Raw genomic sequence first — 60,948 nt, 5'->3', positions numbered from 1 at the left:
TTCTTCTCTCTTCACAATATGACATTTCAGGGGCAATTTTTTAAATGTTTTATAATTATCTGTGTACAAAACTAAAAAGCACTTGTGTTGGTCACCTAATGTAAGAGAAGGGGAGGAAGAGTCAATTAAACAAATCTGGCAGCAGCATGGTCTGTGAATTTTTGCTCAGGCAGAGGTCCTACAGCCTCTACAGCAGAGGCATCCCCAATGAAGGATGTGGAGCAGGTGCTTTCCCTAAGTCAAGGATCTGTGGGAATTGCAAACAGTCCATGACTTGGAGGCAAAAAATGGAAAGGAAAATAGGGCAACGGAAATTAAAATTGCATGAATAATGGAGTTTCTCTTTGGTGACCCAACCGAAAAATTAAACCAAAATAATTCATTTTGGGTAGGCCCAAAGCACTTGTCCAACTCAAAATGAAACAGCTCATTTTGCTTTCAAATCTCTTTTCAGCCTTTGAAAGAAACACACATAAAACCAAAACACTATCTATTTAGAAAATGTCAGAATGAAACATTTCAGCAAGAGTTTCATTTATTGAGCTGGAGCTATTATCTGAATTAAAACCCAACTTGCCTGACTGAAATTAAATTTTTATTTTCTTTTAGTCAGCAATTGTTTGTCCCAGACATTTCCTCCTATTTAAGGGAAACCTACTCCAACTTCTACTTCCTTTATTTGTTCAGAACTGACCATCACCACCATCTTTTGCACATCCACAAGTCACACATACCCTGCAAGAAAACCTGAGAAGGAAATTCTACAAAGTTTGCTGTGTGGCATTCCAGGGCTCCAGCTCATGAGGTTTCTGTGGTAAAGTCTTCCAATTGGTGGTTTTTAGGGTTGGAGAAATTAATAATTACTTGACTTCACTTTTACACTTTTGTGGACAAATGGGTTTTAATCTAGGTTTAGCCTCAGTGTGGAAGACTTGAGAGATTGATTTGACATTTCTGGGTAGGGCAACTCAATAAGAAAAATGCACAAGAGACCTAGAGGAAGTAGAAGAAGGAAATAACTTATTTATCTATTTGTGAAGTGATTTTTTCAACAAAGAGCAACATGTATGTGGCTCATGGTCTGGTCTCTATTTATCATTAAGGAACAAAACAGGGTAAAGTTATGTTATCCTGCCCAAAGTCACAATCTTTATAGATCTCTAATGTAGACCAGAGAAATGACACCTGTATAATTCCTCTTATCCTCCACTGACTATAAAGGGAGACAGATGTAGTTCAAGGAAAGACTGTATATACCAAAGGTCAGTGAAGTGAACTATTCATTTGGTGTTTAAACTCCCCTCCTTTGCTGTCAGTTCTCACAAGTTTGAGTGATAAGAGAAAGGATACTGGCCAATAGCTCTTGACAATATCATTCCTTATCCCAGAAGAAAGGAAATATATATCCAACTGAATATATAGTAAAGGCTGAATCCCTGAAACTGTCATGCAGTACCAGATCCTGGCTGTCAGGCGTTAAGGGGTCACTTCTGCCTTGACTGTGAACAGGCATGTTAGTCATACGTTGTGATATGTGAATGAAAGCTGAATGTAAACCATGCTGAATGCATCAGGTAACAGGCCTCCACCACCCAAATGGATCATATGGAAGTCTAATATGTGATTTCCTATGAGAAAGTGTTGCGATTTCAATTCACATATGGATGGATGCTTTTAAATCCATCTTAAATTTGCTCTGGTTCAGGAGGAACATTTTTAAAATGTAGGCAGGATGCTTGTTGCCCTGATGAATAAATGGCAAGGCTTTGCTCAAGAAGACTTCAGCAGTTGCTGGAACCAGCTATTACATATTTCTTCTGGCTTTCTGACTATTTTGATGGTTTTTATCCCTTTAACCTTGGTCCAGTCACCAATTTCCCTGGAAACACCAGAGCAACCCTCCTGTCTTTGTCAGGAGACATTGCTGAAGGACATGATGTGATAATGACATATTAAACAGTGTTTCAGGGACTTGGGTTTTTTTCTGTCTTGGAGTTTGTGTTCAGAATAGGCACCAAACATTCTCTTCTGAAGGGCTCTCAGATCCCTGATGCTGCAGAACACCATTTGTGCTCAGTGTGCTATGGATGGGCAGTGGGAATGCAGAGCTCTGAGTTTTCATTAGCAGCTGCTGCCTGCTTGTCTCCACATCATCTGACCCATGGGGACAGTTTGGGACTTCTCAACAGCAGCTATTCAAGGGGGGATCCCGTCTCTGCGTGTACCGAGGCAGAACCAGTGAACCAAACCAATGACTTTCTGGGGTGATGTTATTTTTCCCACCATCCCTTACAAGAAAGACTGACTGACATGCTCCCCACTAAGCCCTGGCCTGTGAGAAGCCGAAATTTCAGGCTTATGGTGAAGAAGCATAACCCCAGGCAGAGCTTGCATCCTTTCTAGGCGCAAGAGTACAGCCACTAGTCCAGCAGCTCCCCAGGCACAACGTGCATCATCTCCCTTGTGTTTGAATAAAAGACAAAAGCTCTGCAAATGGCAGTATTTGAGGACCAAAATATTTATTATAATAAATTAAAGTGAAAGCATTTATAAAATGTTCCATCTGCATATAAATATTACATAGCAGTGTTTATTTCTGGTAAAGCTTCATAAATACATTTCCTTGGATATTTTCCAATTAATCTATATAAATAAAAATATTGTATAATTATTACCTTAAAATAAGTTACCATTAAATACAAATTACAAAAATTATTTCTGAAATAGTCTGAAATACCAACTTTTCAGGCAAAGGTCAGAAGGGGGCAACATATGCAAGAGAGATTTCCAACTAGGAGGCTCAAAATAATCCTGGCTAAAACATCACATCAAAACATCACTGCCTTGATCAAAGCTGATTCATAGGTGTCAGCTTTCAGTATATAAAAGACAGAAATGGTTGCCTCATTCCTGTGAAGATGAGGAGAGCAGAACAGTGCTTTTGTAAATAACAAGTGCCCTGTGTTGCATTCAAGAGGCAGTCTCCTGAAGTTTCCATTTTCAAAGAAGGCAGCAATACGCATCCTGTCTCTGCACACTTAGTTTGCTAGTTTTGACATGAGTGAAAAATATACTGCATCTGGGGGGGAACGGGCATAGTTGCAGCTAGTCAATTTGAGTTATTGCAAGAGATTTGCAGAGACATCTCTTCAAGCCTGATCCAGAATTTTTTCAGTTTTTCTTCTTGTTACCTCCCTTCTTCTGGGCATCAGTACAGGCATTTTCCAGGTAGTCAAAGAGTAAATCCAGCTCTCCAATGGCTTTAGTCTTTCCATTTTCTCCCAACTAGAAAAGAGCAGAATGCAATTCTTAGCACCTAGTTATTTTTCAGAAAACTGAAATTAGCGTTATCACAGAAACTGAATCAATCATTTACATTTCTCATTCTCTTACACAATTCTGTTAGTGTCATTATATCATAAAATATAAACTAGTTCATTCAAATCTAGACTAGCATATCAATCCTGCAACCAACTTTTGAAGGTTTAAATTATCATAACGTGCAGAGAGCTAACAGGACAAGTGAGGGAGGGCTGGAAGGGGAAATATCATTATTCCCCTACTTCAATGCCTTCATAGGCTTCATGTCCTAAACAATCTCAAGTTTTTCTCATAATTAGGTCGGCCTTAATCCAACTAAATGACTGGGGTTTGAAACTGATCTTTCTAAATGCTTGGGGGAAATGTACCTGTTCCATTTTGTTCTTCATTTGTTCCAGGTTCTTTTCAATGTGTTCTCTTTTTCCTGAGAATTGCTAAAAGAAAGGAAACATCCAGACATAAGACGGACAGCTATATGCAACAACATTTTTTTTTTCTTTTTCACACCTTTCTATTAACTCTGACTTTCATATCTTTGATCTGAGGTTTCCTTTCATACCACTGCCTTTTGCCACTGCCTGTAGCATTCTGAGATTTAGGAGCAGAAATGAGATTCGGAGGGATAGAAACCCAGTGTTACTCACACAAGTGCTCAGCTCTGAGGTCAGGGATGCCAAGAACTGTGCCACCTCCTCAACATAAGGGTACTGGTTCTTGACTTCAGTGAGGAGAACATCTTTTACTACAAACTCCACAGCCCTCTTCATCAGGTAGCAGCGGTTGTTTTCCTATGTATGAAATTAAGAAGTCATGTTAAATCAAGGCAAGAGATCCCTAAGTGCTGCAGAGGGATGCAAAGAGCAGACTCCTCATGTAAGGCTTACCCTGATGTTAACAAAGAGCTGCTGCCCAATCAGTCTGTTGTCCGTGTCCTTGTCTGAGGCACTGGCCTGAGAGGAGAAAAGGAAGTGTCAGTGATGGGAACCTTACTTAAAAATTAATAACAATCCTAAAAGTTTTTATCAGCAATGAAAGTGCAGGCGCAGTGATGGAATGGACACCACAGCCTGTAACAGGTAGGTAAGTTTGGACATTTGGTGTGTGTTTCTCCCCAGAGATGGGTGAGGATCAAGGTCAGTATTGCAGGAAAATAAATCAGCTGAATTCCTGTCCTCCTCTAAAGTCAGAAGTCATCGTGGTTATGGTGACTAAACCAGATGCTGCAGGTGGCTGACCTCACAGCAGCCCGCAGTGCTGCTGGGAGGTGCTTGATGTGTGCACCCAGGGACATCCACCCAAGGCAAGAGCAGCCCAGAAACCTGCCCTAGCAAAGCACTGTAAGATACCTGAGCATCTGCCTGGCTGTGACTGGAGTCATAGACAGGCCCAGCTCCAAATGGATTGAGCAAGCTGAGAAATTTAATGTCATATTTCACAATTTACCCACTTTGGCAGCGGCTGCCTGGAAAGAAGAAGCTGTGCTGCTCCAGGGGTGGTTTTTCCCTTGGGGAGCAGCAGGAGGAGAGGCAGCAGCTTCCCCTGGCTACAGAGCCAGCAGGCAATAGACCTGTTCCACACATCCAAACTCTGCCTTAACTGCAAATGCTTTTGGGTTTTTTTTTTTTCTGGAAAAAGGGAGGGGAAAGAGGGAGGAATGCCAAAGGTTAGAAGTCACAGCACCAGCAGAGGAGTAGATCCTCAGATCCCACCATGAAGAACACACGGATGACTGTACCATTTTAGCCAAGGTGTAGGTGCGATTCCTGATGTAGGGCTGCTGGAAGTTGACCTTCCTGAGCCTGCAGGCATCATGGGCGGTGGAAGCCCCTTTCAGGGGCAGACAGCTGGTGAGAAGAAGGGGGAGACAGCAACAGCAGCAGAAGAAAACCCATCCTGGGGAGCTCTTGGACGAGGTCTGCAGGGAGGCCATGGCTCACAGTCTGGAATGGTCCGTCCCAGGAGGCTGCAGATACAGGGCTCAGCTCTGATGGGAGAGAAGGCAGCGTTAGCACCAAGGAGAGCAAGTGAAGCAAAGTGAGAGCAGCACAAAGGCTGCAAGCCTTACCTTTGCTGTGACTCCTGACATGCTCTGCAGGAGGTGAGCTGCACCTTATATAGGGCCACCAACATCTATCTCAGCTTTTTTTTTGGGTGGTGAAATAAAAATGACATCAGCGAGTATCCTCTTTCCAGTATCCTCTTCTGAGAACTACCTAACCACTTCAAAACCCACAAATACAACTTCAAGGCCATCATAATCTTTAGTTTCCAAAAAAAAAACCCAAATATTAATGCGGGGCAAAGCAGGGGCTTTTACCAAGGTAGGAATCCTGAATTCTTTTTGCATCAAAATATTTGAGAATTTTATGAGTTTGTGTCTCCTGTCCCAATTACAATGAGCTTACTTGATTGACAATTTGATGGCAGAAAACCACCAAATCTTCTGTGGTACAAGACTGGTTTCACTGCTGCTGACTGGTGCACGCAAGCGATCAGAGACTGTATCAGAACCAAAGCACTGACCACCTGTGACTCCTACCCTGAAAATACCCTTTCTCACACAGTGGCCCACCAGAGTCACTGGCCATCTGCACATCACTGTGCAATCCTCTCTGAGAGATGAGAAACTGTGTAGGACCAACTCTGCATTTGTCACATGCCTGATTTCTAAATTCCCTTTTTCAAAAATATTACCTGTATTTAAGGCTGTAATCAGGTATAATGACCAGAGCTGTGGTCATGTACTTATCCAGGTGATTTTCATGTTCCTAAGGCTCTTCTGCCAACATGAAGGCTGTGCTGCATCTTCAGTCTGAAACATGCTGTTCCCAATGGGAAACTGCACTCTTTAGATGGTAATTTGCAGCCCACCTGCAGACAGTAATGCATGAGGACACAGAACTGGTATAAATGTAAACTCCTGGTTTTCTAACACCCACAATGTGCACAGGTGACAAAGAGGAGAAAACAGATCTGGAAAACCAAGGCTGCAGCTCTGCCTCTGAGAGTGGATATCTGAGAGCTCTGAGGGTGGGTGTGTGTCTGGCTGGGCTCCATTCTTTGTGGCTCAGGATCTCCAGACAAGAGCCATTGTCAACCTAACCTCGTGGTCTGAAATGTCCAGATCTTTTCCTTACACCTGAAAGGAAGCAGTTTAAAGCTGAGGGGAATGAGGTTTTTTCTTTAGCCTCCTCTGATGCATCTGCAGTATGAATTTATCCCTCCATGTCTCAGTCCTGCCTCTCAGTCCTAAGCTGCCCTCAGACATCTGCTACATCAGCTCTGCACAGATCTGTGCCCTTGAAGCTGCAGCCTGGAGCCATCATCATTGCCTCCTTTTCCATGCCCCTCTCAGGTACCCATTCCCATGACCAGCCTCCAACAGCATCTTGACTGCAGCAGGCAGCAGAAAGTGAGTCTGGACCCAGGATGCCAGCAGTCTAGTTCACACCCAAATGTACCACAAGCCTATTCAAGAATATGTCTCTAAACTCTTTTCCACATATATTTTAATAGTTCCAGTAGGGGTACAGGCTAATGTAAAGATGAAAAGCTGAGTTTTACTTAACCAAAATACAGACATTGAAGACCAAACTGGGATATTCCTGACAGATAGGCTGCACTGAAGTACTGACCTTCCCTGAAATGCATTTCCATTAGCTCCTCCCCAGGAGTTAGTCTGATAACCAGAAGTCTGCATCTAACTGAGGTTTCTCCAGCAGCTCATCCATCAGAACTGAAGTCCTACACCCAGAACATAATTACAAAGGAGCTGTGGACAGGCATTCAGATCCCTTTGTCCTTGAAGGTCCTCTTGCCCTTCTGGCAGATGTTACCTCTCTACCCCTTTGGTCACCCACTCATCAGACACAGAGCCAGCTTGCCTGACCTCTTTTTGGGGCTCCAATCCCATGGAAAGGGTGCATGACCTAAGTAGGTGCTATGCCACGCCCATCAGTTCAAACCAGGGTGAGGAGCACACTTTGTCCCCTGTCCTGATGGATATTAAAACAAAATAAGGCAGATTAATGAGGAATTAGATGCTGGATCTTTCTTCTGCCCTTTCCTATGCAGTAATTACAGGAGCTCTTCTGTGTTCCCACTCTTTTATTTGAAACCATACACTGGGACATACCTATTTTCATAGAAAACTTTGAGTTAGCCTCCATCTGTGTTGATAGCTATCTCAGCCATGCTACCTTTTGGTTATGCCATCATGTCCACCTTCTGAGGCTGTTCCAGTTGGTTAGTTTACCTTGATATTTTCCAGACACTGAGATGCTGAAATGCATATTTCAAGTTCATTAATTCATGTTTTGCAAATTCTGTTTTTGTGATATTCCTAAAGCTTTGGCATTATTTACCCTTTTGTTAGTTGCTGTGAGTTACAACTATCTCTCATCCCTCTAGGCTACTCTGAGTATGGCCCAGCCCAAAAGCAAATAGCCAAGATGTTACTGGACACTAACATGAGCAGACTTTATTGTTCCCATGTTCATCAGATCATTCCTGGCCTCTTCCCAGGACTGTTGGTCCTGGATGTACCACAGAGCTATGGTGCAGCCAGTCAGGGCTGCAGTGATCCCTTGCAATGCGTCAATAGAATTTCTTTGGAAGTGGAGATATGTCTCCCATTCCCAGGGTCTTGTATTTCTGTTGTGAGACAGCACTAAACAGAGACTAGTCACAGTTACCATCTCTTTTCACTGGCTCACCACACCCCAGATGGGAGATACACATCCAGCAATGCATCCCATGGAAAACGGGGCTAAAAACCTGCTCTGGTGCTGGATCTCACTCCAGTGCCCAGCTGAAGTCCAGAGGGAGACTTCAGCTCTGTATTTTCTGCTGCTTTTGAGGAGGAAATACAATAGACTTTTGAAAAACAAGGTCTTAACCCAGCACTGATGGTGAACCTCAGGGAAATTGCTTGGTTAAGTTCCCCTTCCCAAATGGGCTACCCTGAACTGCACAGCAGGAGAGATCAGTGAAAGGAAAGCTGCCTTTCATTTAAGATGTGGTACTCTGGATGAAACCATCACTGGAGGATCTTGCTTTGTGGAGGAAGAATAAACTGGACAAAATGCATCTGAAAAATGAGGGGGAAGTAATTTCCCCTTTCTTATTTCATGATTTTTTAACAGGTTTAATGATATTTTTAATGTTTTAAGCTAGGAGCACTGTTTAAAATACAAAATTCTTACAAGAAAATATATCTCCTCTGCTTTTATTTTAATTAAAAACTACTAAAGAGCTTTAATCTTCTGTAAAGTACTCTCTGTATTTTTTTCAAGTATAATTAATTAAGGAAATTATTTTGAAATTGTTCACGGGTCACTTTTTCTCCCTGGTACTGCCCCAAGAGTTAAGTGTCTATCCTATCTTACCTATAAACTCACCTATAAACTTTTGAAATCTAATTACATGGAACTTCCCTAATTCATTAAGAAACCATAGCGGTAAATATTCTCGACAATGACTTCTTGACCCATTTTGAAGACAGGATTTCTTGAGGAGGACTGGAACTCTGCATGACATCTGCTTCTGAAGCCACAGACACTTCCTTCTGACTTCAAATGAGGTCACAGGTGAGCAACCATTACTGTACTTTGATGTTCAGCTGCTGTGTATCAGCAGCAACATACCAGCATGCAGGAATCTTCATGGGCTTTAGTACATTTTCAATCAGCCAGCATTATACTGCATTATTGGAAATGTCAGGACTGGGCACTGGGCTAGAAATAATGTCAAGAGTTGGCATGTGAAAAAGTGAGCCTGTGTACTGTGCTCTCAGATCTTTTATTTGGCAATGAGATTCTCCCCCCTTAAACACTTGTATGAATGGGCCATAGGTCACATAACACCTAACACTGAACACTCAATCTCAGGTCACACTCATCCCCTCATCCTGCTCCAGCTCATTTGTGAAGCAGTCAGCTGTCAGGTCCATTTTATCTCAGCTCTTCTCTGCTTTTGTCCAGACTTTCTAACTTCCAAAGATTAAAGCAGACTATAAAATTGTTTCAGTTCAAGCTCCAGTAAAGTTTTATTTTAGTCAGCTCTCTGCCCAGCAATGAAAATCTCAGTAATGGAAATTGATCCTTCTCTACAAAACTTGAAAATAAGTTTTTCTGTAATCCAACCATTCCTTACAGAAACATCCTAGCACACAGGCAAGTATCTTCTGGGAACTATCATTAGGAATGGCAGAAGGGATTAAATTTCTAGGAAATGCTACCAATACAGAGACTGGGAGAGGATATGCTGTGCTTGACCATTATATTTTTGCTTGGTTTTTTTCTCTTTTTTTTTTTTTTTTCAGGATAGGTTTAATGTTGTGTAAGAAATTGTGAGTCCTTTGGAAGAAGAATGAATAGCATTAATAAAATTGCTTAGCCTGGGAATATTGGGTGATTGAAAAAGACTCTGGACACAGTTCTCAGTACAGGCATTGCTGACTCAGGGTTTTTGCAGAGGATGTACAATTTCCTACCTTCCCTGGCTGTAACATTTTTGTAATGCAGAGTATCACATTTCCTCTGACAGTAACACTTCGGCTTTTATATCTGATATTTCATCAAAGATCTTTGTCTCTGACCTTTACTTGGTTTTGTTACATAATTTTTGGGTCTCCTAACTATAAGATGCTGTATCATAATGCTGGTATTTCCTATCATAAAACAACTAATTGCCTCAATTTTAACTTACATTCTGGGACAAAAAAAAAACAACAACAACAAACAGAGCCACACCAAAAAAACAAGCAAACAAAAAAAACTTGGTTTAGATATTTTTTTTCCAGAAACATTCATACAGTAGAGATACAAGAGAAAGCAACCCAGAGATACGTTGAGCCAACACTGTATTGGTGCTACCAATGTTCTTAATGTGTTAATACCATGTTATTACCAGGACCACTGAGGTAGTAACTTCTACTGCAGCCCCAAAAGGATTAACTAATTAATGCACAAACAAAAAACCTTTGTCAGTGTAACCAATAGATGTTAGTTAGAGCATTTTCACTTATTAAAAAATGTCCTGCCAACATCAGTAAAACATAAACATAAGTTTTAACAGGACTCATCAATAGAAGTCAAGACTCAGTTCACACAGAGAGAAAAAAAGAGAATTGAGACTATGTCAGTGCACACAGCCTCACAGCACCTAAGGCAGCACTATTAACCCTTCCACCAGATGGCAACTCTTTTAATTCAGTGTGTAAAGTCATGTACATATTACAAGACTCTGACACTTTATATAGTGACCTACATGTATCCAACTATGTCTTCCGAACAGTCAGATTGGGTGAACTGAAACTTCTGAGCTTCCTGTTAATGTGTGGTGTGGTGTGGTTGCACAGCCATGACTCAGTAACATGATGAAGTGGAATTAATGACATAGGGGAGCTCAAAGAAAACCACTCTAAATGGGAACAGGATTTTGCAAACTGGCTTATAATTCAAAATCCAGTAATAAATAGTTACTTAGGTTAAGAAACAGCCCCAGCACCTTGATTGACCAAGTGCTGGCAGTTTTACCACGTAACAGAGTATTTGTGAGAAGCCGTTTTGAAGGGAAGCAACTTTATTTGAGGTGAAGTACTTGTACCTAGACAATGGCCATATACCATACTTCCACTGAGATTCTGAGCTCAGCATCTCCTGGGAGTGAGCCCCTGGCAGCTCAGTTATTCACTGTAACAAAGCCATTAGGGAAGGTGACAGTTCTCATGTCACTAACAGCAGCTTTCTAACTTGTGTCCATCCCTAGGAAGCCAACAGCCCCTGCCCCAGCCCTTCCCCAGACCGGGGTTATGCTATTGCTGATCTCCCAAGAGTGTTCTGTGAGGCAATGAAGTTTCCTCTTGGAGCAGAACTATTGTCAAGAATGTGAGATTTATGAGGCCAGAAAAAATAGCTACAGCATAGGAATTATGATGCTGTCTTCCTGGGTTATCTGTTTTTTGCCACGTGTCATGTAAGCTAAAATACACAAACAGGCTGGAGCAGTTCATACTGGAAACATAAATACATGAATAAGCACTCCTCACGAGAGCACCATTCTGGGAACTCACAGGCCCACTCTAGCTGGGGGACCACTGAGCCATAGCAGGTTTCCCCAGTACACACAGACAACCTTGCAGACCTGGGCACCCAGCTCTCCGGAACAGAGTGCATCTGCAGATTATGTGTCACAAGAACCCAGTAACCAGAAAGGGGCCTAGAAAGGGAGAAATCCAAAAGTATATGCTTTATGGATCCTGCCAGTCACTCCTATTCTAATTCACATTTTAAAGCAGGTGCTTTGGAGACATCCCAGCACATGATAGTACTACACAAAGACACCTTGAATTCTAAAAAATTAATATATGTATCATATGCCCACACCATTGTGATTTAATCGCAGCCAGAATTAAGCCCCACTCAGACACTCACCCACTTCCCACTGGAATAGGATGGGGAAGGGAATTAGAAGAGTAAAAGTAAGAAAATCTGTGGGTTGAGATATTTAACAGGTAAAGCAAAATCCACAGACAAGCAAAGCAAAATGAGGAATTCATTCACCAGTTCCCATGGGCAGGAAGATGTTCAGCCCCAGGGCTCCATCATGCATAATGGTTACTTGGGAAGAAAAACACCATCCCTCACAAAGTCTCCCCCTTCCTTCCTCTTCCCCATCTTTATATGCTGAGCATGTCACCACATGGTGTGGGATATGCCCTGGGTCAGCTTGTGTCAGCTGTCCTGGCTATGTCACCTGCCAATTTCTTGTGCACCCCCAGCTTAAATGTTAATGGAGTAGGGTGAAGAGCAAAAAACATCTTGACCCTCTGCCCACCAATGAAGAAAATACCTCTGTATTATCAACATTATCTTCATCACAATTTCAGAACGGAGCCCTATACTAGCTACTATGGAAAAAAATTGTTCCAGCAGACACACACACATATATGCACATACACAGACAGTATATGTATATATCAGATTTAAACACAGGAAAAGGAAAAACTCTGAGGTCCACTTGAAACTTTCATGGGTTTAGTTACCCTGGCATAATATTTCCTGGCATAAATGTAAGTCAGTCACATTTACAAAGCTGACATGCTTTACTAGAAAACATTATCATAACTTCTGAAGAAAGTGGGGCATCAGAAGCTTGAGCTGTCCTTTGCTCCCTCCACAGAAGAACCACCTACACGAAACAGGATCTGCTGCCCCGGCTGTACCACCCAACTCTCCCAAATTGCAGATGAGTGCTCTTGCTCTTACAATGCTAACAAAGCCCCATGAATGCAACAAGCGATCCAACAGCAGCTGTGAAAGCTGTGTGTAAAGCAGGCCTCGCTTGCTTTCTCGAAGGACAGGCAGTCTTCACACCAACCCCGTGCAGTTCTCAGTCCTCCACCCTAACAGGACACCACACAGAACCACCATCCTTCAGTTTCCCAGGCACAGCACGTCTGACATGCCAAGCTCAGGCTTCCTCAGTTGCTCCACGGACTTCTGTAGGACATTGCCTGCAAAAGGGAAACCTCACAAGGTCAGCTCACGTCCACACAGATGAACTGTAGGAAACACTAGTATATTTAGGAAGTTCATTCTACATTGAACATTCTACATTCATCACATTTCTACATTGAACTCCAGATGTCCTTCTTCGACACAGAAGAAACATTTAATCAAAAAGCAAACTGAAACTTGGATTTCCATGAAATTGGAGTTCTCTTGTTACCTACCATCCACTGATTGCTCTTCAGGTTTTGCTTTTGGTGTGATCACTGCTATTCTGATTAACACTTTCCCACTGGGCTCCAGTGCACAGAAAACCATAGAAATGACTGCACACCTAAAAGTTGGCTACAGCTCCACCATGCTATTCTTTCTTCCCCAGGCTCCAGTCTGCAAAGGTCTAAATAACTGCTAAAATCAGGACATTAATTTTAGGCCACTTACAATTAAAATTAGTTTGACTTGTTTTCTTTATCACACAATTGTGTGCATCTAGGTAATGAAACCATTTTTCTTCAGGCTACAGTAAAAATTGGTCAACAAGGTCACAGCCAAACTTCATGTGCATCAAATGGAGATGGGACTCTGCTGGCAAATTTTACCAGATGGTTAAGAACTGCTGTGATACCAGAACATTAGGTGTCAGCTCAGCCTTGCAAAACAGGAAAATGGAATTAATCAATATGGGATCATGCAAGTAAGCACACACTAAATTGCTCAAAGAAGCTGTGCTTCCTAACCCGTCTTCAAGTACTACAGATTTGCTCACTGATTATCATGGATTTGGAAATCCTTTTTTCTTTCACTGTTATCTGCCAGAGAGCAATGACACCAAAAGTCAGATAAGGAGAATGTATGGGATCCAGTAATTTTTGAGTGAAGGAGAAAGCTGGTGGCTGGTAATTTCATTTCCTTTCACCTTAATGCAACACACACTGATCAGCACTAATTCACCTTTAAATCATTGGTCGGGGACTGACCCTTTGGGCATTGCAGCCTTTCCAGCCTGTGTAGCAACCATCTGCTTTGAGCCACCATTTAAAATATCTGTAGTCAGTTATGATTTCTAGTGTCAACACATCTAGCTTCAATAATTACTCTTTCTGAAGATCAGCTCTGAGGTAACATCTTTCTTAAGTCCACAGATATTCCAGCTGAACAGGTGAAACGGAGAACTAAACAGATTAGTGCCAATGTAATAGGCTCTGACAAATTATCCAGCATAACTCAAATACAAGCAAAGCAAACAACCGTTTTTATTTTCAGTAATATGCATACATAATTACATACAAAATCAAAATGCAAGTGCGTACAAATTTCAAGTTGTTCTTGTATAAAATTTTTCAAATTAAGTAGTATTAAAACCTGAAACCACACACAAAGAACTAAACTGCTTGCTAGCTACTTATTTCCTCTACTTAATCTTAACTTCTCTGCATCACTTGGAAAGATAAAATGAGCTGTCTGATAAATCACAAACACTTTTCACTGTGACAGTCATAATGCTGTCTGTCCCCCCAAAACAGGAAACTAAGATAAGAGCTAATTAAAAGATCAAAATCAAGAAAAAAACTTTCTTCTGAGTTTCCTTAAAGAAATCACTAATCCTAAATACCTGAGTTTGAAGGGGAGCTGGGGAACACCACTGGCTAAGGTGGCTGAATTGGCTTTTTCTAGAGAAGCTGAAATTAACACTAAACATGGGTCTTAGTCTACAAGACAAGCATTCATATCAGTATAGCTGACAAACAGCAGTACTGTACACTTTGACCTCTGACAGTCATCCTAGCCAAAAACCAGTGGAAAATGAACAAACCATAATGCTTCGCTTTTCTTAATTCTAGAGTTAATGACACTCTATGTTAGTGTCATAAAGAAATTAGAATTTTTTGGTAAAAGGCTAAAAGCAGTAAAAGTAACTGTGTTACAGTGCTGTGTTATGTTGACAATTCATACAGTGATATAAACACATATACCACAGCTGCCCTTAAGATAACTTGATAAAATAAAGCAACTGAGGTATTTGGTGAAGGACAGTGCTGCCCCTGAATACTGTTCCAGGTTGTACTGCAGGACTGCAGCAGAATACCTTGAAAAGTCACACATAGATTCCATAAAAAAATAATTATCTCAGTGTCAAAAGGTGCCACTGTAAAAAAAAGTAAAGCCTCACAAGGCTGTTGTAACATAGTGAATTAAGACCTAACTCTCAGATATAAAGAACATTAATTTCAACATCATAAGTTTAAATATTTAATTTTCAATTGGAATGGCAAGTCCTAAAACTTGGGCCATATCAATGGTAAGTGAAAGGATGCTGTGTGAAACCTACAATCACAATTTTTTTAAATGTACATTACAAGCTATACAAAATATTTGTATATTTGCTATACAGCAATTTAAAGAATAGTTTCTATACAACAGGAAGGAGAGGCTATGCCTTGCCCCAGAAATCCTTCCTCTTCTGAGCTCGTTCCAGTATCTGAGATGCAAGAGAACTCGATGCTGCCGAGCGAGCAGAAATCTGAGACAACCTGTCATCTGTGGAGAAAGCAAGAAGGGAAGAAGTAAATAGGAAGATTAAACATACATATTCAAACACAGCTGACATTTTTTTAATTTTTTTTTATGCCCTCTTTCACAATGGATGCACCATAATACAGTTCAATTTGATTACTTGGCAACTGACATGCTAGAGAAGAACTTCACAAGGAAGCCTCTAGTATGTTAGGTAAGTTTACGAGAGTTATGTGCCCCATCTCTTGAGAAACTCCAAAATGAGACCCCTGTGTTTACCTGGGAATTGCCCAATTCTCAAAGTCATCTGGGTCTCTACTCTCCTGTGTCAGAAGACCTCAGGAATTGTTCCTCTGCCACTGAAATTTATATAGACTAGACTTTGGTAATGACATATTCTTGGAAGTAACCCACTGCTTCAAGCAAAGCAAACAACCTTAGAATAATATGACCAAAATATCAGAACCCATGTTGCCAAAAAAGGCCTTTCTGTGCCAAATCCAGCTAGTGTGCCAAAAGCTGATAAAGGAACTTTAGTCTTTTGTCTTCTGAAGAAAACAGAAATTTACCACGAAGAAAAGAAGAAGCAGGCTTTAGAAATAGACTTTTGAAGGGCCTTCCTTTTGAATACAGGGTTCAATTCACACACAGTGGAACACCTAAAATCAATCAGTCTTGATGTAGATTGCCTAATAAAGCATATTATAGTTCTTTGACAGGATTATTAAAATGCTGCTACAGGTCAAGATGCTCTCTATGAAAAAGGACCATAATTACACCCATTCTCCTGCAATAGTTTAGAAAGAAGTGTATCACTAGCTTCCAGACCCCTCACCAACCAAAAGAAAAACAAGAAAAAATTCCTCAACGCAATCCAAACAGCACCAGTATTCTGTCAGTGCTTGAATTAATTTTCAGCAGAGTTTCTAAATTCTTAAAATACAGTGATCCTAATAGCCTGTAAAAGGATCACACACTATGTGTAACAACTATATTCCCATGTATGAGAAAACTGTGAACTGCGCTTCTGCAAACTGACATGTCATTGGAATAACTCCCAGGTTTGTACCTGAACAAATATGGGTATGCAAAATATCTGTGAGCTGGCACGTTTTACCTGTTTCTGCAAGTTCATACATTACCATTCAGCTCACAGGGAAAAATAAAACAGAAACAGCAGCTACAGCATTTAATCTGTGTGCAGCAATCTGTGTGCAGCAAGCTGCAGAGTACTACAGGATTTTTGCATGTTTTATGCAGTTGCACAGAAGCTTGGCTGAGCCATCTGCACCACCTATATATTTTTCAGCCAACTGTAATGAATAAAACAGAGAATCAGCCTGAACCCTGGTTAAAACCCAAGGAGCAAAGAAGCCCCAAGGGGTACAGAAACAAGCTTTTGGTTGTTCTGGGGTATAACTATAAATAAACTGCAATCAGATATAAAACTGCTCTGCCCATACCCTGAGCTGAACCAAACACAGATGATTGCAACCAGCACAGCACCACACCAGACCTCAGACACCACACTAAGAAAAAGTGTATGGCAGATACAGTGCCTTTGGCTGACTCATGCTACTGAAAGAGTTTATTTGTGTTTGCCCACAAAAAGGCCGAGATGCAGCTGTGCAATGGCTGCTCTGATAGATTAACTTTAAAATAAACATTAAAAAAACAAGGCCAAAACAGCAATCAGAATAGCAGCATGCCATAAGCACCCTAACACACTTTTTAACTAACATACCCATTTTATGTTGCACACCTGAGGCTAAAGTCTCACATGCAAAACCTTAAAGTTTGTGGTATCTTTAAAGTTGCAACCAAAGTTACTCCAGCTGCAATTTGGGATGTGTTGCAGTTTCCTTTAGTTGCTATCAACACAAAGGCTTAAAAATGTGTGGGCAGGAAACTATTTTAGGTATGGAACTAAGCAATCTACAGTAACCATATCAAGAGCCACAGTGGTCTATCAATTTTCAGCCATATTTAATGGTTTATTCATATTACCCTATACCTTCATATTCATACTTCAGATTGCACGGTTGAACATGTTCAAATTATTTTGATGAAAATATGCTGTTATTACTCAGGCAAACACATAAACCAGTATTACTTACTGCATTCAGAAACATATCACATTCATGCAAAAGTTAAAATTTATTTAGGTTACATACATGATATATGATAGTACTTTGGGACAAGAAATACCTTCATCATTACGGTTTCTCTCCCGAAGGGGCAAATGGAAAGTTCTCACTTTTGGATTGCCAAGATTCCCTGTGACAAAAAGTCAAAAGGCACAGTTTTGAATCATTTCAAAACAGACTAAAGATAATATATCATTTTAGAACATTTAAAAATCTTATAACATTATATTCAAAACAAGAGTCTTATAAATTCTACTAGCCTCCTTTACCCTAAGATGAGGTAAAATGACCTTGTCCCACTGTATTCTTCTCAAGACATTGTTCTTTGGTACATGGTACAAGTCACGTAATGAACTGCATTCAAGGTGCAGAACTATAAACTAGCACCAATTCTAATTTTTCTGAGGAAATTCTCTGAATTTCACCTTCCCACTTAACCTGACAACTGCTTGTTCTGTTCTAGAATGGAAATACTACTTTTTGCTAGCCTCTATCATCAAAGGACCAAGAATTGTGGGACCTTAAGCAGCTATGAAAACTTTCTGGAATGGAGACTAAGGGGACAAAAAGTCTTTTCTTTACATCCCCAGTACCCTTAAACATTGTTAAAAACTTTTGAAATGCTTCAGTACAAATCCCTCCTCAGCCAAGAAAAGGTTTTTCTCAATATCCAATAAAGCTTCTAGAGATAGCTTTTTAGTTTCCTTATCCTCAAAAATAATTTTAAGGAGCTTACATCTCAGAAATCCACAACTCTTTCAAAATAATACTGCATCATAAAGGTCCTACTTCCACACTGCAGTTAGTAATTGCAGCTGGAAAAGTGTCACACCATCCAGTTGCAGTTTAAATATTAAAATTCACAGCTTTTCACACTAAACCAAATTATTCTCATGAGTATTTATTGAAATTAATAAAGCAAAATCAGACAACAAACTGATCACTGTAATACAGTGATAGTAGTGGAATCTGAAACGAAGGTGGGTGTTGTGCACATTTCCTAAGCAAGACTAACCAACCATTTAGTTAAAAAGCTTTTGTATATAAACAGCACATTCTTTGTAGATACTGTAAGGCAGCAAGCTCAGCACCTCTTGGCCTGAGCACTGCACAGTAGTCATTCACAGCCAGCATCACTCTAACACAGACTTAAGAAACAAAACCCACCATTATGCTGGAATTCTGGATCCTTAAGAGTCCCTTGAATACGATGAGAGGGACTCCAGCAAGGCACAGAGCAGCTTTTTGCTGACTTTGAGTGCTCTTGGTGGGCTGAAGCAAGAGGAACTTGCTCATCAGCAACCCTGTTAGGAGGCCACTGATCCTGTCTAAGCGGCAGAGGATCCACAGATCCCAGCCCAGCAGGTGCAGAGTTCAAGAGTGAAGTGGCTTCCATTTTCACATCGGGCTACAACATAATAGAAAGAAAAAAAAGGAAGGATGAGAAAAAGCACAAAACCACAACATCTCATATACAGCCTCCAAGTATAGATCCTCAGACATGCAGCAAATGTTGACTTTACACTATTATACTTCTCATGCAAGTACTCAAAGAAAATGTATTCCAAGATTGTGATTGTAAAGAAAATCTGTTCCTAACAAAATTGTTGAATATGGACTGAAAGTAATCTAATCAGGCCAAACCAAGAGCACATTTTCTAAAACTATCATTTTTTTTAGATTTTACAACATAACCAGCTCCTCATGTAATTGTGTCTGCTTCTATACAGAACTTACTACAGAGGATGTATGCAGTTAAATGGTAGCTTTCTTTGTAGAATACAGAGCAAGCACAACCTGACAAAAAACCATCAAAATTTTGAGGATAACTATTCCTAAATGTTTCTATTTTTCTTTTAGTAACTATGCAAGCTGCAAAGTAAAAGCAGCACAAAAGTCAAGAAAAGGAAAAATGAAACTATTATGGCACATTAACCTATCTTTTACATAAGCACCCAACCTATCCCTCTTGAATTTCTTCTAACTCAAGCAATCTGGAGTTGTCCCCTCTGTCAGAGGCTACAATAATATTAAGGGGAAATCCTACTGACAACCTTTTTAATTTTCTGTAAATGCATCCCATGCATTTAGCCAAAGAAACCAAAGTGAAGCATATCTAATCTCACTCAGTAGCCTTAACTCCTTTGTCTGATGCCCCAAAAAACTATTTATTCAGACGCGCTTTTTTTAGTCACAGATACTGACAATTTTAAGCAAATAACAACTCAAGAAAAAGATTGCTTAAATAAATTATTCATTATTACTTAAAAAGTGCATTCCTAAAATTCATAATGGTAAGTCTGTTTTCTGGCTCACCTGGAAGGACCTTTTTTCTGTAGAGTTTGTTGCTAAGTTTCGCTTTCTCTGAAGTGAAGACTTTAATTTAGGAGCAGACACTAGATCAGTACCTCCTATTGTATTGAAAAAGATGAAAAATGCTTTATTACATTAAAAAATCTAATAAATTAATTCAATTTTGTGATCTTTTTATTTAGTTCTTGAAATACTGCTTTGCATTTAGAAGTGTTTTTACCAACAGCTGGGGTAGTGTGACCATGATGAATCCTCGGGGTTCCTGCAAGAGCTCTCAGCTTCGGACCAGGATGCCTGCTGCCTCTCTTTGAGGATACAGAAGAATCTGACACAGCTGCAGAAGTGTTCAATACTAAGGCATTCTCACTGAAAAAAATGAGTAATGATTACAGGATTAGCTAAGGAAGGACTCAGGAGTCTTGCACTCAAGCTTTCTGTTTCCAATCCATTCCTACAATGAAGCGTAAGGTGAAACAGTTAAGGCCTTAACACCCCAACAGCCTGTAGCTAAAGCATTTGCCTGCCAAGGGGAGCCCTGGATTCCAGCCCTTAAGCCTCAATTTTCTGTATTTTGAACAGTCTCAAGCTATAAATCCTGTCTCCCTCTGTTCTGAAAATCCCTGAGCATATTGCTGCACAATACAGAGGCCCAAAAGGAGGGATGGAAAACTTTGAACCCAGAAGAACTTTGAACATGGTTGCTTGCCTTTGAGGTGGGAGTGTGGGTTTGACATTCTTCAGCCAATGCAGTGGAACTGAAGCCAATTATCCCAAATTTATATAACTGCTATAGCACCTAGGTTATAAAATATATATAATATGATATAAATCTGTATCTCATACATTATGTATGTAAATATAATAAACATCAGCACTACCACTTTAGTCTTCTGCCTCAGGTGCATTTCAAAAGGAGGTAGTGCTCCTCACAATGTGTAGAAACCAGATTCTAGCAGCACATGATAGACACATCTTGGCAAAGAATTCCTCATTTCTAGCTCTCAAGAAGGGGTAAATGTAAGCATTAATCTGCTCTGCGTGGCTGAGTCCAGCACACACACCAGAACACGCAGAACCCCACTGCAAGATGACAGTCTAGTTCATAGATGTCTCTGATTGACACTGTAAATTTTCTATCTCTATCTACACAATTAAAAAGAAACTTAGAAAGGTTTCTAGATGATGGCTTTGAAAGCCTGCATTTAATATCTTTTGGAGTCTAACATCTAAATTTATTTTTTTTGCCTGGTTTGAACACACAGTATTATCCCAAATGGATATAATTAAAATATTAATAAATTAAATTTAAATTAATTTAAAATTACAGCAAATTACAGTTTCTTACCATTCATTAGCCCTGCAACACCAAAGATAAAATGCAATGAGGAATATAAAATGTGTAGCTGGCATGGTTACAAGGGTCAAAGCTATTCAGAATTAAATGTCTATCAAACTAAAATATTGTTCTACTAAAAAAGGTATGGAAAACTAGCACAGTAAAAAGCCAGAGACTTCTGAAACTAGATACAATCAGGATCTCTCAAATATCAAATACAGCACTATGCACATATTGAGCTGATCTCCCACTATTTGTGTATACCCCTCCATATATTTCCCACCTGTGCTCAGTAACATAATCACCAGTGATTACTGGGTATTAGTTATTTTTTTCTCCTAAGTCCTTTATCTTTGTCCATGAAATTTTTTTAAGAAAAACAGATGCCTAAGTACATTATTAGCATTTATCCTGTCCTATCAAATTCCACGCTGTCAACTTGAAGCAAATTGTGAGTTTTAATTTTCACTAAACTTGGCTGCTGTATAATGAACAGTCTGTTCTAAGAGGCTCATATTGCCTATTTCGTAGTTTTGGAGGAAAACATTAGAATCATTCACGAGTCTACAAACTTCTGTCTTGCAAGTTAGAAATGCAGCATTTTCAATGACAGGTCCATTTCCATCAACCAGCCCAGTGTCTTAAACCTTCTCATTCCTTATCATACTGTTCAAAACAGAAGTGCTACCACAACCAATTTACACTCTCTTACATACAAAAACTATTTAACCTACAAGTTTCTGACCTGTTAAGAGGAAATACACACACACACATACACACCAAAAAAATGTTCAGTTTTACCCTTCAGTTTTCTTATCCTCTTTAGCATCCTTATTGTTTTCTTCTAATTGCTGGACCATGACTGCAGCCTGTTCATCTGGTTTTTCTTCCCCTTCCTCTTCTGTTGATTGTTGATTTCCCCTTTCTTCAGTACCTTCTTGTTCATCCCAAACTAAACGTCTTTTGACTGGAATGGTTAAAGCATCTGACATGTCTTTCCTTGTGCCGTCCTGATGTGACTGTTCTCTGGAGTCAGGTTGCTGTAGCACTTCAGGGCTTGATGCAGCCTCTTTTTCAGAAACACTGGGTAAAAAAGAAGAAAGTAAGAATTTTGTATCACTGATTTGCAAAATATACATGTGTCTATAAAGAACACATTCATCCAGTTCAGTGCTTTGTAAGAAGTACAGCTCAGACACTAAGAAGTAGTACAGTTGACGTGATGAATTAAATTGCCACTACAGTTTCATCTGATGCTTAAGCACATCCCATTTTCAAACTAGATTTTATGAAGACTATTTCTACATTACCATTTCCAAAAATGCAGTGTAAATTAGGGCTTTATTTTCAATTTAAACAGCAAATTAGATTATGAGAAGTTCTCAGAAAACAACTATTTCCATACAAGCCTATATTCAGCATTTTGCTTAGTTTCAAAGCTGCAGATTAACAGGCAGGAATGAGGACCTTACCTGGCAAGATCTAGTGCTCTGATGTTGTTGCTGATTCCTTCTTCTGAACTGGAAGTTGAGGACACATCCCAAAGACTGTTATTATCAGACAGGATCTGATTGAAATGGTATCGGGAGAAATGTGTTCCCTCCACTCGTTGCCTGTAAGCCTTTGCTCTTTCTCGAAGCTCTCTCACCTGCACATCAAGGTTTCAAAAGTTTCACAGCTGTTTAAACTTCACTGTTAGGCTACTATAAATATTTGCATTAGCTACCGGCAGCTAGAAGAGAAAGGCAAGTTACTCATAATACAGGGCCAGCCACAGCACAAACATTGCATGCCACAGTAAATGTAAGAAGAGGAAAGCAAAAATATTCAGTAAGCACATATTCAGTAAGCATGTTTGAGCCATGAAGCCAAAGCAAAATTGCCAATTATTCATTCCATGAGCACAAAAATTTCTGCAGTAACTATGAATAAGTTTAGTGCTAGATTCTAGTTTTTCCATCAGCGCTCAGACACAGTGCTCCAAACACTGAAAGATGCAACCAACCTCCAGATACCACATGGAATTTAGGGTGTTTTGAGATGCCTAAAGAGAAGAATACAGAGTTATTTTTAAATTTCTTATTTTTCCTCTCAACACTCAAGAGTGATATTGTTATTATCACCTTTGTAACACAACTTCAGTCTAAGTAAGAAATTAAATACTAAAAACCTGTCAACATAGCTCTATGCTGCCTCCCTGAGATAAAATAAAAAGCTCTCAAACAAGTACAGTCAGCACTGGCACTCCACCAGTTTTTTTGCCAAGCTTAAGGAAATTAATTTTGATTTCTAAACATCAACACTCAAAAATGCATTCCCCACTAATTTATGATAAATTCAAATCACCAGATCTATTTGTATGTCTAAGACTGAGTTTGTATGCTGCAAACACTGCAACTGTCTCTAGCTACAAAAATATTAGTGAAAAGTTAAGATTAATACAAGAACTCTGGGTGTTACTGTATGCAAGACATAGTATCAAAGTTATTCCTTCTAGGCTATCAGTAACTGCAAGAATGAGATACAAAACTGTTCAGGCGTCAGTTTTACTCCAAAACTATGGAAGTGGTAACCTCCCCTCTTCAAACATTATACACCATCATTTTTACACTTAAGACCACTTAAACACTTGTTATCTTGTGTCCTTCACCCAAACACAATTAAAGTGCAGGGAGAAAAAGCAAAACCAAGAAGTTTTTGCTTAAATTATTAAAAAGAACTTTGTGCTATCATGTGGATTTTGACTTACTAAAAAATGGCCAGCAGGAAATAAGTATTTTGTCAAAGAGCAGGAAAGTAATACTGGCATTTCCTCTACCACATTTTCAATGCTTTTCTTTTTTATTCTTCCCTCATGATAGATTTCACATCATTCCTCCTGCAAGGAACAGAGTTAGTGGGCTAAACTCAGCTAATCCCACTAAAAGTAACTGGATGCAGCAGATGGATATCCAGCTAACATCCCACAATTTGACCCACTAAACTTCCAAAGAATAGCCCATTAAAAATATATGCTTGTCATTTTCAAAGAAAAATTTTAAGTTTGATGTGCAAGTGATTTACTGGATTACTCACTTTAACTAGAAGAATAAAAATTAATTATGATAGCCAGAACAGAAGGAATGTAAATCCAGACCAACAGGGTACCGCAGGGGGAGGAAGAATACTAAGTCTCCAGCGAATTGTGAAGAAATACAAAGGACAACCATCTCCTTCAGCGAAGCAGCAGGCAGCATTAACTCAGCAGGACACAGGCCCTAGAGAGTTCTACTGTGATTATGAATTGCCCACATTAATTTTTCAAAAGCATAATTGGAAAATACTTTCTTTTTGTTCGACTGCTGAAAAGCACCCTTAATAATAAATGGCAGAGAAGCAGACTACAAGTCACTACGGCTAAGGTGACACCAGGATTCCATTATAGCATTTGCCTGTTTGGACTCAGAAATTCTGAAAGCCTGTTTTGAACAGAAATTCACCCATGTGCCAAGTAACTTCTTTCTAGTTTCCTGCAATTCCCTCTTCAGCAAGAAAATCTCTGTGGAAAAGTCTGATGCACTCAAAATGTATCTTGACAGTGTGGGAAATCCTTGATTTTTCACATACTCTAATGAAATGCCACATGTAAAGTTGAACATTCATCTTCCACTTGCAGTCTCTTCATTCTTTCCCTCAACTATACTGCAGTGACTCCTCCCAGCTGACTGTGCCACAAACACACTGTATCCCAAGGCCCACCCTTTAGTCAATTGCTCTTGAAGCTGAGCACTGCTCCTTATTGGTTTAAATGCTTCATGATGCAACATCAATAAATTGAAGTATTATATGCCAGAAAAATGACATAATATTCTACAGAAACATTCAGTATACCACTTAGGCTGCATGCAATAGTTCATAACATTTTGCAACCTTTTCAGTCCTCTAACATCCTCCTGAGGCTGTTTACACTGAATGGATTATCTCATGCATGCGTACATGAACTCTAATTATGAATCACCTCACACTTTAATATACTTTAAACATTGAGATCTACTTCTCTTGCATATTTTGTATGTATTCTATAATTATTTCTTTTTGCTTTAAGGAAAATTACTTCCTAGATTAAAGCTAGCATAAAAACACAGAACTGAAAGCTACCACACTACTGCAATTCTCAGAGAACCTTATTTTCAAAGAGAACCTACATTCTCAAAGCCCAGCACCCTTGAACCATTTCCTCCAGTTCTACCTCCCACATCACCATGGACCAAACTGATGAGGAAACTCACATTTCCAAGTATTTACCACAAAGGCAGCAGCACAGTGTCTCAAAGGTTCCCTCAGTCAGCTAGGAGAAGACTATGTCAATTCACTGGAATCAAGAGTTGCAGAGCTAGCTCTAGCAGTTTCTTTGCACACTATTAATGGTTTAGATTTCCTTGACTAATTCAGGAATCACACTTAATAATGCTAAAAAATGCTGTGGGGTGTTGAAGCCACTTAGCATTTTCATAGTTCTGTCAACTGACTTCGTATACAGTACAGTATGGATTGCAGTTTCTGAATAAACTACAATAAAATACACTGACTGAAATTTGCAAGAAAATTTTTCAGTTTTACATTGCATATGACAGAATTCAGCTGACTGCTTTTAATGGATTCATGCATGGTAAGCTAACAAACTGAGCCTGACTATCAAGCCAACTTAGGCTGATACATATGCTGTCCTTTTCACTGCTATTCCCTTGGAATCTCCTATCATTCAGCTCTGTATTTTGAACACTTCTGCTTGTTACAACTGGGCTGATCATCAAGAATAACATTAACTATCACAAGAGATTCTGTTCTGAATGATCCTGATTGTACGGGAAGAAAAACTTCTCCCACACTTTGAAGGTCACATTAGTATTTTTTTTTTAGTCTCATCATCTCATTTTTTTTCTCTCTGTATTATACTGACTTGTTAGAATCTAATTGTCTTTGTATACTCACCTTTGGGAATTTGAGTCATTAGCATTACAATTTCAAAGCTGTATCTTATAAATACCACAATTCAAAGTTTTTGCACCTAAAAGTCAAAATACAAAGCATACTCAGGCTTCAGATTTTCTAAGCATACTCACCTCATTGTGAGCTTTACTCTTAATACGAGACCAAACTCCATCTTTGTAGAAATACTGGGCTGGAGACAAAAATTTTGAGCTATATTCAGTATTCATCTTCCTAAGAAATCAAGAATGAGGAGAGAAAAGTTTGATACCCAGAATACTCTTTAAGAGCACTTTTAAAGTTACTCAACCAGCATAAATCTACTTGCACCTAAATGCCAGTGAGACACAAAAAACACATGCACAAACAACTCAAACCAAGACAACTAGGAAAGCTGTGAAAAATACTCATTCACAGTTGGTGGTCCTTCAAGTAGTTACTCCTATCATTTTTTCCTAGCAACACTTCCACCAGAAGCTTTTGCCCTGACAGCCAATAAGCAGAGCATAACACACATATCAGCCTCAATTACTTCAATGCAAAGTGTGAGACCTTGATTTAAGTCACTGATGAAGGTACAATTAAGTAAAAATGCCTGGTTTGGCATTAATGTGTCTGAGACATTTCCTCCTATGAACTCCACTTTAAAGGCGCTCTGCATATGGGTGGGGTGAGCTGCTGGGGCTAGAAACATCTGACTGCCAGAACACTGGTCAGTATAATTCATCTATGTCCTAGAGACTTTGATCTTCAGCAGGCCTCAGTACTTGAAAAGATGGATTCATTCTTCCCTTCTGCCACACACATACAAACACAGAAAAATTAAGATTGTGGAACCTTATAGCAGGCAGTAAGCAGTACTTCGAGTCCTTAAGCACCGAACTGTGGATGTATCAGCTTAAATCTAAAGATATTTTTGGATTTAATCATGCTTCAGAACATTACCAACTTAATTTTAATATATTCAGCGCAGGGTGGAAAAGCCCTATTTTTCAATCCTTCTTCAGAAATAGGTCATAAAAGCCTGAAGTCAGAGAATAAAATGAACATTGTGAAAAGAAAAATATGAAGGTCAAAAAACCCTTTATAATCAAAATTTCTCTCAATATGTCCCTTTCTTTAAAACTGACAGAAATCCTTCACTTTTGGTTGTAAAACCAATGGATTAGCACAAAAAACAGTGTTGTGCCTTGATCCCAGTCATTCTGCTGCAAAAGCAAGCCATGCATTGTAACACAGCTTGCATACAAGTATCAATCCTGGCTGCATATTGAGAACTTGCACATTTTGACAGCTATTTGTCCAGTGATTTTTTTAAGAGAATTTTGTCTTGTGCTACTACACTGAAGGCATAAGAGGCAGAAATTTGCCCTTAGATGAAAAGAGCCCCAGCAAATGATCAAGAATTTTTCGTATTACTCACTACAAAATTGACTACAATCTGCTGTAAAGAGTAAGGAAACCAAATAGCTAAAGGTTTAGCTATACTATATCCACTCACTTTTCCATAAACCAATTTTACTTCATAAAATTTCGGGTAATCATTTTGTAATCAACTCCAAATATCCAACAGCATTCAGACAGGTAAGTCTCTTCTCCCATCTTCAATCTAATGCCTTAACACTGCCACAAAGAATGAAAGCAATTGCTGGGGCATGCATTAAGCACAAACACAGTGAGTAGAGATGGATTGATCTATGCATTTTAAAGCCTACTTCTTGGCCTTTATTGCTCTTGACATATCTCAGATGTGTATGAAATGGAAATAAGAGTTCAATTCTTGCAATGTAGGCATGTGGCAGAAAGAAGAAGGTATTCTGATAGCACTCAATAACATACAATTTCACTTCATTTCCACACTTGCCAGATTACTCTGAACAGGACAGATTTCTTTTCTTTACCTCATGTGTTTACTTTTGTCACTCAGGTACAAAAGGCCTTACAGACCAGAATAAGCAGGCATCAAGTACAACCACCATCATTTTAAGGTGTGGAGTGGGCACAGTAGGTAAAGAAGTTTGAAAGGTGCCTACAACTTCCAAAGCACCTGTTGAAGTTAAGCATCACCACTGCGCTGATTTTACTTCATTCATGTTGTATTCATTAATACTGCTATTATTGCATCACAAGGTTCAACTGGAGTGGTCACAAAGCTCCCACTTCCACTTCCCAGAGAAGAGGATGGAAATTAACATCAGGTTTAGATGTACCCACAAGCAGCTCAATCTCAGGGCTGCAAGGGACATTTGCCCCTGCAACTGCAGCAGGATGTGGTGAAAGGTCCATAGTCCATCGTTCTAAATACCGGGCTGCTGTACACCTACTCACTAGTCTAGGTTTTCCTATTTTATACATACCCACGACTTGTATGTAAAGTGAGGGGCTTTGGACTGATATGTTGCTTATTATTTTGTTTAGGATGTTTCTGTTCTGATTTCCCTTGTTTTGCTGCATCTTCTGCTGGTTTTTGAAACGGTTCTTCCCTCTTACTCTAAGGCAAAGATAATTTTAAAAATACCATATTAGCTAACAGTCTGAAAACCCTCATACTTCTTTTGACATCAAGCACTTGCAAATACTTAATTTTAGTGTTTGCTGTTTTGAATATTTAATACAAACAAGAATACCACATTCTTTTATTAACACAAAAATAAACTAGCAAAATGCCAAAGTTAAGATTGAGTGCAACATTCAACTAGCTAGATGATTCATTTTGACCACTTTACAGAATTAATTCAACATGAAACACAGAAATAAAATATTATCTACACATTCTGAGTGTAGAAGGCAAATTTTAAAATATTTATTTTGTTTTATAAATGTTTAGATTGATTTGTTTGGGTTTTGCACTAAAGATTCTCTTTCACGATTATTGCATTCTTTCTGAAATCCAATGTATGACTTCTGATTCTGACAGAGATCTTCACAGATACTGCTCGAATTCAATTTAAACAAAAAATAAAAAAAGTCCACCAAAATCCCCCCCAAACTTTTTCAAGATATTCATACGAGATGAGGTCCACATAAATGCTTCCTGAAAGCCTCAGGCCTTTCAAGCTTTCCTCATATCTACTTAAAGAGGCAAAAGGGCACATAAAATTTCTCATTCCCAGATGGGATTTAAAGAACTGGGCAGGTCTGAGTTCTAAATGATAAAACCTCCAAGCTAACAATCCCCTCAGAAGTACCAATGAGTTAAGCCAAGGCACTGCATGTTAAGTACACCTTTTGCTCAGCAGTGGTGCTAACGAACACCTTGTTTCACAACGCCCTTTCTGTTCTATCAGCAACAGAGATGGGTAGTGAGGAGACTCAGATTAACTGGGAGCATCACACAGCTGGTACAAGCCAGGCCAGAAGATTCCTAAAAAACCAGAATGACAGATTTTTGGAACAGGTCCTAAGGGAGCTGACTCAGAAAGGCAAAAAAGGAAGATGTATGCCCAGTGGAAGCAAAGTCAGGTGACATGGAAAGAATACAGAGACACTTCTTGCCACTGTGGGAAGAAAATTCACTATCTCTGATTTATGATTTTCAAAGAGTTCCAGACCTCCCATCTAGCCCTACTGCACACCAAGATACAACACTGCCACCAATCAGAGGATAAATCAGAGATTTATATTGCAGAAACTATCCTAATTACTAAAAACAAAGTGTCAATTTGAAACAACAACGAAAAAAATCACTGCAAAACTCAGAAACTTAAAACTTTAAGCTGAAAAAAATGCTGTACAGAGGACCCACTACAGAATCCCCCAAAGAGCAGAGCTGCACAGATTTTCAATCTTTCACAGCAAAACCACTACTGAGTCCGGTGTCACTAGCAACACAAAATAAATTCAACCTACATCTACCCCCATACAGAATAGATCAAATCTGCAGAGGTACTGCTAAAGCTTTGCTTTCTGGGAAGTATTTACTTGTTAACACACCAGAAATTCTTTGTCTTCTGAACCACCTCTCTCTTGTGGACTCTTAACAGGAGACCCTCTGGAATTTCTCTCATATGCAGTTTCAGAAGTAATGGCAGGAGGTTTAACCGGAGGTATAGATTTCTTTGTGTTGCAAATCAGCTGCGTGGGAGGAAGAAAACAAAACAAAGAAAAACAGTGTGATTTGTTCACCTTAAGGCTAAATTTTCAAAATCTGTTAACTTATTCACATAAATACACTAATATAAGAGCAGAGGGACAGTCACCTGTACAAATACAGCATGTGTAGACTAATGAACTTGTAGGAGAAATTCAAGAAAAATTTAAATACATTTAAAAGTGACTAAGTCAGAGTTAAGCCTGTGATCAAACATTGTTCTTACTGAAGTTTACTATCAGAGGTTTTATTTATTTGTTCACCTTCAGATCTGTATGTAGGATCTGTTTTTTTAAAGGCATGTCATAAAATTTCCATTTGTGTCCTTAGTACATGTCCTGTCCATAAGTAACAAAAAACTATCCTGAGTTTTAGAGCTGGATGCTTAGAGCTTGGGCAAATTAAAATCCACTCCTTTCCAACTAATTAGTGTTATAATCAAGATAGTAGTATTATAGTATTATAAATCAAGGTAGAGAATTCAGCAAATATGTGGTCATGTATTATCTCCTCATGAAGCTCAAAATTTCAAGACAATACCATGTGTGAGAAGCATGCATTTTCCATAGAACTGCTATGAGAATTTAGGTCTGACTTATAATCCAACTTGGACAACTTTGATATTTTCACAGAATCTCTTCAACGGAAAGGGACTGTCAGTAGTGAGGTATATTGTCAGTCATATCATATATGTGAAGATCATATTCACAGTCATATCATATTCAGTGTATTCACAGTCATATCATATTCAGTGAAAAATAATAATTTGTTAATATGTATAATTTTTATCATTAAATTTTCCATAAGCTACTTATCCATGGATGTATAGTGCCTATAGACTTATTCTCACTCTTTCCTCTTCTGTGTAAGCTGTGAAAAAAAGGGTTTTTTCTGAAAAAAGTACAATGCTCAAAAGCATTCATAATGAAATTATCAAATTGATTGTACACAATCAAATGGAATTCTCTTTGACTTTTTCCGTAAGGTGACTTTCTGAAAACTGTCTCTTCCTCAAAACGTCCTTTCAGGTCCTTTATACTACTGGCATCATTTCAGTGAGTTTCCATTGGATAAGGGGCTGCTGGGAAACATATCCTGCAGTAAATCCACCTGCTTGGTACTCCAACAGAAAAAGATAGGATAGTGACTATCTTAATTATCAACACTGATTGCCTCTGAAAGATGTTACTGACCAAATCCACCACCTGAGGATAAAAAGAGCACACCATCTCTAGTAACCCCACTAATGTATATGCTTCTAGTGAAGAAAGAGAAGACAAATGCAGGGGTGCCAGTTTTACACTGTAGAATGACCAAAAGACTGAGTCTCCTAGGTCCTGGTCCCAGTAAGAGTTAATTGAAAATACAAAGCAGTCTCACACTCAGTTACTCTTTATGATCTCACCAAAAAAAGCAGCATTTTCAACCCTACAAAGCCCAAAAGCTCATGAGATATATTAAAACATCACAAGAATATCTTAAAATCAGAAAACTCTACTTTGAAATGTAAGCTGTTCTCATGAAAGAATAAAACATTAGAGAGACACACCTTAGGGCTTAGAAGTGTATGTGCACAGAGGTGGAGACTGAGAATAAGAAACTGGGGCAACACAGATAAATTAATGCAAACAGAAGAACAGGACCCTGTTAGAAAGAACGATATACAAGGCCTAAGGAGAACAAATACTTAGGCCTGACCACAATAAAGAATCACATGGAACCAAATCAAATTTTGACACTCTTTTGTATAGTGACCAAGAAAAATAAATGTAACAACATTAAAGTTTGTAGTTCCCCCACCTAAAGAGCATAAAAATGAAATCTTTTTGAAAGAAAAACTTTGCTGATACATAAAAGAAAGTATTCATTTGCTTTTTGGATTCTATAATGTTACCTGTTCAGCTGCAAGTATTGGTGACTTCTCATGAGGACTCTTCCAGACAAACTGGCTTTGATATTCAGAATTCCTGGGGATATTTATGTCTGCATTTCTCTGAAGTGCTCTGTGAAACTAACAATGAAATAAAAAAACAAACAAACAATGATTGTTTCCTTTCTTACAGTATTTTGCAACTTCTTTCAACACACGCTTCCAAAACAATGGTTTGGGTTTTGATTTCAAGAACAAAATGGATGTAAAGTACATCTTCTCATTGTAGAAATTGCCCCAAAAATCTATATATATTGGCTAAATCCTTGTTTAATTGAAATCAGCAGTGGTGACACATTCTGAAGATGCAAATGAAGAGCAAATTCTATTAAGTAGCACCAAAATCTCATCTCAAACATACTGGTCTCCCAACAAAGAAACTACAGGAGTATAAACAGACAAAAACAAGGAAAGAGTTTGACATGACAGTCTGAGCATGTGTGTGAAATTACTGTTAGTAATTTTTAGACTGGTCAATTAAAAAAACCCTATTCCCTTACCCCATTACCCATTTTTTCTGATTCCTTTTTTGGAGATGAAAATGCTTCATTTTGATTTGGTGGAGCTTCTGAGGGTGGTTTCTTCATGTTGTTCTCTGCAAGGGCAAGAGCTATTTCACCACCAGAATCTACCACATGTGACTGAACTTTGGGGGGGAGTCTGAGTCCTTCTGGTGTTTCAAGCTTTTCCTGATTCACATTATTGTTGTTGTGGTCAGTGTGCAACTCTGTAGCTTCCGTTTCCAACACATCATTCAAATCGCAATCTGCTGTCCATTCAAGGGACTTCGAAATCTGTGGATTATGGTAAGGTACCCTTCTCTTGGAAATGAATTTTGGTTCTCTCGTGATTCCTGAGAAAAAGCCAGATTAGATTTAATAGAAACATTCACTGAAGACATAATATCATTCTGTAACAAGAATAAACTGGAAGTTTATCATATCACTGATTACTAGAAAGCTTGGAGCAGTGACAGACTATGAATTATGGGCATGGCTGTGAAATTCTGTGTTCTTTACTATCTGCAAGTGACTTTCCCTTCCACTAAACAGACAGGAACATGGTGCTCCAGAACCATGTTGGATTAAACCCTATAAAGCAAAAATGTCCACAGGACAATCCTGTGCAAATTGATTCTGGGAGCTGTAAAACAAGAAAACTAATACATATAGTGAAAATAATGTGGTTAACACAGGTACAAAGCAACCTGTGGGGAGAACATATGCTACAAGCACTTCTCATTACACATGCACAACACACCTTGCTCAACAGGTGTTGAAGCAATCACTTCCCTCTGACTGTGACAGATCTCTATCCACTTGCAATTTAAGACCATCTCAGATAACTGACAACTTTTACAGTATGAACACAAAGACATTTCCAAAAATAGAAAAATACTTTGTAACAAAGCTAAGGTATCAAGTTACTTTAAGAATTGCTGGCCTTTACACAGACAAGTGAAAATAAAACTATCACACCATTTTAAGAAGTGTATTGAACAACTGAACACATCTGAAGAGGAAAATCATACGAGGGAAATATGAATCCACTTCAAAGTGCTCAACTGTGACAGAAGAATTAGTGAAAGCTCCTAACTGGCTGAAAGAAATATCTTCCACAAGACAGACACTCTTATCCCATGATGAAGCAATGCAGAAAGAGAACAACCTGTGGTAAAAGGTATACAGAATGTCTGTATGTCTGACTACACATACAGAACAGGAAAATCATTCCAGTGGTAAAACATTAGAAAAGTATCAGAAAGGCACTCCAAGCACCTGCAGCTGTCAACTTTTTCCTGTAATGTTCCAAGTGATTCCTAAAACTGCCAATTATATCTTTCAACAGGAAGAACCATAAGTAAATTACCAGCAACAACCCGCAAATCCTATGAAGTACCAAGTGTGACATTTAAAGATGTGGGTGCTTAAATGGCAAGGAAAGAGGTGGGAGTGAAAATTAACACACATGTAGAAAAACTACAGCAAACTGCATAAAACCACCATTACAATGTGAGAAAGAGGAGAAACTGCTATATTGCTCAGTCCTGAGCTTATTGCAAGGACTGTATAATTTGCAGTTCAGTTTGACTGGAAAATAAGTATAAGTTACCATTTTAAAAAGAAGTTAACATGCTTAGACGTTTAAGTGTTTCAGAACTCATGACACTTACAGTCCTCAATATGAGGTACCCATACACAGACCCATGTGCTAGGGAAAGCAAGATTAAAGAAAGATGTATTTTGCAGTAATGGAAGAAAGCATTGATATATCTAAATCATAACCTTTAGCAAGATTCAATTGCTTATTTAAATGTCTAGCACCTTGACTAAAAAAAAACCTATTGCCAGTAGTCAGTTCTTAATTACAAGGCCATAATTTAGAACACTTATTATTGTAGGAATGAATGTATTGTACTCCAATTACACAAACTGCATAGAGCAGTTGCAGTGAACTGCACAAATGCTTTTTTCCTCTGCTTTGTGTCACTACAATAATTATTATTTTTTACTACTCCTTTTCAAAGCACTGCAGGTGTCATCACTCTTCAGCTTACAACTCTTCCTCAGTTCCCTACAGGCCTTTCCATCCAACCACTATTTCCTTTTCCTCCTGCTTTCTATCCCCACATTTCCCTGTCATGATAATGCCTACAATTCTTAAATCCTACCCTGCAGTACGGCAAGGTTTTCACTGTAGTGTCTGACCTTCTCTTTTAGTTAGCTGTACCTATTAAGTTCATAACAACTTAATCTCTTTTTAAAAATGGAATTCTATTTACTATTTCCATACATCGCAGATAACCCAATCCCACCCTCAACACACCCTACATGGGTTAGCACTGCACCTGTGTTTCATGTCTTAGCTTACGCTAATGTCAGAAACTGCTTTTTTTCCAAGGTTTATATAAATATCACTAATTGAAAAAGAAAGTTTCAATGCAGCCATAAAGAATATGGAGTTCAAAAAGACATATGACATGGTAAATGGTGACCAAGACTATACTTTTAATTTAATTACGAAGTGCACAAACTGTAAACAGCGACAGTTCACTGTGGCCAAGCACTCATCACAGCGAAACTTTCCGGACCTAGGCTGCAACCAAGGGGGGCAGCTTCCAGGGGCACTTACCAAACTGATCCGACCGAAGTCCTGCCCACAAGGATTTCTGCTGCTGGGACGGGCTACAAAACTCTGGGCTTCTCCATCTGAAGTTTCTCTTGTATTCACTCAGTCCCTACAGCAAACAGAGAGGAGTCTTGTCAAGCCACCGGTGCAAATCCTGCTTCACTGCTCCTGCCGGTAACAAATCTCCCAAACGGGGAAAACAACAACACGCTGCTGCAGGATGAGCTAAGCTGGCAGGTTGCTCTGCATCTTCCTAAACCTACCCCCGTCGGAGAACAAAAAGTACTGCTGAGAAAACGCGGAAGCGTTAATATAAAATTTCTAAAAACCAAAAACATGTGTCTTATGTCTTCAAGTGAATGGCTTCAGGAACAAACACAGCCTGGACTCGCCGTCACCCGCACGACAGAGCTCGTTCTGTCTTTACTGCCCGGTGCCGTAGCGCAGGGGCCTTCCCTCTCCCGCTACCCCAGGACCGGCCGCAGCCCCGCTCCTGCCGCCCCTGGGCCCGGGGCCGTGCCCGGCCCGCCGAGCCCGCTCCCGTTCGGCTCACCCTGAACCGCACGGGCATGGTGGGGTCGCGGCCACCGCACCGCCAGGACCCGGAGCCCGCCGCCGGCCCGGCCCGGTCCGCCTCCCCTCAGGGCCCGGCCCGGTCCGCCTCCCCTCAGCTCGCCGGGCGCCTGCGCGGCCGCCCCGGGCGGGCGGGGAGGGCCCGGCCGTGCCGCTTCCCCCGGGCCCGGTGCCGCGGCGGGCTGGTGTCGGCCCGGTGTCCCCACTGAAAGGCTGATCCCCGGTAACGGCGCTGTGAGGCCATCTGGGGAGGCACAACGGGGAGGCACCCGGTGCTCATGCATTGCAAGGCCCGAGGGAACTTGGGCGCCTTGGTTACAAAAAAAAAATCACGTGTCCAAGCATGCAGCTTTATGTTATTACAAAAATAGCGTTTCGAGAAAGGGAAAAAAACACGTTTCCTACCCTTCTGGAGCCTCTGCGATGGCGTGCCAGCTGCCGGTTCGCCTTCGCCACCTCACCCGGCCTCGCCACCCGGTCAGGAGATCCTAATCCACCTTCTTCTTCAGATCTTCCCTCGGGGCTCGCTTTTCTCACTGCCTTCCCCCTGCTAATCTCCATCCTGGCCGGTTTGGACTGTGTCACATTAAAAAGAATGGAGAGGGTGGTAAAAACCAAAACGTGCACAGATGGACGTGCCGCCCAAGAAGAGCCCGGGCTCTCTGTTTACACTCCCCGTTGCCCGTGGCTGCCGAGCCTCCCCGTGTTCCCTCCCCGAAAGCCTGTGCTGGGGAAAGCTGAGTCTCCTCTGCCTCGGCAAAGCGCCCTGCCAGGCACGGCAGGAGTGTCAGTGCCAGACACTCTCACTCAAGCAGAGTTTAGGTCCGCTGGGACCCCGTGTAACTGGTGAGCAACAAGTTTTTTGTCTGTGTGAGAGCATCAATCTGTAATGAAAGGCTTGCGAGCAAAGTAAAATGTTCTGCGATGTCAACAGCAGCGGGGGGAGCAGAAGAAAGGTGCTGTACTGATAGTGTTTTCAAGTTCCATGCATCTTTATTCGTGAATTTCGAGATCAGGACAATAATGTTGCTATTATTTACTTGCCGATTACACTTGAAACTGCTAGGTCCACCATATAAAGTTGGTTGTTTTTTTATTACAGTGATTTATTTTGTAATGTTCAATCGGGTCTAGTTCAGTACATTTTCTAAAGTAATGTGCGAACTCGCTACAGAATGTGAAAAGCCAGCTGGCAAAAATACAATGTTCAAAATACATATTCCAGGTTTGCCAGGAATCTTTCCTCTTTGATATGTATGGAAGCCAGGCCAGACATAATTTCCATATGTTTTTAGGGTGTTTTTCAATTGTCAAACTACAAGTGCTTTTATAGATGGTTTGGGGCTGGCTGAATTTGGAGATGGATTTGATTCTTTATTGCAGAAACATAGTAGGACACCATACCATCCTGACATGCAGACTTTTATATTTCTTCATGTCTCTTTTTATTTTTTTTAAGATAAAACACAATAAATTATCCTGTAACAATGGAATTCACATTCCTCTTTATGCACCGATTGATTTAAGTTGAATTTTAGATCTCCTTATAGCTATGAGATAGGAATAGTTTATGTGGGGGAAGCACTTTAATAAATATGTCAAACATTGAGCTACTAGTGTCTTTACCTCATGTTTTTTATTACTGCTGATGTATACCAGCCACTTCAGGTTCAACGCATACACATTACTAAACATGATGTAAGAATGCAAAGATGCTTAGGCCAGTAACAGTGTTTCCATATGAGGGTTGAATAAATAAACTAATAAATGAATAATGAAAGCATAAACATGGATCTGTGTTGATCAAAAAGTTGCACTGCATTCACAAACCCACAGTCTGGAAAAGTAGGAAAGGATTGTTTCCAGTTTTCTGGAACATAAACTTGCAGAGAGTAATGTGTGTATCTGTCAGTAACTGGTCTGTATAATTTATTGGATCCTAATGTTTAAAGAAGTAAGCATTTAAAGCTTGTGTTGTTAAATTAGACATCTAAGTAATTCTGAGTTCAAGTCACTTCACATTTCTGTAACACCTGAGAGGTTGACGATCTTCCTCCTTTATTTCCTGTAAAGCAAATATAAGTATTTTAATTTGCCTTGCTGGTTCTTACTCCAGATCTAGATTATCTTACTGCTGTTCTTCAAATTAATCAAAAGATTCAGTTTCTTTTGATAAACCATGTACAAAAATTATTTTGATTTTTTTATGTGTATAATTTCAAATGAGTAATTTGTGACCCATATTTTTTTCTCTTCACAGCTTGTTTTCCCATTAGCGTCACCACATCTTGCTATACATCCAGACCTAATCTTTGACCTTTTCTGTCTCTTGACACCCATACTCCTTGAGCTTCAGCCTGTGAGCAGCTAATTATTACATCTAATGAAACAGGGACCTTCCCGTGACCTGTTTCTATAGCTGCTTGTAAATTTGGATCCCACAGGCAACCCTCCCTTAGGGACCTGGTAAGCTTAAGTCTCTTTCTTTTGGTTTAACACTGATGGTGTCTCTTGCCAAAACTCAGAGCATGATGTATCAGCAGCTCTTCCTCCAGCCAAAGAAGGCTAGACACAGCTTGCTGTGAAGCCTGACAACTCCACTCCATGTGTCAGCCTAGAGGGAATCAAACAAGAGCAATGAAACGTGTTCCCTACCTCCAGAGTCTGTAGCCTCTGGCACTCACTGATACAGGAGTAAAGGAGGGGTGGTAGCACAGCTGGCCTGGCTCAGGTCCCACGGTTTTACTCTTAAGAGCAAATGTTTCTTGTGAAAACTTGTCCCAGCTTATTTTACAACCCATTTAGAAACTGCAGTGTTAAAACTACTTTAATTTTAGAAGTCATTTCAATCCCTTTTTCAAGTGACAGAGCTGATCCAACAGTTTTTAAAGGACAGTGTTTTGTTGCTTACAGGAGTCTGGGTTTGAAGATATCCTGGCTTCACATCCCTGAGCTTGGCAAAAGCATTAACTCTCATCATCTTCAAGTAGTCTGTCTCTCTGGTGCAATTTCATTCTGAATAGCAAAAATGCTTATATAGTTCTTCTTTATAGCTGTAAAAGAGGCCATAAACATGAAATATGAATAGACAGATCCAACTCTCAACCTATCATCTACTTATTTGTGTATTGTACATTCTCAGGGCAAAGCACTGTCAAAAGTGATAGCTGCCTTTGAGAACTTCATCTTTAACCCCAGACAGGGCCAGACACGTAGAGCAGGGCTTTTGACAGCCAAGGGCTGCCAACCTCCATGGCAACCCAGGGTGATCTTGGATCTTTAAAATGTCTTAGATCAGACCATTTTGGAAATCAGCTTACTTAGCTCAAGATTCTTCCCTCTTTAAAGTGAGAATAAGGAGATTTTTAACCATGGTTTGGTGTCTGCTAATCATGAGGGTTGGTTTGTTTGTTTTTTTTATAAAAGCACAAGGTAGTTTTTAAAAAGTGTAGAATTTCAGTTCAGAAGAAGAACAGAGTATCTCAAATGTGTGTAGATGGTGAAAAACCAACCATGGCCAACTTCATTTTTTACATTAGAAGAAAAAAGAAGGCAGGAGAGCATGTGTCATTTTGATCTAACGGTTGCATGAAGAGCACAGAGAAGCCACAGCTGCTCATCCTTCAGCAAAGGAGCTTCCACCCATTTTGTAGGTATAAACAACAGTGATCTCTGCTTCTGTAGGGAGCACAGACCATTACTTTGTGATATGTGTGTAGCTCTATGCACTCAGTCATTACCAGTCAACGTGACTGTTCATATTGTAGAAGTAATTTCCTTTCTGCTATTAAAGGTGCATAAGATTTGTGTGCTGCAGTAGCAAAACTGTGCAATGCTGGCATAAATAATCTGTTCTGACAACCCCTCGGGGAGTAACTCCTGTAGACAGGATGTGTGAGTATTATCCCGGGATGATCTGATGCATTGGTAGCTGCGCTGTAACAATGGAAGCATGAGATGTACCATGCCTTTGGTGGGCAGACTCAGCTGGGTTGGCAAGGTAATGCAGCTCAGCTTCAAAAGGGAAGGCAAAGAAGCTAATAGTCACTGTAGAGGACCATCTGTTAGACAGACAGAATTCCCCATATTGTAGTAAGAAAACTTTTCATAAAGTTCGTCCTGAACTTTAAGTGAAATTTTTGTTATTTTTCATTTCTTACTTTGCTCTGCATGCCATTTGTAACAATAATCTGTTATCACACTATTGGTGCTATATACATACATCAGTAAGAAATCACACTTCCATGGTGCTGACTCATAGCCATTTAGAAAGGAAGACTCATTAAGGGAGTGCAAATTAGCTACAGTGTCCAAAAGAGAGTGTTCTTTATTTTTGGAATCAAGATGTGATCAGCTATCCTTCTTCCCTGTTACTCCTGGCAGTATCCTTCAGGAGCTGGACAGACAGAACAACATTTCAACAGCCCTGTAGGACAGAATGAAAATCTTGTTGTCCTGGCCTTTGTCTGCCCTAGGCATACACACATAAGCTGGTGTACACATTTCTTACCTGTATTTAGGTATTTGAATAAATCTGTTTGTACCTGGTTCTGACACATAGTTGTGGCTGTTCACAATGACAAGATCTTCTGAACATTCTGTATGAGCCTTTGGTTACTGCAGATCAGCTTTACAGTTGGAATTATGTTAGGCAATACACAAGAATATTTTGGGGCACTGAATACTGCATCAAAACGCTGCAGCCTTATGGCGCAAATTGCTGCAGGCACGTGATTTGAATGTGCTAAAAAAGTGTTTCAGTTTTTATTGGTTTTGAGTATATTCTGTCCATACCACACCAGTTCCCCCCATCAATATAAAGCCAGTATAAATAACAAACTCTGTACTCTGGATAATTCACCAGAAATGCCATCATGTGCGCCTGCCTGGTAGGTGATTTGGTGCCACACAAATCAAATCTTAGTGATCTTGTCAGCATATCCTTACTAAAGCTGAAGTTCCTTATTTGTCTGAGCTTCATTTCTGTCTGACGTACATATGAGCACAAAGAAATCTAATATTTACCACCACAGCTGTTTTCTACCTCCTTCCCCATCTGCAGCCCCCCAGGGACACCATTCTAATAATGTCTTGTGCAAACAGCAGTGGGCAAAAATCCCAAAGTCCCTTATACAGCAGATATGACATCACTGTGACACACATATCTTGAGTTTCTTCAAAAAATTTTTCCAGGTAGTGTTCACCAGGGTAACTAAGAAAGCCGAGGATGTTCCTGGAGGGCCTTACTCAACTTTGGCTGAAGACAGCATCAGTCTTTGCGTTGGCTGCAGGGGACACAGGTGTGGAGTTACAGGCTGAGCCTGGCCCTACCCTGGTGGTCCCAGGGAGAGGCCCAGTGGTCCATGTTGCTGTCTGGCACTTGTTAATGAGATTTGCTGAATGCAAGACCTGTAACAGTTGGTCCTGACTCCACACATTCCCAGCTAGAGGAAAACCACCACGTGCGGATGGGCTGAGGACACACAGCAGCACTGTCTCTCAGGTAAAGGCTCATCTGGCAGCAGCTCCCCCAGGACAAGGCTGGGTCCCAGCTGGAGCCTCCCCATGGCACCACCTGGGGACCTCTGCCTTGGCTGCACTGACTGCATCATGCCTGAGCCCTGGCAGCCAGACCTCCTGGTGGTGGGATCTTCTCAGGACCTTTATAAAATGGGTGCCGTTCTTACAGCTGGTCTGCACAAATAAGACGGTTTCTAGTATTTTCTTTCAATCTGTGTCAAAATTTAAAGTTTCCAATACCACTTGAAAAGGAAAATGCCACCCAACCAGCAATCTGGTCCTTATCGCAGCTGCTCAGTCTCAGTACCCAAAATTTAAGTTTCAATCAATTTAGTCTTGGATGCCTTTTCAACTTCAGATAAACCAGAGCTTTGTGTACTTTACAGCTTCCAGAAAATATCTTCAATTAAATGTGATACTTTGAATTCATTTCAAAATACCTGACTTGCTATGATACACTTCCAAAGATAATTTCATTAGGGTTTTTCTTTCTGTGGCAGCACCTGGGAACAGAATGCTGAACCTTTATTCTTCTAAGTGGCTCCCACTGAAATCAGTGAAGCAAACTCAGACGTATAGTCTGCTGAAGGTATCCCGTTTCTTTCCACAGACCAAATCTAAATATAGGGCCATTGGATGACCATCTGCTGAGATCTAAAAAGGAGTATGTCTTATAATCTTTTATTTTCTAGTCAGTGGCTTGAACCTGGCCATGTGAGTGGTGGTTTGCTGTCATTCATGAGAACCATCAGTTGTGATTTCTGGCAAAATCTGAATAAACTTCATTGTTTTTTAATCTGGAAATAGCAGCAGAAGGTTTATGATCAAAATATCCACCTGCAGATATGCTGGGTGTTACCATCATCAGTTGCAATGAGCTGTCAGAATCTAACCCTCAATGACAATATAAGGTGAAGAATAAAGTTGTAGCTGTCACATCCTGAAAGTTCTGTTGATGTAAGGACCAACACTCCTGATGACCTCAAGAGAAAGAAAAAAATTATCTTGTTCTAAAGGGAAGGATGGTGGAAGCATTAACCTAAAGAGCAATGTCATAGTGAATTAAAACCAGCAGTCATGGTAATTAATTGTTTTTAAAGGTTACTTCAGGCAGTCCTGAAGTATCTTCTACTATCATAGCCAAGTTGAAATTCTCTCAACAGACAAAGCAGTCCTTCATCTGTACCGGGATGTAAAGTCACAGGAGAGAAGCCTTAGTAGTAGGTAGGTTTGCAAATATCAATTTTAAAATAAAAACATGTAGGAAAAACGTCTTTCTTTTGAGTGACTTATGCTGCAAGTTTCTATCTGGGTTTGGATTTGCATATACAAAAGGTAGAGTTAATATTTTCAGAATATCCCTGTGGTCCTAGTTTTTAACATTTTTTTTTTTTAAATGGGTTAATACCTCTCTGACTACACAGTGTCCAGTGTAGCAGCATGGTAAAGACAGGCTGTTTGTGACTAATTAACACCCATCTGCAGAACTTCTGGGGCCACTAAGGCAAGCAGAAAACTATATCCCAACTTATATTTGGAGCAAAGGGCCTAGGGCGTGCCTCTAGTGTAGCATTATCTTCCCACAGAGTATTTTCTCTGGTGGAAAATATCTGGACATTAAATATTCCATATGCAATCACCTGATGACAAACAAATGTAAATTTTCCAACTGAAAAGTATCACATTTTTGTTGAAAAAAACAAAACTAAAAACAGGAGTTTCCCAGTCTTCCCTGGTCTTACCAGAAATTAAACTTTGTAAAACTAATACCAGGAAGATGTCTGAATATCATTTGGCTTGTTAATTGAATACTACCAAGAGGATCCAAAAAGTCAATCCAGCTTGACTGCATTATCACAGCTATGTTATTCTTAGGTTATAGAATGGTATTTTTGGAGGTTTTCTCCATTTTTCAGTCTCTCCTTTAAGTGTGGGTCATGCTGGCAGCCTTTGTGAATTGCCTCTGTTGTTGCTTGCTCAAACTTAGAAAAATTATTTGAGATTTAATGTTTGATTTTTTTTCCCTCTGCTCCCTCCCAGACATTGTCATCCTCAAATAAACAATCCTCAAATAAATGATTTGCTGTTAAGGAAGATGTTACACTGGCTTCTGTCACAACATGCTGCATCTATCCTGACTTCAGCTTTAAAATGTAATTCTAATGCAGCAGCTCTTCCAGGTGATTTTCCTCCTGGTTTAAATCTTCATTAGCTCTACCCCTGGTGCTCACTTAACACCAAAAGCATCACATTAAGAAAGCTTAAAGAAGCCATATTTATCACATTTTCTTCTGTCTATAAAACATTTAATCTTCAACAAATGGTGCTTTTCTAATCCATTTCTTACATTCCTTGAGATGCATGGCTCATCTCTCAGACATAGTTCTCATTGTGTTCTGAACTGGATTACTTAAGGAGCACTGATTAAACCCTAAAAGCCTTTATTGGCATACTATAATTCCTGCTACACTCAGAAGTTTTATTTTCTTCCTGGGCACTTTGGGTAATCCCAATGGCAGAAAGGGTTATTGGAAGAAGGATGCATGGCCAAAAACAAGACCAGGGCCCACACATCTCACAGACAGCGGGACCATCTACGGAGGTTCCAGAGTAAAGGTTACATATTAGCAAGAGCTTTTATCAACATTTCTTATCAGAAGAGCTCATAGGTAATCCCGCTGTTATTTTAAAGCTTATTTTCCAGAAAAGAGTGGCAGAAGTGCCTCATTTTTCTGTGTTCCTGGGAAGTAAAGCAATTCAGGGTTTCAAATTTCTTCCTACCTCCTCACCAGGACAATTCGAATCTTTGATCTCTGAGTGGGAAGAATGCAGATTTTATGGCATGACATTTTCTCTAAAGACATGAGTGCTGACTTTCTTTTCAATATTGGCCTGAATCCATTAAACCATACATGAATGCACAATACTAGAAAATTTCCACTGCAGCCTGTTCTGTAGCTCAATCAGTGCAGAAAGATTGAAGTCAACAATTTTTTCTGTTGTGTTTTGGTCAATAAATCTGCTGCTCCAGATTCATTCCTGGTACAACTCCAACGCTGCAATGTGGATAGATGTTGTATTTTTTTCTTTTTCCCTGAATTAAATTGTCTAACCAAAAAGATGACAAATCTTCAAAAGTGCTTGGCTTAAGCAAGGCTGAAAATGTCATTGAACAAAGACAAATTGAAGAATTTTCATTTAAAATTTACTGCAGGTTTGCTGACAACTGATTGTTACGTCTACCTATTCCAAGTTAAGACAATAATCATAAATCAAAGTGAAAGACAAGATAAGTTAAATAAAACACTTAGAAACGTTTATTTTTATAGATACACCTTCCAGAGCTTCTAGGCAATGCATGGACTGTTGACAACTGCATGATGACTTGGGCAGATGAAGGAATGGCAATGGGAACTGCACGAGTGCAGTCTGTTTTATTACTGCATTGCCTGTGGCTTCAAGACCCAGGCAGAGCCAGCTGGAGTGGGCAGGCAAATTTACAGATGTTAACACATGCTTTGGGCGTTTTCTTTCACCCAAGTCAGGGATATCATCTACAGTCTTCTAAGGGCTGAAAGACAAAACCTACCGGAGGATCCAGTGTACCGTTTAATAACCTATGAGGTTGTGCTTTACAAAGTATACTCTGATTTTTTTTGTTGTTCTTTGTTTAGTTGGTTGGTCGTTTTTGTTTTGTGGTTTTTGTTTTCATGAAAAGATACGAAAACCACTGTCTGCGTTGCCGAAGGGACTCAACCCGGTGGGGCTGTCACCACTAGGTGGCAGGAACCTGATGCAGCAGAAAACGTCTCAAAAGATGCTGAGCAGCTGCCATGCAGTGAGTGAAAAGAGTACCACCGCCCTACCACCAGGCTAACCATCAGCACAGGACTCAGCACAGGAGTCATTCTGGTTTGCAGAACACTCTTCTGAGTAATGGGGGAAGGAGGATGCGTTTGGAACAGAACCCCCATGTCGCCTCCTCTCCCCAGGCAAAATGAAAATCCATTGCTAATAAGTAAGGGTTTATTCTCTAATTCTGTATTTATATATTTTAAAGTATTTAAAGCACACTTTTTTCCCCACTTGGAGCTTCAGTGATGTGGACACCTAGGACCATATCATAAAAATAAGGTTAGCTGGCTGCCATTGTGGTCCCATTCCCTTTGGCTTTGGCCACACAGCTCACTCAGTACAACCTCGTGTTTAGGCCCCAAGGTTTAAAGTGAAATATCTCAGCAGTGCTTTGCCTCCGGGTCAGCTGCACTGCAGCTCTGGGGGGAGCTGCTCTCATGCTGTCCTCTGAGCAGAACCTAGTCAATCTAGAAGACTCCAAATTATGGCTCTCTAAATAGGTCTTAGAGATCCCAAGATAATTCCAGTTAAAACAAGTGATCCTCAAGATTTCTTTAGGGCTATGCACGCTCATATGCTGCTGATTTCTTACGCAGATTTGCTAGTACCTAATCTGTTCCTTTAAGCAGCATTTCTAGGTAAATATGATAATTGATCTCTCTTGAAAAACAGGAAAGCTGGCCTTGCTATTTATGACAAAGGAGACTAAGAGCTACAGAATTACATTTTGGTTAGGTTTGCAAGTCTTGATTAAGCTTCTGTAACAATTTATTTCTACATTATAGATGTATAAGGCACTTTAAAGAGAGAGGATATCTGCTTTAAATGCGGTATCATATATGCAGAAGGCACTCAAAATAAAGAAAATGGAAGGTCCTTGTACTAAAGCACCTATGCTTTAAATGAGATTAAGTGCAGGATAAGATGACAATAAACAAAGGGCTGGATGAAAAGCTGGCAGTGGTGAACAGTCAGACTTAATAATATGACCCTATCTTATTTCCTCCTCAGATTTTTTTAATACAGTAAATTTATTGTAATAGGATTTCTGGACAGCATCCACTTGAAAGCCTGCACAGAGGTTAGCAAGAGAAGATTGAAAAAAAATTGAGGCATGTCAAAAGATTTTAAGGAAGTCTGAGACTGCAGGAAGAAAAAAAGATCAGAGACTATTCCTTTAAAAATAGGTTTAACAATTCCCATTTCTTACACAGACAGCAGACTTTAATATATTATTCTAAGTTCCTGAGTCATTTGTGTCAAGTGTGAATTTGGTTTGGTTTCCTGGAAGTGTGATGCTACACCCAGACATTACAGTCACGGAGGTTATGCACATGAAGCCAGTCAGAAACTGCGGGGGTAAGAAAGAGTTCCTTACAGGAAACTTGATTTTTTTGGCAGAAAACAAAGTAAGCTCTCAATTCTGGCCAATGAGGTAAGAAAGGGGGGAAATACTCTTTTATATATAACATAGAGGAAAGCAATCTATTTCTGAGAAAACCTTCATTTTGCTACAACCTGAGGTTTCATTAGCACAAATTTCAGTCATCAATTCTCTAACATTCCTGAGGCATTTTGTGTATTCTCACACTGCAAGTCCCTTGCCTGAGAAGAACTACAATTTACATGCAGTTGTCAATTATATGCCATTTAGCAACAGATTTGTTGTGGACATTTAGAAACCCTGAAGCTTGAAGCTTGCACAGAGCAGGAACTTGATCAAGGGCCTTTGCTTCTAGCAGGCTTTCAGCTCAAGCAGAGATGTTTCACTATCCTATTCCCATGTCTGTGGAGCAGAGCTTGGTCTCACCCTATTTCCCATTGGAAGTACCCAGCCTTTGTGAGGCACCCAGCTTCCCATGTCCCACGGCAGTGACAGAGGCACAGCTGATGCAGGAAACAGCCCAGGGAGCAGACTTTGAAACAGTACCTGCAGAGTGAATTGCTGCAACTCAGTATTTACCAAATAAATTTTAAAAAGAAAAAAAGAAAGAGCCTGCCAGTTCACGTCAGGGATGCACAATCAAAATCTGCAAATTCAAAACATCCAATATTAACATTCTTCCTTTTTAAAGAGGGGTGGCAATTTGGGCTGTTTCACAGACAATTGGTGTGTGCTATTTTTGAGATCAAAAGAAAGACAAAGGCACTCATTGCATCCAGACCCTGGAAAGTGCAGCCCTGGACTTCCTCATAAAAATCTGCTTTTCCCCTTTCCAGCCCCACCCTTCACATGCCCCAACCCAGTGTGCACAAAGATACAGCATTTCTTTTCTGCTCAGCTCTCCTGAGCAAAATGGCATGTTTGTTAGTGTTGGTCCTATTAGATTTGGATCTGTGTCAAAGGAACTCATTTTGACCAAGTCTTCCTAGGACAATCACTGGCCTTATTAGATATTTTTGTCTGTTACAGCTAAAAGTCTGTCTAGAGATCAGCAACTGGAAATCTGCTGTCCTAGAAGAAGCAGTAGGATCATTAGTATTTTATGTTCCTGAAAGAAAGTCCTTTCTTAGGTCAAAATGTTGCATGATAGTGCTGTTCAAGATGCTACACCAAAAATCTGTAGTCATTTCCATTAACTGCGAATGCGCTGGATCAATATTCAAACACAGTAATTTTTTCTCTGTGATACCACCAGGCATCTAAAAACTGTCTCTAAAACATGGGTGGTTAATGTGAAACAGGCATTTTTAAATAGATCAGCTGGCCCACCCATGATTATAAGCCTGAACATAAGGCAGCATGTTTTACAAGGTCAATTCCAATTAAAGCTCCTCTCCCAACCCAAATATCTTTAATCTCCAAAGACTACTTGTATGCATCATTTCACTTATGCAAGTCTGTTTTGTGATTACTTCCAATTACTTCCCTGCCCACGTAGCTTTCTCACCCTCATCCGTCACGGTTACGAGTACACACGTAGGGATGTAAGTGGCCCTAGCGTACTACAGCTGCTCTCCTCAGGTGCTCCTGTGTAGGGCAGCCTTCACGGTGTGATTTAATACTTGAGAACAAGCAGGCATGTGGGGGAAGGGGAAAGAACTGCTCAGACGATGATGCTTAGTAGATCATGTTCCTGCTATTTTAGTTACTAGTTTCACTTTTTCTCTCTTCAGTATATTCACAAGCATGAAGTTGCAGAGTTACTAAAAAGAGCATAGGAGAGGGGTTTTTGATAGTAAAAATAGAATGAGATTTTAGTCTTAAACATGGATTAGTGTCAAAACTCCTGATCTATACTGGAGGAAGGCTCATATGTCAAGGGAAGATCTTGATCTTAATTCTCTGCATGGAAATCTGAAGTAGCTGCCCACATTGTCAAATGTTTTGTTGGAAACCTCATTGAGAGCATAGGGTAAATCAAAGTGCTCAGTCCAGGACTAAGAATGGAAATTTGTCCCAGCCCATTTTAATTTAAAAATATGTTTTAAAAAAGTTAATAGTGCAAAGGTCAATCAGGACACAGACCACTGTGGTATTTGAACAGAGAAGGCGTCTGTCTCCAAGCTCTACCACAATATACTGATCTCTTTCTTACTTTTCAACAGGCATAAGAAACGATGGGCTTCTGCCATTGTTCTATGCCAGGAAAGGGGAGTGATTCCATCCGATTCAATCTCTGAATGCTTTGCATCAGCCCCATAGGACAAAGGAAGGTGGGTACAAAGACAGCCAGTCTCCTGACCTGACTGCCCTCTCTCTGGGGAGCTCTCATCCAGCACCAAGCTGCCACGTACCCCTTGGTACGTCAGAAGAGGAAAGGCGGGGAGGGACATGACCAAGCCTGTGATGCTCCCATCCCATCTGTCATCCAGTCCAGTGGGACACTCACTCCTCAGGAGAGCAGAGCAGCCTTCGGGCTATAACTGGCTTGTCTGAGACATCCCTGCTCAGCTCGGGTGTGCCCAAAAATCAGACCCAGTGGAGCTACCCCAGGATGCATGAGAGCAAATTATGGCCCTGGCTCTTAAGTTTCATTGTTTTGTGTCGGTGATGCAATGTGACTAATTTGTTAGGAATAATAGTGCTGCACTCAAATATGCCCCTCTCAGACATAGATTCCTTGCAGGCTCATTAAGGGTAACCATTTTAGAAAAACAAATGCAATTTGCCTTAGTTCCTGAGAGCAAAATGACTTTCAAGTAACAGATACTCCTTTCAAACTATACCACCTTGCTGGCATATTACATGTAAGTACTAGGTGGCACCATGCCTCATTTGAATGGTGCTTTTGGACATGCCATTTAAACACCACCTAAAAAAAAATCTAAAAAAATCTAAAAACATATTTTATAACAAAATGGTCTCCTTTTAACAGACATTCCCTACTGAGGCCTGGAGTTTGCTGGTGTGGGACTGTCAATGCAGTACTATAGAAATAATTGGTGTTTGTGTGTGCTCCCAGTTGGGATTGGGGGTGAGTTATGAAATTCCTCACCTATTTCTCTCTGATTATTGTGTCAAGTGTGTGAATTTCTGGAAAACTTTTCTTTCATTGGCACAGAAAGATGAGAAGACCTCTGTTAGTTCACCTCACCCAAAACACAAGAGGCTAGAAATGTTTTACCTGTATGTGTCCTCCTACAGGTTCAGTCTCCATGATTTTTACAGGTATACAAATCTATCCCTAAGTGTTAAGCATGGGTTTCCTAGGAAAGCTGGTGACTGGAAGAACATGAATAAGAGTGTCATAAAATGGTAAATGTTCTGGAACAATATTCACTTCAAGATAGAAGGAATTCCTTTGAATATGGAAATGGTTTTGGGGATGCCTGAGAAATTGATCTGAAAATTCTGCCCCACTGCTTCCCATCATTTTTCAACTGGAAAATTTTGTAAGGTCATATTAAAAAACAAGAGGTACAAGGAAAGATACTTTTCTAATTTGGTATATTTACTACATATGCTTGCACAATTAATTTAGATTTTGAAGATAAAAAAGAACAAGTATGTACATTTTAATGAGACAGTACAGCATATATTTATCATCAAAATTTGCTGCATTGAGTATATTTTTTATACTGCTTACAGAACATCTCCAAAGCATGTCTGATCTCTGCTGGAATTCCTACAATGAGTAAATGAGCAGGCAAAGTATACCTGAGGTCTTATCCCCAAAAACACGCTTGTTTGGAGATCATGTCTGTGCTTACTTTCTGCAGGAGCTGCCCATGGCCTGAGAAGTCAGTAGTTACACTTGTCATGACTAAGGTAGACCTTTGGAGCAGATGTTTGTATTGATCTGATTTCGAGGACACACATCACTGTAGTGTCCAAGTCACCTTAGGCAGCATATTTCAGGACTATGCATAAAGAATATTGATTTTCGGATGCCTGCTTCTAAATGGAGAAAACGCAACATCTGCATCTTTCTTCTCCCTGAACTTGCACCTGGTATTTCTAATTCCTTCCATGCAGACTGGCTATAAAGCACTTATATCATTCCCTCTGCATGTTTCTAGTACTTGAGCCCACAGAAGTCAGCAGCCCGATCTTCATGTGCACAAGATCAAACTTAAAGATGTAGATTAAGACCAAGGTGAAGGAGATAATTGTACACTACTTCTGCTTCACACTTTCATACTGAAAGTCCCTTTCTGCTAGTAAACTGTGTAGAGAATATTGTCTAGATAAAAATACTTTGGAAGAAGCCATGCTGTTGCAAAAGATCGAACAGAAAGTATCTGTACCTCACACATTACCCCTACAAGCTCATTCCTGATTCCCTGATAAGGAAGTGGAGCATCATCATAGAAACAGAAAACAGAGTGAAAAAACTAACGGTCGTGTGAGAAGAAAGAAAATGTATCACAGGCTAATCACTTAGATCTCAAGGCAGAAACAAAGATTTATGCTGTTATTGTGTCCTTTGTCACCTTGAACACTGGTATTCAAGAAGGTCTACCTGAAAATTATTTTCTTTACACATTTTTGTAGGTGCAGCTGGCAAACATGACCACCGTACAAGCTCAGGTTTAAATTAGCAGTAAGTTGTGGTGTGGAGGCTGTAGTGTGGTGGTGACCAGTGACACTTGTGAATTAAGATGGCCACTGCAAGGGGTGAACATTGCTCATGTGACACACTTTGCTCTGCTTCTTTGAGCAGCATAGGAATGGCCAGACTAAATAAAGTTCAAAGAATGGGCCCTCTTTATGCAGAGGCACATAGCATATTTAAATGTGCACCTCGAATTTTTATCCAGACTGCTCATCTAAGATGTGCTGATGAATACAAGGTACTTGCATTAAAATCTTCACCTTATTGACAAATAATAGGTTATTTTAAAAGACTTGCAATTGTAACACTTTAGTTAGATGATGTATGATGGTTAGGTGATTATGGAGAGAGAGAGTCTTTATACCAGTTGATTGGTTATGTTCTCTATTAGTGTAGGAAACCCATCCACTATACTTTAGCAAGACATATAGAAGGTTTTAAAAGTGCCTTTGGCATTGGGACCTAATATGAAATATATTGCAACATAAAGTTCTTTCATAAAATCTAGCCCAGTTTATCACAGGGACATCAGGAAATCAGCAGAGATTAATTTTGTGAGCAAAAGGTGCAGAATTTGGCCCAGCTTTTGATTGCCTGAATGGATCTATGCTATTGCTGCTGCACTTATTTCTGTTTGTGACTAAAATGCAAGTTGCCTCCTATGGGAACTTGAATTGTGCCCTTATTATATACATGTGTTGAAAAAAGCATTGATGTACGATAGGAGCCAGTATAAAACTACCAGGGGAAGGCTATTAAGACATATACACGCTAAACTCATTAAGTAAATTTATCTTTATGTTATTTTTAGTAATAGTCCAGACAACTGTGTATCGCCATTACGTATCCCTAAGCTTCCAAAAAAATTTTAAAATGCTTAAATTATCAAATTATTTGTCTTTCAAAAACAAAGTAAGTTTCATTGACAATCTAACACAACTCTGAGGGGCCATGGAGGCTGCCTCTGTGGCTCAGTGGCTGTAGCAGTAAGACCCACACCAAATCGCACCTTCAGGCTGCATATCCTGCCTGCCCAGCTGAGTGCCCTTAATTAAGGCAGAGTTACTCTGTGTTTAAGGAAACCTCTGCAGCAGAGGAAGCAGTGCAATAAAATAAGTCGAAACCTGGTGTGTTGCTGGTCTCCAGCAGAGGATGTGTGGAGTCAAGCATCCTCAGGCAGCGGAAGACATCCAGCCTGGGTTCACCACATCTTAGGAATGTTTCTCTTCAGGAGAAAGAAAGGAAGCAGAGATGTGGCAGCAAGAAATCCTGAGCAGAGATGTATGTACTACAGCATCCCTTAGGAGGACAGGCTCCCTGCTTGCAGTAGCTTCTATAGGTCCCCTGGCCAGGTACCTCATTGTCCCTCATCCCCATGAAATGCCATGGCTTGGAGCTGTGACTCCAGAAGGTGACAGCTGATAACTTAAGAAGCATTTCATCTTGGCCTCTAGCAGGGATTTTTCCATACTGCAGTGAAAGTCAAAACTCAATTTGAATGAGAACACCATTAATACCTACTCAGACCTCCCAGCCAAACAAAGTCCTCTGCACCAGTGCTTGCTCCACTCTGGCATCACACTTCCACAGTCATCTTCCCCACCACCTGAGTGTGCAGCACCCTCAGGTTCCCAGCTAACCATCATCTTCCAGCACCCTTTCCTCTCCTCAAATCCTGTTCAACATGACATTAAAAAGCAACAAAGGTAAGAGCACCCTGACTGATTATTTATCCCACTGGATCTTTTCACTTGGAAAACAATGAGATACTGACTGTGGATGGGGAAACTGGGACCTGCTGGGTGAGTTACACAGCAATTATATCTATTTCAGGATAATTCAGGTACACCTCATTACCCCTGGTGTATCATTGATTTTACTGCAATTAAATCCTGGAGGTTTCAGGCTTGGCTGAAATGTCAAATATCAATTAAAACAAAAAATTATCTCAGACATTCACAAAACGGATGCTTCCTGGACATGCTTTAGCAGCACTTCTGCCCTCCCCTGCTTTTTGATCACCAGCTCCAATGAACATCAAACTGAAATCTGCCCCTCATGGTATAAAAGTGTCATCCAAAATGGCTGCAAATCACTAATGCTTCAGTCTTACCCGCTAAATTTATACACATTCACTGTACATAAGGAGAGATAGGCTGTGCCAGCGCAAGTCAAGGACAGCATGCTAGGTAAAATTATAGTACGTAATAGGAGATTCTTCTCAGGAGCCAGACAAGTTTTGACACAGAGAAAAAAAGTAAGGTAGTGAATTTCTGTCCCTCCTTACTAGAGCTGGTGTCTCTCTGAGCTCTGTGAACCAGTTGTGTTGACTGGGGTTTGTCTGTGGACTTAATGCAAAAGGCCATGCTGTCTGATGCTAAAAGCCAGGCTCTGGGCTGGAAGATCCCATAATCCTATTCTTACCTCCCTGTCCTGTGTTGGGTGAGCATGTCACCCAGACCCATCACTGGGAACTAGATCCATTTGTTGTGTTAACTTACCCAAGAAGAGCTCAGTACACCAATACCGCTGCCATGCTCACACAGGGGAATCTGTTTGTTTCCAGTGCACAGGTGCAATCCATAATCCATATCCTAGGAACAGCTTCTCTCCCTTCTTCTGCTCCTGCAAGGGAGAAAGAAGCAGTATTTTCACAAAGACCATGTTAAACATCACTGATGAGGCTTGAGAGATCTAGAGGGTGAACATTTAAAATACTCATGTGCTCATTTTGTTAGACACTGTTTGAAAACCAATAGTTTACTAGCTGTGTTTGTTGTTTCCTCATTTAATTAGGGGCTTAGATCAACGTTCCAGTATCAACAGAGCCAGCAAATATTTAAATTAGATTGGCATGCTTATTTCTTCATTGCTTTGCTATAGGGGGATAAGACCCTTAAGTGTCTGTCTTTCAATTTAATATTTTATAACAAAGCAAAAGAGTCAAGTTATTTCAATTGTCCATGTGTGTGTTGAAAAGAGGGATGGTAGAAAGCAAAGCAACAGGAGGCTAAAACACCTTGTCTCTGCACTATATGGGAACACATCTGGATTATAGCAAATTGATGTCCTTGGCAAAATACAGCACAGAGTTCCCTGAGGCTTCCTCTGCTCCCCCAAGGACCTGTGGTGTCTCCAGTGCTACACAGAGCTGCACTGACAGGGCAGTTTTCTCTGGAAGGCAGAGACTTACCTACCACCCACTTCTGGCACCGTGCAACAACCATGCACCCATCCAACAGCATTTTCCTGGGCCAGGGTAGAGTGGCCTGAGATGTCATTCTTCTCCAGCAACACCCTCCAGCAGTAGTGTAGTTACTCTTGGCTTTGAGAGCTTGCACTCTAACTTGCCTTGGGCTAATCTTCCGGGTGCCAGTGGGCTCAGGCGTCATTGCATCCACTATGCACTCATTGCCCTTCACGGATTTCCCTTCTGACCATGAGATCTAGAGATATGTGTGAGCTGCTGTTCAGACACAGTCATGCAGCTCCCAGACAGAGAGTCAGATTTAGACCCAGCAGAGTCACCACATCCAGCATGGGGGCAGTTGGGAGCTTTTGCTACGGATCCATTTCACAGAGGGTGAGATGTACCCCAGCTATGAACAGAAAGTAGAGGTAGCAGCACTGGCAGACCCATGCAAAGCTGGGCTTCCTTCCTTCATTTCAGCATCCCCTTGGCACACAGAAAGATTGGGAATGGAAGACTGCTTCAGATGTGAAGCATCCATTTGTATTTAATAGCTAGCATTGATTTCCAATTTCATGTCTGCTGAACAGTAGCCATTGGCCACATTAAAATTCATCATCATCTTCACTGCACCTTCCAATTCAGGCTCTACCACCACCCTTAATGAATCAATCCATGTCAGCATACAATGTATATTTTTTTTAACTATCCTCATGAAGTTAAAACAGCTGGGGTCTGAATAGCCTGATTTTAGTTTTTGGGGCTAGGAAGACTTTAATATAAAACAAACAGTTCAATGACATGTTCAACCTGTATTGAAAAACTTGGTATTGGACTACTCTCTGTCCTTAAATCACACGTGTTCAATGCATGATAATAGTATTTATCCATCATCATGAAGCTTTACTGCTCCTTAAAGCAACATGGAAAACGCTGATCATCTGTGTTATTCTTTGCCAGTGTTTAGGTGCAGCTCTCTGCATGGGTCCCCCTTTAGCCACACCATGAGCACGCACCAGCACAATCTGCCCAGGAGCTGGGTGTTTTGGAAGGATGAAGGGATGTCAGGTTTATTCATTCAGGAAAAGGCACAAATCTTCATTGCAAAGGATTGTGAAGGACTCTGACAACTGACAGCAGCAAATTCACTTGGTTGCTTGGTGCCACGTGTAAATGAGGGTTTTTTGTTTGCACAAGGGCAGCTCTGCTTATATCATGTTCTCCTTCAAGAGATTAATTCTTCCTAGACTTAATGTTAACACAGTGAGTCCAGAGATACTACTCATCAATTAAAAATTCAATAAAAATAAGCAGTCATTACCATAATCCTTCAGACTGGGAAACATGAGGTCAAGAGTTGTACCATCCTGGCCTGTGACAAAAGACCCAAAGACTGCCAGCTGTGGTGTTAATTGATTGGTGTCATTTATAAGTAATCTAAAAATCCTGAATAATTTATTTTGCAGTGGCATGTGCTGAAAATACACAACTGCACAGATATTTGCACAGCTTAGAAGAAATAGTGCTAAACAGGGTGTAAAGGCAAAGATTAAGATTCAGTGATCTCCTTAGGAGCACTTTATCATATGCTCTGCTCTCCAGAGCTTTTTTTTTACAGCAGAAGTATATAGATCTGATAATAGGAATGTATAGACCTGGGTGGTCAACACATCCAGGCTCGATATTCTCTTTCACAGCAGACTAATGAGCTTTAAAAGCGAGGAAGGTAGAAGCCAAGCAGGAAATACGCAGTGCTGAGGACAGCCCTGCCGAACCACAATAAAAAATTGACTGCTGTGTTTCCACAACAAGGATGCTGATGATGGGAAAAGTCTAATGATTTAATCTCTTGCCTGCCAAAATGGGATAAAAATTCTTGCCGTTGACTGAGCAGGTTTTCCAGGGGTCACCTCACGGGGAGTGACTCTCATCAACCCACACTGTTTTTACAACTGCATGAAAAGCCTCAGCTGACACACTTTGAAATCAAGAGGAACCACCCCAGAGAGCCCAAAGGACTGAAGAGGCTGGCAGCCAAAGCCAAATTTCTTCCCTTATGGATGCACAACTGAAAAGTTCCTGTGAGCTCTTATTTGCTTAGGCAAAGCTGCCACTAAAGTCAAAGGCTGACAACCTGGGTCTGTTTCAAGTCCACATCACCCCTCTCCCAGGATGAATCCCACCCCCACAGGCCAAACCCTGCTCCTTTTCATTTCTCTCTTAGGCTTGTCCCTAAATTCCATTTTGCTCAAATGATTAACTGCATTTCTGGGAGTTGCTTTGAAAAACTATGTATATGCACTGTAACTGAACCCTAATCCCGTGCATGTTTGCAAAAGAACGTGGAACTCAACCCCAAAACACTCATGATGAAAGGATGGGGTCCTTACAACATCATTTCTGTGCTGTTGTATCAAATTTTTAAAGTAGAGAATTGTATTCTTGAAACCAGATTCATGTGGCTAGCTTAAAACTGCATTCGTACAAGACATTTGTATTTTAACAAGTGTGGCAGGGCGGGGGATTTCTTTCTGAACGTAAGCTTTTGAAGTGAAGTGATCATGCGGAAATCCTAACTTTAATTTCACAAAGTTTTTGGTTCTTCAATCTGGTCTTGGAACGGAGCCTAAGAATACAACCAAATATAGCTAAATGCCTCAGAAACTAGAATGGCAGGGAAAAAGGCACACAAACTTTTATTTTAAAACTCTTTTTTTTCCCCTTCCTCCTGACTTTGACCCTGTTTTGGGACCCAGAGGGTGAACCTACTAACCCTGAGTACGATGAGCTCTGCCATCTCCATGGGACTTTTCCATCTGCATTGCATTTTGAGAGCTATGCTTGTTTGAGGGGAGTGCCAACTGCAGGCAGCAAATCCCATCTCGCTCCAGAGAAGTCAACAGAGAGCTCTCCCTGACTTCAGTCAATGCTGGATAGCATCCAAAGAGAGTGAGGGCAGCAGGGAATAAACTTGTTATCATTATTCATGTTGGTTGTGTAAACAGTGCTCACTTGTGACTGAGAAATATGTGACTTTTTCCTATCATTTTAAGAAAAAAAAAATACATTACCAAGAAAATAATCATTACTGCAGACTGCTCATTTTTTCCATTGCTCTGCATGTAAGAGCACGCATTGGTACAAATACAACTGATCTGGTTAAGTGTTTTAATACACCGGGGAGTAAATTGTTTGGGATGAAAGAAATTCATTATCCCCAGTTTGCAGGGCTGAAAGTCTGGCTGTTTTTATGTTACTGCTGGGTAAAAAATTTGAAAGTGCATGCTGTGGCAAGCTGAATATGTCTTTAGATTCTAGTCTAGTACACTAAGCATATTAATTAGATTACTGTTCATTCTTTCAGTAGTGCTGAATCCCCAACATGGCTAGTAGGATAACTAAAGGTAATCAGCCAAAGAACAGCCAATTTTCCCTAGATTATTTTTCCATTAATTTAATTCACAAGGGGAAAAATTCGTGGTTTCCTCCTAGGATAGGGATGGGCAAAACATAAGTGGTAAAGACAGAATATCTCAAGAGGTCACAGGTGAACCCAAGAGCTAATGTATTTGCACAGGAGGGAGGGGAGTGTCTCAGGCTGTGGACTGCAGCAGTGTGTGTGCTCCCACTCCAGGCAATGCAGGTTAGACCCTCTCCTCCCCCTGCAAACTGAGGGCTCCTGTGCAGAGCAAACATTTAGTGTTTGGACAAGAGATTCTGCGATAAAATTAAAGAACCTTCTCAACTAGGTTTTCACATCAGCCTTTTTCTATGGGACCTTTATTTTTGTCCATACTACCCTCCAACTTGTGCATGGTAAAGGAGGGAGAGACATATATATTTACTTACTTAATTGTTTGTATTTCATCCTAACTTTGGCAAAGCATCACGATTCAAAAAGCTCAACTTGCAGTATCTGAAGCAATTCCTCTTCATGAATATCATGGGAGTAACCTCTCAGGAAAATTAAATGTTTCCCACCTGGGCTTTTGTATGTGGCTTCTGCCAGATCCCCCTTTGAGCCCTGAGGTCAAGACATTGAAGAGAAATCATTTCCAGTTCATTTCAAAGCTTTGTGGGCCAGGATGGCCCATGGTTAAGCACACAGCTCTTTTTATAAAGTTAGGTTTGCAAGTACTCAGTTAGTTGGCTTCAAAAGAAATTAACTTCTAAGATTTTTTTATTTTTTTTCCTAATAGCCCCAGTCTGTCTTTTTTAGAAAATACTGCTAGAATATATGGTTGTAAAGCTATGTCATTGCTGTGCACAGCTTGCAGTAGATGAGATGAGATAGAACTGTAGAATTCCTGTATAAGGTTTTTGACTGCCTTGGAAAAATTGTATCCCCATCAATAAAGACCCAACATAAAAGTTCCTTCCAGCTTTCTGCCTTGTCCTCTGCCAAAATTGGCCATCTCTGCAGCAGAGGTGGTTGGGAGCCCATACCTGCACTGCAGTGCTCAGAGCTGAGGCAGCAGGGAGGGAGCTCACCCAGTGCTGATTGCAGCTGACAGCAGCCCTGGGGGGCTCACGGTGGCTACGAGGAGTGGGAAAAAGGGAACTGAGCCAGGAACAGGATCCCATTGCAAGGCAGGGCCGGCTGCTCAACCAGCACAAGTCACCTCTCCCCGCTGCCAGCATCAGTTCTGCACTGGAGGGAACTGCGCTCACAGCTGAGAGGTGCCTGCACCTCAGCTGCCCCAGTTTGCTGGCTGCCGTGTAACAAAAACAGCAGATGAAGATAAATTAGCAGCATCACATCCACAGAGGAACTCACAGCACCAGCCCACCTTTCTCTCCTTCCCAGGATGCCATCCTGCCTGGTTCCCGAGGCTCACCCAGGAGCAAAACTAAAATTAAGCACCCTTCAGAGGCAGCCCACAGATACCATTTTCTGTTTAGGAAAACCTGCCTTTCATAATGAACTCAGTGATGCTGCCAGAGCTCAGCATGTCCCTGAGTCAAGCCCTTTGCTGCACCACAGCAGAGCTCATGCAGGTTTGTTATCCCTGCAGCTAAAGGCACCTTGGCAAAGATGCTGCAGGGGACGAGGTCACCACGCATTTGTGGCACTTGTACAGCCTCAGTTACTGCCCACCCTGTGCTGGGCTGCACATTCATGTGGGGGGTTGAGACCTTGTCACTGGGACCAAGGAGTGGACAGAGAGTGGGACTCCCATCAGTATTTGAGCCTCACTCCTCTTTCACTCCCAACTGAAGGGGCTGGTTTGCACTTGCACGGAAAATGATAAAACCGATGAAGTGAAAAGACAATAATTTGGATGTATCTTGTCTCAGTTTTTGGGTACCTGCACAGAGGTGCTGGACTGTGACTGATACTCATGGCCAGGAGCTGGCACTATTCCAGCACACATCAGTGGAAAACTGATGCCTCACAAAGCCTATCTGGGAAAACAGGCAAGTGAACCCAAATTTAGAAACAAAAGTAGGGGCACACAAAGCTAGTGGTGACAGTAAAACTGAAGGACACTGTATCCACTAAGGGCTGCGCTAGTGCTAAGCCTAGGGCTTACAGAGATGAAAATTTTTGTCACTGTCTGTTTCACTAATCCTGATTTGGGGGGTCCTTGGTTAAAATCAAGTGGGAAGCCTAAAAATAAACAGGTGCAGAAGTGTTTCACATATGTGCCTCGGACAGATTCTTCTTTTCAGACCCGTCCCAAGAAACTGGGTTTGGGCAAGCAGGGGTAGAGGAGGAAGGGTGTCCTTTCCCTGCTCATGCAGTGTGTTCTCTAAGCTCTGTTCTTCTGTCTGCTTCCCTGAGCGTACTGAGAAGTGCAGAAACCTCAGTAATTTTGGTGTCCTGACCTGATATCACTGCCAGTTTTATCTCCAGCCCCTTGCTCCAAAGGCTTTGGCATTTGCTATTGCTAAAGGATCACTGTCCTGTCCTCTCCCCGGGTCTGTCCAGGTGGACAGAAGGCTGCAGGATTTTTTCCTGAATGAAGAAAACAATAAGGAGTTGAAAATGCAGTGCCTGGTTGCCCTGTGAGTGCCAGCACTGCCCAGGATGATACCATTTCACACAGGAGAGCTGCATGGCCCTGCTTCAGCCTGGAGCTGCAGCCCTGGCCCTTATCAGGTATTGACTACCTACAAGGACAATAGCACAAGGAATTTTGTTTGCTTAGGTAATGACAGACTTTATTATAGAGCAACTGTACCATACCAAACATGTTTAATAATTAAGCAATGAGATATGACAAGAGGCAAATTCCAGTACAATTTTTACGTGCCTTGGATTACACGATAAGGCCGAAGGCCAAGGAATTTTAAACAGATGCTCAAACTATTTTGCATTTGAATCACCTATTCTGTCTACTTTTCCTCACTCTTTAGCACAGTGGTGCTATTCTGTCATAAATATTGTAAGCATTAAATTTCTTATGGTCTGAGACCTTGGAATCTATTCTCCAAGTGATGTATGTGTATCGCTGGCATGCAGAACATGGAATGCACCCCTTTGTCCATGATTAAGTCTGGAATTGATTTTCAGACCACAGTTAACAGGTCTGAAAAATAGGTTTGCT

At 40.5% G+C, this 60,948-nt stretch overlaps 2 protein-coding genes across 5 annotated transcripts; both read right to left on the bottom strand.

The window, feature by feature from the left end:
• Positions 1-2,502: 2,502 nt before the first annotated feature.
• Positions 2,503-5,305, bottom strand: IL22 (interleukin 22). Its single transcript, XM_023938483.2, has 5 exons — positions 5,057-5,305; positions 4,206-4,271; positions 3,966-4,109; positions 3,690-3,755; positions 2,503-3,285 (listed from the first exon to the last, which is right to left on the bottom strand). The coding sequence occupies exons 1-5, from the start codon at positions 5,249-5,251 to the stop codon at positions 3,172-3,174; spliced, it is 585 nt and encodes a 194-aa protein (XP_023794251.1). The 5' UTR covers positions 5,252-5,305; the 3' UTR covers positions 2,503-3,171.
• Positions 5,306-14,062: 8,757 nt separating this feature from the next.
• Positions 14,063-36,703, bottom strand: SAXO6 (stabilizer of axonemal microtubules 6). 4 transcript variants are annotated; one of them, XM_023931841.2, is made up of 15 exons: positions 36,239-36,685; positions 35,264-35,369; positions 32,632-32,984; positions 32,096-32,212; positions 30,045-30,185; positions 28,469-28,602; positions 26,246-26,345; positions 23,149-23,187; positions 22,616-22,791; positions 21,945-22,226; positions 20,028-20,173; positions 19,811-19,905; positions 18,662-18,902; positions 17,556-17,624; positions 14,063-15,371 (listed from the first exon to the last, which is right to left on the bottom strand). In XM_023931841.2, exons 1-15 carry the CDS (start codon positions 36,392-36,394, stop codon positions 15,265-15,267), a joined length of 2,262 nt encoding a protein of 753 aa, XP_023787609.2. In that variant the 5' UTR covers positions 36,395-36,685; the 3' UTR covers positions 14,063-15,264. The 4 variants fall into 4 exon arrangements, with proteins under 4 accessions (XP_023787609.2, XP_086740591.1, XP_023787617.2 ...); XM_086884465.1 differs by lacking the exon at positions 36,239-36,685 and adding an exon at positions 35,814-35,914; XM_023931849.2 differs by lacking the exon at positions 23,149-23,187 and having other exon boundaries at positions 36,239-36,703.
• Positions 36,704-60,948: the final 24,245 nt, after the last annotated feature.

Source organism: Cyanistes caeruleus, chromosome 4 (assembly GCF_971803275.1).
Source record: "Cyanistes caeruleus chromosome 4, bCyaCae1.hap1.1, whole genome shotgun sequence".
Lineage (NCBI taxonomy): Eukaryota > Metazoa > Chordata > Aves > Passeriformes > Paridae > Cyanistes > Cyanistes caeruleus.
The sequence above is the reverse complement of the archived record's forward strand: the minus strand, read 5'-3'. Positions and strand labels throughout refer to the sequence as shown.

Coding starts and splice junctions, on each gene's coding strand:
- IL22 (XM_023938483.2), bottom strand. CDS start 5,251: ATGGCCTCCCTGCAGACCTCGTCCAAGAGCTCCCCAGGATGGGTTTTC. Junction 3,756..3,965: donor CCTCAGAGCTGAGCACTTGT/GTGAGTAACACT, acceptor CCTTTCTTTTAG/CAATTCTCAGGAAAAAGAGA. Junction 3,286..3,689: donor TGAAGAACAAAATGGAACAG/GTACATTTCCCC, acceptor GCTCTTTTCTAG/TTGGGAGAAAATGGAAAGAC.
- SAXO6 (XM_023931841.2), bottom strand. CDS start 36,394: ATGGAGATTAGCAGGGGGAAGGCAGTGAGAAAAGCGAGCCCCGAGGGA. Junction 35,370..36,238: donor ATCGCAGAGGCTCCAGAAGG/GTAGGAAACGTG, acceptor TGTTTGCTGTAG/GGACTGAGTGAATACAAGAG. Junction 32,985..35,263: donor ACTTCGGTCGGATCAGTTTG/GTAAGTGCCCCT, acceptor GCTTTTTCTCAG/GAATCACGAGAGAACCAAAA.